At 33.0% G+C, this 72,089-nt stretch overlaps 3 protein-coding genes and 1 long non-coding RNA gene across 4 annotated transcripts; 2 read left to right on the forward strand and 2 right to left on the reverse strand.

Moving 5' to 3' along the window:
* Positions 1-9,403: 9,403 nt before the first annotated feature.
* On the reverse strand, positions 9,404-11,003 carry LOC105799731 (UDP-glycosyltransferase 73D1). The gene has a single exon (XM_012630423.2). The coding sequence runs from the start codon at positions 10,979-10,981 to the stop codon at positions 9,503-9,505; it is 1,479 nt and encodes a 492-aa protein (XP_012485877.1). The 5' UTR covers positions 10,982-11,003; the 3' UTR covers positions 9,404-9,502.
* Positions 11,004-12,456: 1,453 nt separating this feature from the next.
* Positions 12,457-14,746, reverse strand: LOC105799732 (UDP-glycosyltransferase 73C4). The gene has a single exon (XM_012630424.2). It carries the CDS (start codon positions 14,597-14,599, stop codon positions 13,118-13,120), a length of 1,482 nt encoding a protein of 493 aa, XP_012485878.1. The 5' UTR covers positions 14,600-14,746; the 3' UTR covers positions 12,457-13,117.
* Positions 14,747-26,260: 11,514 nt separating this feature from the next.
* Positions 26,261-47,564, forward strand: LOC105799733 (protein SHOOT GRAVITROPISM 6). Its single transcript, XM_012630425.2, has 51 exons — positions 26,261-26,532; positions 26,628-26,718; positions 26,814-26,868; positions 26,960-27,091; positions 27,608-27,679; positions 29,715-29,805; positions 29,923-30,018; positions 30,508-30,586; positions 30,689-30,752; positions 31,122-31,225; positions 31,364-31,469; positions 32,369-32,458; positions 32,590-32,667; positions 32,855-32,922; positions 32,996-33,095; positions 33,190-33,312; positions 33,657-33,746; positions 33,877-33,942; positions 34,120-34,218; positions 34,336-34,410; positions 34,884-34,943; positions 35,460-35,549; positions 36,457-36,578; positions 37,574-37,703; positions 37,778-37,857; positions 38,085-38,220; positions 38,590-38,671; positions 39,011-39,156; positions 39,317-39,397; positions 39,503-39,603; positions 40,533-40,771; positions 40,851-40,960; positions 41,155-41,283; positions 41,373-41,447; positions 41,534-41,667; positions 41,787-41,859; positions 42,005-42,136; positions 42,708-42,889; positions 42,972-43,094; positions 43,210-43,270; positions 43,373-43,468; positions 43,574-43,674; positions 43,830-43,935; positions 44,105-44,218; positions 44,354-44,428; positions 45,734-45,832; positions 46,178-46,249; positions 46,352-46,437; positions 46,520-46,613; positions 46,848-46,955; positions 47,046-47,564. Exons 1-51 carry the CDS (start codon positions 26,490-26,492, stop codon positions 47,202-47,204), a joined length of 5,118 nt encoding a protein of 1,705 aa, XP_012485879.1. The 5' UTR covers positions 26,261-26,489; the 3' UTR covers positions 47,205-47,564.
* Positions 47,565-67,355: 19,791 nt separating this feature from the next.
* Positions 67,356-69,034, forward strand: LOC128032777 (uncharacterized). The gene is made up of 3 exons (XR_008189095.1): positions 67,356-67,410; positions 67,880-67,966; positions 68,809-69,034. It is a non-coding gene; the product is annotated as an uncharacterized LOC128032777 (long non-coding RNA).
* Positions 69,035-72,089: the final 3,055 nt, after the last annotated feature.

Here is a 72,089-nt window from a genome sequence, read left to right on the forward strand (position 1 = left end):
GATTATTAACAGTTTTAATTTTGAAATTTATTTGGTATATATTATTTAGATTATATTGACTATTTTTAAATTAGTCAAAAATAACAACCTTATCTTAATCTAGAGATTGATGTATCAAATTCTTTTAACTCTTTTCCTTTGTTAAAATTAGTATTCAAATGCAAAAGTCAGCATATGAGATAATTGAATTTCAGAAAGTGATATTTGGAATATTAGTGTTTTATAATTTTTAATTTAATTTAATTTTTTTCTTATTGTTATTTATGCAAATTTCCATTCACCAAATAAGAAATATTTAAATTTCTTTGCTTTATTAATTTTAATTATTCAAATAAAAATAAATATATTATTTCTTTTCTTTAAATTTCCCTTCCTTTCCTTTCTTTTTTCTCCTTTAATAATATTTATCAAACATAGGGTTAAGTCATGATCTTCCTTTGAGTCTATCTCTTGAAAGAGTCTTCATAAAGTCTTGATCCTAGACTTTAATTACAACACATTTTGCTATTGATTTACAAGAATAAAAATGATTACAAATAAAAGTCTAAACTGCAACTAAAGATTAAGCTGTGGCATATTATTTATGACGGCATGTATATCAGGCTAGGCATTTTGTACATTGTAAATGCTCAAATTTGCCCTGCCCCATCAAAAATAAATCAAGAAATAAAATAAATAATAATAATAAGTCCAAAAATTTACAGCCCAAATTTTCAATGGTCCAATATGGCCCAAAATTAACCTAAATCCTAAAGCCCAAAATTTTCAGAAAAAAATAAATAAAAACCCTAATTCCTAAGCCGCCGCCGTCAGCGCGAATGTCTCCCTTGACGCCTTGGGAGCGTCTCCCCTCCATTGACCTTGCCAATGCTTGCAAAAATGACAGAAAAAAAAGCAGAAACAGTGCAAGAAACGAAAAAGAAGCGAATACAAACAGCAGCAGTAGCAGAAAGCAAACACATGTATCTATGGCAATAAAAGCCCTCACCAATTTGTAAATTTTTTAAGAAGAAATACACAGAGAAATCATACAAAAATTACAAAGGTGGTTCCTTTGTTTTTTTATATATCTGTTATATTTTAGATACATGTAAAAAATAAAAAGAAAAAGAAAAGAAAGAAACTCACCTGTGTCGCTTTGCATACTGGCCGTCAGATACTTTTTTCGGCATCGAAATCGACAGAGAGAAGGCCAAAGGCCGAGTCTTTTCTATTTCTTTTTCTTTTTTTAAGCATTTTCCTTCTCAATCTAAAACCCAGGTTTAAAACGGGCTAAAAAGGGGTATTTTCGGTATTAAAATACCGCTTCATATGCCAATGTCACGAAGTTGGCAGTTAGCAAATTCTTGAAGAAAGAGATCATATGTCGATATGGAATGTCGGAAAGGATCATATCTGACAATTCATTAAACTTGAACAACAGTACGATAGCGGAAGTCTACCGTCAATTCAAGATCAAACATCACAACTCGTCACCATATCGCCTAAAAATGACTGGTGCGGTAGAGACAGCCAATAAGAACATTAAGAAGATCGTGGAAAAAATGATTGAGACTTATAAAGATTGGCATGAGAAGTTACCATTTGCCCTCTATACCTATCAAACGTTTGTCAGAACCTCTACCAGGGCAACGCTTTTTTCTTTGGTTTATGGAATAAATGCGGTTTTGCCCATTGAAATTGAGATTCTGACTTTCCAAGTATTGGCAGAGTTGAAGTTGGATGAAGCAGAATGGATCCAATCCCAATATGATCAATTGAACTTGATTGAGGAGAAGAGGTTAAAAGTTATTCGTCATGGTCAGATGTACCAAAAATGAATTATGCGAGCTTACGAAAAAAAGATTCACCCCAGAGAATTTCATGAGGGGGACCTGGTATTGAAAAAGATCCTTCTCATACAAAAGGACTTCAGAGGAAAGTGGATGCCAAACTAGGAAAGACCTTATATGGTAAAGAAGGCATTTTCTGGAGGAGCGTTGATTTTGACCGAGATGGATGGCAAGAACCTGCCTAATCCTGTGAATTTGGATTCAGATAAGAAATGTTTCACTTAAAAAAAAAGAAAGGCCAAGATGAAAACTCGTAAAAATGAGCCTTGAGACCAAAGGGGTTTTGAGTTGAAAACCCAGAAAAGGGCAATTTAAATTTTGATCAAAGATAGGGCATGTGGTAGTCATGTCCTCTCCGAATTAACAAGAAGCGATGCTACATGTTGGGGCATCAACAGAATACGCTATGTCTTCTAAATACATATCAAGCTCAAAATGGTCATCGAGAAGTTTGTGTGGAGAAGCTCATGCTACGATATCTGGAGCACTTATTTTCATCTTATTCATTTTGTATTTTAGCAAAATTTGCTATTTTGATTAATTTATTTATTTGGAGCTTTACTCCTAATAAATTTCAATCTCGCCTATTGTTTCAATCTTTTTTCAAGCATTTTTCATTGAAATAACGATTAATAGACTAATAATATTCAAGTAAAAGGAGTTCTGCATATTACTCTTAAAAGTCTTCTAAATAGTACGAGGACTTGAAACAGGACCACTAATCAAAGCTAACCAATTTTAAGAGTTGGAAACATTTGAAAAAGAGTAGTCTAAATTGTGATTATTTATTCGGGTTTTCTATCCAAAACACCAGCTAAAAAAAGAAGGCAGGGTAATACATCAGTGATAGAACCTTGATGAACAACGAGCAATGTCAACCTAAGCATTAAAAAGGATCATTTTCGAAAAATGACATTCTGCATTTATGCAAATATCATGCATACACATCTAATTAGGAGCATTTGATTCATTTTGATCATGACATCATAATTGCTTGACATGAATATGCCCATGAAACAGATTCTACAGGTCATGTTCCCTAGAAAATGGTGTAACAGATCAGAAAAACCACAGATCCTATACCCCTGAAGTTGCAGTGGGATGGATTGAGGTCACCGTGACGAATCTTATCTCCCTGAAGTTGAAGTGGAAAAGATTAAAGTCACAAATTTCATCTCCTTAAAGTTGCAGTGGAGTATATTGAAGATATAAGTCTTATCTCCCTAAAGTTGTAGTGGAGCAGATTAAAGATAGTGAATCTTATTTCCCTGAAGTTGCAGAAGAATAGATAAAAGCTACAAGTTACAAATCTTATCTCCCTGAAGTGGCAGTGGAGTAGTTTGAATATACAAATTTTATCTCCCAGAAGTTGCAGTGGAACAGATTGAAGATAGCAAATCTTATCTCTCTGAAGTTGCAGTAGAGCAGATTAAAGCTATAAATCTTATCTCCCTTAAGTTGTAGTGGAAAAGATTGAAGATAGCAAATCTTATCTCTCTGAAGTTGCAGTAGAGCAGATTAAAGCTATAAATCTTATCTCCCTGAAGTTGCAGTGCAAAAGATTGAAGATAGAAAATTTTATCTCTCTAAAGTTGTAGTAGAGCATATTAAAGCTATAAATTTTATCTCCCTGAAGTTGCAGTAGAGAAGGTTGAAGATGCAAATCTTATTTCCCTAAAGTTGTAGTGGAATAGATTAAAGCTACAAGTCACAAATCCTATGCCCCTGAAGTGATAGTGGAAAATATTAAAGTCACAAATTTCATCTCTCTGAAGTTGCAGTGGAGCAGATTGAAGCTACAAATCTTATTCCCTCAAGTTGCAGTGGAACAGATTAAAGCTACAAGTTGCAAGTCTTATCTCTCTGAAGTTGCAGTAGAGTAGATCAAAGCTAAAAGTCTTATCTCCCTGAAGTTGCAGTGAAGCAAATTGAAGCTACAAGTTACAAGTCTTATCTCCCTGAAGTTGCAGTGGAGTAGATTGAAGCTACAAATCTTATCTCTCTGAAGTTACAGTGGAGCAGATTGAAGCTACAAATCTTATTTCCCTGAAGTTGCAGTGGAACAGATTAAAACTACAAGTTACGAATCTTATCTCCCTAAAGTAGCAGTGGAGCAGATTGAAGCGACAAACCCTATACCTCTAAAGTTGTAGTGGGTTAGAATGAAGCTACTTGAAAAAGAGAAGCACCAAAGAGGTTGAGATTCTATAGGACCAAACAAATTTGGCCCTTTTTAAAGTATTTACTTCATTCTCATTACACGACAATGAGCAAAGAAGGGCAGCTATAAATGCCCAAATTTGCCTGGGCCCATCAAAAATAAACCAAGAAATAAAATAAATAATAAGTCCAAAAATTTACGACCCAAATTTCCAATGTCCCAATATGGCCCAAAATTAACCAAAATCCTAAAGCCCAAAATTTTCAGAAAAAAAAAACAAAAAAAAAACCTAGTTCCTAAGCCACCACCGTCAGCTCAAACGTTGCCCTTGACGCCTCAAGAGCTCTCCCCTCCGTTGACCTTGTCAACGCCTATAAAAATGACAGAAAAGAAGGTAGAAACAACACAAGAAACAGAAAAGAAGTGAAGACAAACAATAGCAGTAGCAGAAAGCAAACACATGTATCTATGGCTATAAAAGCCCTCACCAAATTGTAATTTTTTTAAGAAGAAATACACAGAGAAATCGTACAAAAATTACAAAAGGTGGTTCCTTTGTTTTTTTTATATATCTGTTATATTTTAGATACATGTAAAAAATAAAAATAAAAATAAAAATAAAAGAAAGAAACTCACCTGTGTCGCTTCGCATACTGGCTGTTGAACACTTTCTCCGGCGTCAAAGTTGACAGAGAGAAGGCCAAAGGGCGAGTCTTTTCTATTCTTTTTCTTTTTTTTAGGCATTTGCCTTCTCGATCTAAAACTCAGGTTTAAAATGGGCTAAAAGGGGTATTTTCGGTATTTTTTGGCCACCGAGAATGGCGGAGCCCGTCGCCGGTGGCCGCCTTGGGCTCGCCGGACCTGTAGGCTGGAATAGGGTTTTGCTTCAGAGAAAAAAGAGAGCTTTTTCGGTTTTTTTATTTATTTTAAGGGCTGAAGTGATTTTTTTTAAAAAAAAATTTAACTTAAATAGCGGAGGTGAAACGACGCCATTTCACTCAGCCCCCCAAATGCCCAAAACGGCGTTGTAACAGCCCGATTTTGGCCCAAATTGGAACAGTGGTTTTGGGACCACACATCCGAGTTCGAAAAACATTTTAATATTTTTATTTTGTGTTTATTATGTGTAAATTTACATCAGTGAAAGTTTCGTGAATTAATTTTATTGTTTAAGTGCTTAATTTGAGAAAATGGCTTAATCGCGTAAAATGAAAATTTAGTGGTTAAATATGAAAGTACCTAATTGTTGTTGTCTTTATAATTTGGAGGGTTTATGTTGTAATTTAACCAATAATAAAGGTAGTGGACGGCATGATGGTTAATATATAGTTTTTATATATTAAATATAAAAGTTAAAAATAATAATAGTATAATATAATGTTATATTAAATAAACATAACTTAAAAAGCAATGTTTTCTTTATCTTTCTTCAAACCAAAACAAAGAGAAAAGAAAAAGAAACCAAAACAAAAAGAAAAGAAAAAGAAATAAGGAAGCTATGTATTCGGCACTTGTTCAAGCAATTTGAGGTATGTTTCGGTTTCGATTTTTGATGATTTTTATGTTTTTGAGATCGTTGCTTCGAATACTACTCGACCCCTTGAATTTTTGAATTTGATGATGATTTTGTATTTTGCCATTGTTGAAAGCTTGTTATTTTGTTGTTAAATGATAGAAAATAAAAGATATGGAATGGATAAACATATGTTGTAATTGAATTTTTGATGATTTTGAGTAATTAGGGCTAAATTGCAAAAATAATAAATTAAGGGACTAAAATGTGAAATAAATGACATGCATGGACTTATACGAGCTTAGTGCATATTCGGCCAAGCTATTGTACAATGAAAGTTTGTTTATTTTGTATTTTGTGAAATAAGGACTAAATTGTGAACAATGTGAAATGTTAGGGGCAAAATGGTAATTTTACCATTTATGTGTTTTTGGATTAAATTGAGTGAATGTGTGTTAAATTAGTTAAATTTGAACTTATTTAGATCAAGAACGGAGAAAAACAGAATTAGATCGAGGGAAGTCGAAAGTAGTCGAGTAGTTGATTTTGTCTGTCGATATCCGAGGTAAGTCGATAAGCATTTAAATGTTGTTAAATTCAAGAATATATAAATTATAAGTGATAAATTAAATTATTTTATTTGTTATACTTTTTGGCCGAATGTGATTATTGAGATAGGAATTTCGTTTCGAGTTTGATTCGATCGATAATCAACGCCTAAAAGCCCCGTACGAACCCTAGGAATAGATAAGATATTTATGTCATGACATAGGACTCTAATATGTGTTTTCGTGTAAGACCACGTCTGGGACGTCGGCATCGACTTGTGTTTATGTCTAAGACCCTGTCTGGGATAATGGCATTGGTATGTGATTACATGTAAGACCACGTCTGGGACGTTAGCATTGTACGAGCTTTCTGATTATCCGTGTATCCTTTTTAATTCCGAACGGTTCAACGGGCAATGATAAGTGAAGACCGAATGTGAAATCGAAATAATAGTGTTCAGGTATGTATTTATATCATGCTATGAAATTAAGGTAAGTTGTATATTGAATTGATGATTCAAAGTTAATTGATATATGAATAATGTGTGAGCATGTTCGTGCTTATAAGTGATTTGGTGGTATAAGAAGATTTGGCCTATTATTATAGTCTTAAATTATAAAATGTTAAGTATACAAGTATTTGAGTATTTGTGCACTAAGCTTTATAAAGTTAAATGTTTACTTATATTTGATTTGGTTGGCTTGGTAAAGTGGTTTGATATTAATGTTAAAATGAATAATATTTGTTTACAACTTACTAAACTGACTTACTAAGTTGCAAAAGCTTACTGTGCGTGTGTTTTTTGTTTACCTTTGTTTTATACATTTAGGAGTCACGATATGAGCTCGGGGATCGTCAGCAAAGTATATCTCACTATCAACATATTTTGGGTATTTTGATAAATTTTTGAACTCGATATTATGGCATGTATAGGCTTGCTTATGTTTTTGGTTAGTTTTGGAACATGTATATAAATGGCCATGCGAAAATGGCTTATTTCTTTTGATTAAGCCTAGTTTCTGTGCCTTTGATTATAATAGATTTATTTGATGCTTGATATATTTAGATTCGATCATGGTATGATTATGTGTGACTTGTTTAATATGTTTTGTTAATGATCGATTGAACTAAGTCATGGATTAAGCTTGCATCGAAAGTAATAGGTATATTAGGTCATGATTTAGGCCTAATTCGAAAGTATGTTTTATGCTATAAATGAGTGTATGAATTTGAGTTTGGAAAATGAGAAATGATATGTATAAAATTTAAATTTATGAATTAAGTAGTATGCATGTCATACATGTGTGTGTGTAATATATGCTTACAGTTTAAATTAGTAAGTTTAATACCGAATATATAAATGTTTGTGATGTTTGATGTATATTTATAATTTGGCTTAATAATGGAGTAAAAGAATGTATATAAGTTCGAATGTGTATAGGTTATTTTGATTTGGTTTGTATTGGAAATGTATGCACAAATATTATGCTTGAATGATTGGCTAATTAGGTACGGTTGGTAAAAGATAAATAATGAATATGTCACATGATTACTTTAGTTGATAATTAAAGTGAATATGATTATAAGATTAATGATATGATATGATATTAAAATGACAAGCATGATATTTTATTTAAAACACTTAAATAAATGTATTATGTATTATATGTTATATTGATTGCCTGATTCTGGATTAACTTAGCTTTTGATATGTATGAAATTTTAACGCGATCTAATGTATATAAATTAGTATGCAAATAATGTGTAATCTTAGTTATTATTTGTGCTCAATTTGCTTAAAATAACAAGGTGATATGTGCATGGTTTTTATGATTGGTAAAGAAACATGTTCAGTTTTAAATTATGTTATTTTAAAAGTGTGCAATGCCGATTTAAATGAGTGATAATTAAGTATGTGATATGGTTCATATTGAGTGAATTTAAATCGCCTCATGGTTGCTACTAATCATTAGTATATTCGGCCATAATGGTTAATAATCAAGGTTGTATTTTTTTATGTATATTTGGTATATGTATTGTAATGACGTATATATATATATATATGAATAATCTTAAATATACGTATGATATTAATATAGAAATTTTAAGTTTAAAATCAGATGTAATAAGTGTCCTGATGAGTTTAAATTATGAAGCAATAAATGTAACAAAAGTCTGTTTTGAATTGTGATATGTCCAGTAATGCCTCATAACCCCAATCTGGCGACGATACGGGTTAGGGGTGTTACAGGCGTCGTTTTGGGGGCCCGACCCGATGGCCCTACCCAAAGCCTCAGGATCCGAGTGTTTTTGGACTATGGTATAATTTCAACCCTAGTCCTTCCGCTTTTCAAGCGGTTTACAATTGGGTCCTAATCCTTTTCTTTTAATTTTTAGAAATTATACCACATGATTTTCGTGTGTTTCAATTTAGTCATTGGTTCGCTGATCTCCTGGAGAAGGGACACGTGTTCGGAGGATCGAGCTATTTGCTTATTTGGTCCTCGCTTGTTTTCACGCTTTTCATTTTAGTCTTTTATTTATTTACTTTATCTTAATTTATCCTTTAAATTTAATTTGGGTTACGATTAAGTCCTTCATTTAATTTAATTCTTTTATTTATTTATTTATTTATTTGCCTATTTATTATTTCTTTACTTTTTGTTACATTCAAATTTTTTATTTTATTTTTTTTTCTTTCGGTCATCTATTCATTTATTTTATTTTATTATCTATTATTATTATTATCTATTTATGTATTTTATTATAAATTGCACCCTAATTTCATTTACATTTTAATTTGGTCCTTTATTTTCAATATTTTATAAACTATTTTCCTCTATATTTATTTATGTATTTATTTTCTTGTCCTTGTTTTATTAAAATTGGTATTGTCTAGTATATATTATGTGATTATCTCCATTATATGTATTATGAATTGTTTATTAGTATATTCATATTATTGTCATTTATTAGTACGACATTTTATTCAGTATATCATCATTTCATTTTCTACATTACCATTTTATCTTATTTCGTTAAAATCACGTCATGAATCACGTTTAAACATATTTATCTATAGTTGTTTTTATACTATACCCCAAATAAGATAAATATCCATCGTTTTAAATTTTACATTTGTTATTATTAAAAAAGAAAATTTTTAAAATAGGCAATATTTCGTATTTAGAGATTTGAAGAGTCATGCCCTAATTTACGGGGGTTTTGATTTTCTCGTTGAATCTAAAAGACCAATTATCCTTTTAAAATTAAAATACGTGAGACTTAATATAAAAAAAATAAAAGACAAGCTTATTTTCGAGAATTTCGAGCCGTCGTGTACTAACTTACGGGATGCGACATTTTTGTTACCTCGAGATAAGAAAACTTTTACATATTTTGATCTATTTAAGGGATTTTACTTTAAAAAATATATACATTGGCTGGCTATAGTTGATTGACTTGCTCCAAAATGTCCTGCACCAAGTGTGACAGGTTGAGATGGGATGATCCTCCATTTTCTACTGCTTTTGTCGCCATTTCCGCAAGTTCTCGAGCTCTCATTCTCCTCTTTTCGCCTTCTTCTCCGCCATTCATCAACATATCTATGGCTGTCACAATCTGTTCTTTCCTAACCAGCACCCCAAGTTTCTCTTCTTCACCCCATCTAACAGGGATCTCAACCCCAACCCCAACACCTATTTTTAGAATTTCAACAATCAGTTTCTCGTTAAAGAACTGTTCGGAGAATTGTGGCCATGTTATCATTGGCACCCCCGAGCATACGGCTTCTAAAGTTGAATTCCAACCGCAGTGAGTTAAGAACCCTCTTATTGCAGGGTGGGATAAAATAAGAACTTGGGGAGCCCAACCCTTGATTATAAGTCCTCTCCCTTTAATTTTCTCCTCAAAGTTATGTTCTGAAAACCACTTCTCCAACTCATCATTAGCTCGTTGATTACCTGTTTTGACTACCCAAACGAACGGTTGTTGTGATGCTTCTAGACCCAACCCCAGCTCTATCAATTGTGCTGAAACGAGACGGCATAGACTGCCTAAACAAGCGTAAATAACTGACCTTGTTTTCATAGAGTCGAGCCATTTCAAGCATTTGTTGTCATTGATTGATGCTTTGTTGCCTCGTTCAAACTTGTCCAAGTTTATTCTGTTGCATAAAGAAACTGGTCCAATGGCCCAAACCTTTTTCTTTATTGCCTTCTGGTACTCGTTGACACATCCATGCTCGAGTTCATTGAAGCTGTTTATCACAACACCATAAGCATTCATTTCAGCCTCTTGCATCTTGTTGCGAGTATCGTCCAAGTCAGGCAAGCTAACAAAGGTACCGGGAAGCTGAGCCCTTGTTATCTCCACTTTTTGTGGCAATCCTGGAACCCGAAAGCGCTCCGAGTCCGAGGCAACGAAAAGATGAGCCTTGTGTAGCTTCACATTGTGAGAGCTCAACAATGAAAAGCAGCCCATCCCATGAAAAACAATCCTGGGAATGTTAAACTTCTGAGCGGTTTCTGAGGTCCAGGAAAGACACTTGTCTGATATTATGCAGCTTGGTTGCGGCTTTTGCTGTTCCAGGAATTGTTCCAATGGTTCTCGCCACAAATCAAGTGCATTGTAGAACTTTTTCAATAGGTCCCTGGAACATAAAGTGTCGAGATTCTCGCATCCAATTGGAAGTCCCACTTCTTGGCATGGAAATGGAATTTTCACTAGCCGAACGCGGAGCCCTGACTCAGAAGCTCGTTCGATGACTGTGTCGAATCTCGACGCATTTCGGGGAGTAGTGATCAAGCTTACGATCACCCCTCGATCTGCAAGAAGCCGAGCCATGTCAACCATCGGAATCATATGACCTTGTGCCATCAGCGGGATTAACACAAAGTGTAGCTGCTTGGCCGTCACGGAAGCCATATAGTCTTTAGAAATATTGGAAACAAACAACGGATGCCAAGGATGGATCGATTAGGCCTAATAAAAAGCTTAAACGTATTTGCAGGAGGATTGGCACCAATTGCAAGACTTATAAGGTGAGCCCGAGTTTGAATTATTCCGAAAAAGAAAACAGCACTTTTTTTAGTATGTCAAAAAAAACATCTACCTTCTTATAATTTTCTAATCTAATAAAATTAATTAAAATTGACTTGGATTTTCAATTGATTTAAAAAGTCTATACCCAACCTTGTGCAGCACATGATTTTAATTACCCAACTCCACGGTAACATATGGTTTTAAGCCATAATCATGGTACCCAGTATTGGTTGGTTGGGTTATTTAGGGTCGATATTTCTTTTATCTAGATGAGTTTTGATGTTGACAGGATTTCCAGAAATCACACAATGTTCAAACAATTACAATCAGTGGTGACAAGTTTTCACCGCTGTTTCCATTGATTTACTTTTTTTTTTTTAATTTTCTTCAACAAGCCTTTTACTCGTTCAGGGCTTTCTTATATTAATTACTTGTATTGTTAGAATTTCATAAAATTGTCGTTATTACAGCAAAATGTTTTAAACAATCCTGCCTAATTTTATCTTTAAAAAATAGATTAAACTAGTGTTTTTATCTCACATATAAATCAATCTTGAAGCTTGACATATATAAACTTTTTTCCATTTTTGCTTTAAAAACATTGCTATAGTAGCTTTTTCCTAACCTAATAACCAACAACCGAAGTTTATCAAAATGATTTGTCGAATTTAAAGAAGACAATGAAAATGTTCTTGAGATTTTCGGTAAAGTCAAAGAGAAAATAGAAAATGAAATCACGAAGGAAAGGGCTAAGGAGGAAATAATAGGGCAAGACAATAGTTTTGTTGAGTCTATACATATTAATTTTATATTTACTCCAAATAACTTTGAGTTTGATGAAAAATCGAGGGTACTAGAATTTCTTCCATGAATTTTTTACTTTTATTGTATTGGAATTATAGTGAGTTTAAGAATGGTTGGTTAAATATTTGAAGGGGAATCAACACTCTAAAATTGTATTAGCTTTTAATTTGTGCCAAATGTTAGATTTTACTAAGTCAAGCCATTATTCGAATCTTTCGATAATAAAATAACATTTAAGAACGTCTAGCTAAAGACGTTAAAAAAAAAAAAAGCTTACAAAGACGCAACTTCATAATTAACTAATATTTTTATTTATATATTTTTCATTGCATTGCATATAGAATACATCTCTAAGTAGTATAGCATGTTAATTCATTTGCATTTCATTTCATTTTTATTTTTAGTGTTTGATTTGTGTAAGTCTAAGTTGAAAGAGCGAGTCCAGCAACAAATGAAATCTCAAGGTTGGATCGGGCGAAAAGGACAATTTTATAGTTTATTCTTATTTAATATTTTTAAAAAATTATAATTTTATTATCTATATTTTATTCCTCTTGAAAAAAAATTTATGCATTCATTTATTTCAAAACAAAGCCCAGAAACAACAAACGGGCTATACAGTCAAAATGAGCCTTCCCAATAAGCCCAATAACCCAGCAGCAAGAGTTTGCTCTAGAAACGTCCATATGAACAGCCTCAAAAATTAATCAGCAAAACTCCTGAAAAACAACTACAACTGGAGTAAAAGCCCCTCTTTAATTTTTCGTTCCTTTTCCAGAAACGTTAAAAAACTCTCCAGCTCCCTTTCTTCTCCAAACTCTCCTCCTTCAGATTACTACATCGGAGCAAAGGAATCTCATTCTGGCAACACCACCCCCCGCCGGTCTCTTTCCACTGCCTCTTCTGCATATCCAGTTACTCCGTTTCTCATAAATCTTTGTTCCCCGTTCTTCAACCCTTCTGTGGCTAACAGATGGGCTACTCCATTCATCGGTCAGTGGTCGTGCTTGAACTTGCAGGTTTGGAAACCTTTTTGGAAACCTCCATCCGATAACCAAATCCGAACAACATATATTGTTGACTAAGTTTGAACTTAAAAATGAACAGAAAGACAATAGCAGGGCAATATAATTAGACCTTCTTTATTGGTAATACAACAAGATTTTGAATCATTGTAAATGAACAAGTTACTAATGAATTTGTGACCTTCTGGTCTCATGCTACATCTGGACCAGCTATGGTTTCCTGTTGCTTGATATCTTCAATCAGTAGTGCAATGTTAAGATAAGAAGACCCTCCTTCTTCAACAGCTTTCTTCGCCATCTCAGCTAGCTTTCTTGCCCTTTCCCTTCTCTCTTCTCCTTCCTTTCCTTCATCCATTAAACTCTCAACAGCTTTTTTAATATCTTCACTCTTCACCAGCACCCCATATTTATCTTCCTCCCCCATATGCACCACAAATTCCACACCAACTCTAACACCAACTTTCAGTACTTGCACAAGGTGCTTCTCGTTAAAGAACTGCTCGGCAAACAAGGGCCATGTTATCATTGGCACCCCACAACTGATTCCTTCAAGTGTGGAATTCCACCCACAGTGTGTCAAAAATCCCCCAACGGAGGGGTGTGATAAAATTAACAGTTGCGGTGCCCAGCCTCTTATCAAAAGGCCTCTTCCTTTTACCCTTTCTTCGAATCCATCTTCGGCTAACCATTTTTCTATTTCTTCTCTTTTATATCCTCCTCTAATAACCCAAATGAAAGGTTTATTTGATGCTTCCAAGGCGAAACCCAGTTCCATTAACTGAGGAGGTGTTAAACGGTTGAGGCTTCCAAAGCAAACATAGATTACTGAGCTTGCAAACCATGAATCAAGCCATTTCAAGCATTGGTTTTCATCTGTTAGAGCCTCGTTACCTCTTTTAGCTTTATCAATGTTATCCCTGTTGCATAATGACGCAGGACCTACGCACCACACTTTATGTTCTTTGATCTTTTGATATGATTTCGCATATTCGGCTTCCAACTCCTCGAAGCTGTTTACTATTGATCCGTAACCTCCTTCTTCAGCTGCTATTATCTTCTTACTAAGCTCTTTCATGTTTGATCTTGGATTGAGGTTTCCAGGTAACTGCCCTATAGTGAATTCGATTTGATCGGGCAGTCCCGGCACAGCAAAAGGCTCTCCTTCGGAGACACATTCATGGACCTTGGAAGTGCTTATGTTATGACTGCACAAATGAGTGAAACAGCTTTTTCCATCAAATAAAATCCTTGGAATCTGAAGCTTGGAGGCGATTTCACCCATCCAAGTGAAGTGCTTATCATGTATTAGGCAGTTTGGACAAGGCTTTAGCTCACGTAATAGCTTCTCCAGTGGCACCTGCAGCATGCTCATTGCAGCATGGAAGTTGCTCATGAGGTCCATGGATGGGAGATTGTCGACTGTTTCACACCCATCTGGCAAACCGGCCTCTGCAGCCGGGAATCGAAGTTCAAGAACTGAGATGGATAGCTTGGATTCAATGTCGCGATTGACGCCTGCACTAAAACGAGCAGCATTCTGAGGTGTGGTAATTATAGTAACGATTACATTACGGTCAGCCAATAGCCTGCCTATGTCTATCAAGGGAAGAAGGTGCCCTTGGCACATAAAGGGTATCAATACGAAATGAGGTTTGGTAGAGTTCAAGGCCATTGCTAATTGGAGATTTTAAGGATGGCAGATAACTTATCAGGCAAATATGGTTTTATTTTTGTTGGTTCTTTCATCAGCTCATTTTTGCTGTTATATTTATACATGGTTTAATAGTTTGCAGATGCGTAATGGAATTGATTTTGAGTTTGACTGATTCATAAATGCCAACTGAGTACTTTTACTTCCGTTCTACTTGAATTTCGCCTTGGATGTTCAACATGCCATTGTCAAAGGTTTACAAACACACGACAACAACTAATATGAATGAAAAGTAAAACGTAGCTAGCAAACAGGCATCCAGATAATAATAAGTTCAATAAAAACAATTGGATTTCTATTATCATCTTTAACTAAAAACAATTGAAATTAAAAGAGATGCATCAGATTAATCTTACAAATTTCATAATCTAGTATACTTTAAAAAAACCTAAAAATTTTGACCTTAGTCCAATGGATCCATACCATTATTGTATTTAAATTCTAATCTCAACATTGTCTATAGGAACCCAATTTTGCCCGGGCCCAATAATAAAACAAAACCAAATAATCGAATATGGCTTCTTTCTGAAACCGAAATAGTCGAATATCTATTTCAAAAATTAAAAAAACGAGATTTAAGTAACAAACAAATGGCTTTTATTCTTGTCCTCGAGGATGTAAGGCATTGTGTCCTAATTTACAAGACATATCATTTCTTCTCGATTAACCTGAAATAAGCCCTTTTCGCAAAAATTAGTTTAATTAAGTAATGTCTTAATACAAAAAGGGATCGTATTTTAAATTCTCTTCAAATTTTCAATTCTTGATACTAAGACATTGCTTAATCAATTAGGTACCAATTTTGGGTGTAACGAGAATGTTAATCCTTCCTCGTGCGTAACCAACTCCCGAACTCTCTTTTTGAATTTGTAAGACTGAATATTATCGTTTTAACAAATCTAATATTTTACTAAAATGGCCAAGTTTTATGGTGATCCAATCACATCTAAGTAAAAAAGTAGGTGATTACTCCATCTTCATTTTCAAAATAAAGTCAATTTCAAAAAAGGTTTCCACATTGTCAACATCCTTTTTACTTTGCACCAAAATATAAATAAAAATGTCAGCATCATGGATGTCGACACTCTTAAAAAACTGAAGGCATTTAACAGTGGGAAAATTAAGTTGGCTGAAAATCGTACTGGTAAATATAATTCAGCTTACGATTTAGAAAATGAATTGAACATCCTTTGGTACTGCTGTAAACTTCCGGGTAGTTTCTGCTAAGTCTAAAGGGAAAATGGAAAAGTAGTTCTGACTTTTCTTAAAGGTATCATGAATGCTTTGGACCCTTTACTAGAATCTTCTTGAGTGCAGCAGTGGAGCTACAGTGGAAGGTATTCGGTTTTAATTGAAGCATGAGAAATAGAGTTTGATCTATGTTTAAGGACATTAATCATCTTATGGGGCTAATTGAGAGAAGACCATTATAAACCGTAAGAATGATGTATCACAAGCTGTAGATTTCTATGCGAAAGCCCTTTGCAGCCTGGTTGAGCAAAGCAAAATATAACCAAGTTGCCTGATATGGATGTTTTAAACTCTGTTAGGCCTCAGCATTCCTCCCACTGATTTGTGACATATCTTTGATTAGCCGTTTGACAATGAGATAAGGAGATCCCTTGTTTTCAAATGCCTCCTTTGCTAAATTTATAGCACTGAGTTCCAACCACAGTGAGTCAACAACCCTCCTATTGCTGTATGAGATAATATCAAAGCTGCGGTGTCCATCCATGGATTAAAAGGCCTCTCCCTTTGTTTCTCTCCTCAAATTCTTCTTAGACAACCATTTCTTGAACTCATCTGATTTATATCCTTCTCCTAGAATCCGTATGAATGGCCTGTTTGATGCTTCTAAGCCTAAGGCCAATTCAATCAGTTCCAAGGCGGACATAGAGCTTTGTGGCCATGATTCAAGCCACTACAAGCACTGGACTACATCAACCGAGGCTCTGTTTCCTCTCTGAGCCATATCTAATGCGCCTTTGTTACAAAGTGTTAAGGGACTAATAAACCAAATCTGATCCCCTTTTGCCTTCGTATATTCTTCAACTTATCTTGATTCCTATTCGTCAAAAGAATTAACCACGTAACTATATGATACATTAACCACGTAACTATATGATACCATCTCTCGTGTGTTCTTCCTTTTCTTTTAAAACCATCGACCCTGGATTAAGGTTATTAGGTAGCAGCGCTTTAGTCAGCTCAATCCTATCTGGTAAACCAGGCACCAAAAAGGCCAACTGAATTAGTTGCATAGGTGCAATGCAACCCTTGTGCTCCAAGGCAGACATAAGTTACCGAGTTTTGTGGCCATAAATCAGGGGTGCACTTTTTTATTTCTTTTGGTGATAAAAGGTCTTAGTGTCTTACATCAGACCAAAATTACATGGGCAGTATCTATCCCTCGTGTGACCCAGGGTATACTGTAGTAACAGCACTGGGCTACACTTTGATCGTGAATCAAGGCAGACATAAGATTCCAATTTATTTTCATTAATCTTATCCATTCAACCAGAAATCACTTTGTTTTGGCTGTATATGTCACTTAAAACCCATTATGAATGCATAAAAAGTGTTCCATGGATGTCAATTGATTAGATGGGGCTCATTCAGCTCACTTGAATTAGTCTGATTCGTAAAACATGTGGAGTATTTAAGGAAAATTAGGGCTGCCTTGATAAATATGGAAAGTAATATTAGAATATATGTAATTTGGTAAACTTTGATTTTGTAATCTTAGGGGATTATGTAAATCTCTTATGAATCTCAATTGTAGATAGGTTATAATCTCGATCGTCTATAAAATAAACTGTACTGTTGGATTTGAGGATGACGGATCCGTGTATCCATTCTAAATCTGTGTCAAGTTAATTGGGTTAAAAATGTGTAAATTGATTAAACAGTAAATGAAATGAAGTGTGAACTTTTATAGTATGCAAATTGAATTGAGAACAAGCCCTAAGGACCGATCGAGTTTTGATGAGCTTATAGTCTCGAAAATGATTGAATTAGTAACATGGAATTGTGTTTAATGGGTTCAAATGAGTGAATTATACTTGAAGAAGTGAATGATATGTTTAGACATGCCTATGATGTAATAAGTTGCAAAGATGATTATGTTTAAATTCATGTGTATATAAATTGTAGTTTTTGGTATGAGGTGAATGGTTGACATGTACAATTTGGTGAAAGCATGTTTATATGAAACTAAGGTGCTTGATGGAATGAAATTAGGTTAGAAATTAAATATGTGCATTACATAAACTTGTTTATATTGCTTGAATTGTAGAAAATACCATTGAGTGTTTTATTTAGTGTATAGTTTTATTTTTTTCCATGCGTAAGTATAGTAGCTTTCCGGTTGTGAGAGCGGTTGGTCCAATATCCTAAAAGCAAATTCCCGACTTACCAAAGTTTGTTAAGTTATGTTTTGGTATTGAATTGAGCATGTACCTAAGTTGGGTTGTTTTGGAAAGTTTGTTAAGTTATGTTTTGGTATTGAATTGAGCATGTACCTAAGTTGGGTTGTTTTGGTATTAAGCTATGTTAATTGCCCTTTTTGCATAAGATATTGATGTATGAATTGATTAAGTTGTTGGTATGTTTAAGTGACTGATGAATATGTGTTAATATGATATGAATCCCAAAGATGTTAATGATCTTAGTGAATTTGGTAGGACTACTTATGTTTTGATTGAATGGAATTAGAAGCTAGCTTATGAGAAATGAGGCTTTTGTGTATCGTCGAGTAAGGTTTAAACATTCATGTTTGAGTATTGAAATTGGCATGAGCAAGTTGAATATGGAATAAGATGTGTATGTATTTGGTGGATGGATACTTTTGCAGGTCAAGAATATTAGAAATTGCAAAAATAGTGTGTGATGTCGCAACATCAAACGTATGTCATCACGACGAAGGTTAGGCTCCAGGCTACATCGAGATGAGGAACCCCGTCGTCCCGGTGAGGTTAAGTCAGTATGTCACGAAGTGACGAGGAATTCCATCACGTCGCAATGTCAATCTTGAAAATTGAATTTTTTACAATTCAGTCTTGATTTGATCTCAAGTTAACTTTAAGGCTTTCATAAACTCGTATAAGACCCAAGAATGATTATATATTGTATTGTTTGTTTATAATTCTTAAGTTAATGCTTGATGGTGTAAATTGTATTTAATTTGATATTAGTTGTTCCGGCAATGAATGTAGCATCTCGTAACTCAGACCTGACGACCAAATCTATAACATCCACGTTTTAACTCGGGGTTAGGTATCGGGTCAAGAATTAGTATAAAATTTTTGAAATATAATAAATAGAAATTTTGAGTATTAAATTAGGAAGTATATAGATCCAATAAGAAATTAAAAAAATACTCTTTATATAGGAAATTTTAAAATAGATACATTAATTTAGTTGAAAGAATAAAGAAATTGTTGTAGCAAAAGTAGGAATATTAAGTTATGAGATATATAATAGTAGAGGAAAGGAAGGAATGATTAAAAGAAATTTAACCAAAGTGTGATATGAGTCATCCTAGGAAATATGAAAGATGAGGCAGGACAAAGTGGTAATTAGCCAAGTAAATATTTATTAGATGTAATGATGATGGGTAAAAATATATAAAAATAGATGGCTTAAGGACTTATTAGTAATTTGACCATTTTAATTAAAAATGTGAAATATTTTAGTGGAATGGTGTAGAAAAGTGAAGAAAAGATGAAAGATGTATCTTTTCTCAAACACCAAACCGTCACTACTTCTTCTCCCCCCAACTTCCATCCAACTTTTCTTTTAATTCCCTTCATGTCTTTCACCATTGTTGAACCATCCAAGCTTCAAACCTTCATTTTTCTTTGAAATTTCCTTAGTAAAAATTAAAGAGGCTAGCGAACAACTTTATTTCATGAGAAAATTTCCATAGATGGGTTAAAAGAGAGAAAAATATGAGTTAGGTTTTTGGGTGGTCAAAGAGCTGAGGTAAGAAAGGATGAAATTATCATTATATACATGTTTATTTATATTAAATAGTATAAGAAAGTCACTTGGTTATAGTTTTAACATATAAATGTTATGTGTTTGATATGAAAATTGAAGAGAAAGAAAAGAAAGGAGAAGATAAAATTGAAGGAAAAGGAAAGGAGAAGATCAAGGAGTGAAGGAAAACAAAATACATATCTCAACCTTTTGTTATAAGTACTACAATATTTTAACTTATTTTTATTTAAATGCTTTTACTATGATATGAAATTACTTAAAATAGGCATGTTAAATATATATATATATATATATTTGTAAATAGATAATAAATGGGGATTATGAAATTATGAAAATTGTAAAGAAAATTATAGGTGGAAAATATTAAATGGTATATTTGTTTGAACACAAATTAATGATGTTGCGGTAAAAATATGTGTAACAACTTGATTTTCAGTCGTGTCAAAATAGTGGTTCGCGGCCACTAAATCCGGTGAGTAAGCTCGTAAATTTTATTATTTAATATTTACGAGTCATATATGGTTTTAAAAAAAATTTTGAATTAGTAATTTATGGGTTATAATGAATTATTAAGTTCGAGTGATAAAATCTTGGTTCAAGTGATTTTAGAAAATGAGGTATTAGGACCTTGTTTCTATAAACCGGCCGTAAATATTTTTATAAATATTTACGGAATGTCATTAAGGTTGTATTAAAGTTTCGTTGAAAAATTTTAACGTTTCGATAATTAATTAATTAAAATGACTAAATTAAAAAATGTGTAAAACTTGCTAATTATAATAATAAAGTGACTAAATGGCTTGACTAATAAATAAGGAAGAACTTAAGTGATAAATATGCCTAAATTAATGGATGAGGCAGCATATAAATAAAATAATAATAAAATAAAAAGAAACAATGGTAAAATTGTAATTATATTGAAATTAAATAAGACAAATTGAAATTTAAAAGCATTCTAGGCTTTTCTTCTCCAATTTTCGGTTTAAAATAGACAAGGGAGAGAGCTCAAGTTGGTTTTTAATATTTTTGCCTCATATCAAGATTGGGTGGAAAATCGAGAAAAATAAAAAATTACCAAAATACCCTTAAATCTTAGTATTTCTGTAATTTATCCAGGTAAGTTCATACGGTTAAAAATTAATATTTGTATTAATTTGATGAATGGTATTATGCAGTTATTTTATTGTTGAAAATGAATTATTGTTGGAATTATAATATTGAATTTAATATTCGGGTTGAATGGAAAACGAGATTTGAGTACATTCGTTATTTGGCGTATGACGCTATTGAAGGAAAATATCGACAAATTACCCAAGTAAACCGGAGTTCAACATTTGTTGCGGACTTTCGTGTTTTACTTTTTGTTTAGCACTTTCGAGCTTCCGTTCAGCTCTCACGAGCTTCTGTTAAACTCTTATGAGTTTCTGTTTAGCTCTTACGAGTTTCTGTTCAGCTCTTACAAGCTTCTGTTCAGCTCTTACAAGCTTCTGTTCAGCTTTCGAGCTTCTGATTGGCGTATTTGGGAGGCCCAGCTCTTATGAGCTTCTGTTAACGATGTACTCTTATCCTTAAGTCGTTCTTCGATTTGGGAAAGTCTTAGTAAAGTGATTTATTTAATGAATTTGAAAGTTATCCAATGATATTCTAAATGGTTCAACGGGCAATGTTCTGTTACGAGACGATATGAGTTTGATACGAACTAATATAGGTATATACATGAAATACATGTATATATTGATATATACATGAAATACATGGAAATGATGGCACATGATATATTGATATATTGATATATTGAAATGGATGATATATGTATATGAAGAAATGGTAAGAGAATGATATGTATCATGACATGAACATGTACGAATATCTTTGATATATTGATACATGGAAATTATGTAAGTTGAGACGAGTAATAAAATCAAGTGTGACATGTTGAGATAATAAGGTTATCGATGTTGAATTTATATGAAATATGTTCAAGTTTGCTAACAAGTGTTGTTGTTTGATGCTTAGGCAAATGCCAAGCTGTTGGTTGAATGGTAATATGTTTAATTATAAGTTGTATTGAAATGGTAAGTGTTTAAATGAAAATATGCTTGAGCTCATGAAAGATTGGCAAGGTTTAAAGTTATTTAAAATCCTACTATGCTAGGAATGATATGTATAAGTGATGTTGGGGATTTATTCACCTTATGAGTTGTTGAATATAGCTTCATGAATCTTGCAGTATCGATATTGGATTATTCTTGATATGTATAAATTTTATTTTTGAAATGAATTGATATGATTAAAGTTTATACGAGCTTACTAAGCATTCATTGCTTACGTATTTGTTTTTCTTTACTTTTCAGATTATCGGAAGCTTGATTGGGTTGGAAGCTTGTCAGAGTTATCTCACACTATCCATCGATTTTATCGGTCTTTTTGGATGTTTTGATTTTGGTTATAATGGCATGTATAGGTTATTTTGGCTAAATGTTAGCCTATATGTATTTTGTGGAGATTAGCCACTTATTTGGCTTATGTTTTGGCACATTTTGGTTTGTGCATATTTGCCTTATGTGGTGATGTGTGGTTTAGTTTATGGTTGTATAATGAAAGGTAAAGTGTTAGCTAAATGTGCATTTATATACATGTGTTTTAGTATGCGATGAGTTGATCATAAATCGGTACCTTGATATGTAAGGTATATATAACTAAATATGATAGTATTTGAAATACATTTTGGCATCAAATGGTATGTTTTGGTAGGTAAGTGACTTAATTTAAAATAATGCAAATTAGTTTGGTAAACCTTGGGTACAAATATGTATATAAGTTATACATATGAATATATTATATACATGAGTACACATGTTATAATCTGTCATCTGAGGTGCCTAAAGGCATATTGGTTGTGTGTGAAGATATTATATGTGAAAAGCTTGATTTTAGTTTGTTTTAGTGCCTAATTTTGGCTTGTTTATATGCACAATGTTAACTGAAGGTACATGCCTTTTTGGGTGAGAAAAATGGCTTATAAAATAGCCTATTTTCATCCACACGGGCAGAGACACAAGCGTATGTCTCAGCTGTGTGTGACACACGGCCAGGTGACACGGCTGTGTGTCCCTTGTATCTTTTAAAAAGAATACAAGTCAATGAGTTACACGGCCTTAGACACGTGCGCGTCTCTTGACCATGTGAGTCACACGGCCGTGTGACCCCTGCAGTGTTGAAAATATTAAATGTTTCTGAAATTTTTTTTGAGTTTCCTATTTAGTCCCGATTTGTTTCTAATGTGTATTTTGGGCCTCGAGGGCTCGTATAAGGGACAATATGTTTAATTTTGATTGGTTTCTAACTTGTATATTGTGTGATGTGAAATGTTTGAAATTTCTGTCTATTTGTTCTGTAAACTTCGGTAATGCTCCATAACCCTGTTCTAGCCACGGGCTCGGGTTAGGGGTGGTACAATATGTGTGAAAATGGTTTAATATTTGTAATTTGTGAAATGAGGACTAAATTGTAGATGATGGAGAAATGTCAAATCTTTTTTGAAATACTTGTGTAAAGTATTTAAATGTATGAAATTCAACTTTTACAGCCAAGTAGACAAAAATTAGAACTACTAGGATATTAGTGGCATGGCATTAAGGGACCCTAGTGCGCTCTCCAATTATTAGCACATTAGTGCTCTCTGTTTAGCACATTCGTGCTCTCTGTTTAATAATGCATAATAGTGCACCTTTGTATTTGTTTTGTATATCCGATGTGTTCTATAAAGTCTACTATGGGCTAACAATATGAGTTGTGAACAAAAGTGAATCATCAATGTGTTGAGGTAAGTTTGATAACTTACAAAAGGTAAGTTAAATTTCATTAAAGTAAGGTATAGTTAAAGAAACTTGTATGTGTGTAAATATGTATTAGTTGAATAATTTTAAAATATTATGTTATGTTTCATTTATCTATTTAATTCTTGTAGTGCTTACTAAGCTTTCATCAGCTTAACGCGTTTATTTTTAACGCGTAGGTACAATTAGACTCAAAGAGGTAGAGTCGGGTTAGGAGATCTCTCATCTCATCACATCCTCAAAAGCTTCAAGAGTAGGTACCATATTTTGAATTAAAATGGCATATACATAGGTAGACCAAATGTGTTCCCATGTGTTAGGGACTAAAATGCAAACTCTTGAAACTCTAACTATTTTGGTTTACTTGAAGTATTTTGGTCTATATAAAATGAATTAGTGAAACTATAAGTATGTTTGCAAATGTGGTTTGGTAATATGTTGATATTGATTGATTTTGAAGTGGTTTTAAGTAGTTTAATACATTTTGAATTGGTCTTGAGTATTGAGAAGAATCTATATAAATTGCAAGGGGTTTAGTGAACTTTTAAACTGATTTTTGCCAAATTTTACCCAAGGTATCGATACCAAGGGTATAGGCATCGATACTGAAGTTTTGAAATACAAAATTACTGAAACAAAATGTGATTTTGGTATCGATATTTTTCCCCTTATTTTGAGTAAAAACAATGTTAAAACCATTTCTAAACATATTCTAACATCCAATAATGACCCCACACATTTATATTAATAATTTTTGGATTAATTAAGTTAAAATACTATGTATAAATGTTTAAATTAAACAGTATCTAGCCAAAATAGTTTTGGCACCAAATGTAATAGTCTTATACCAGGTCGATACAATCGGACCAGGTGTAGGAGTGTTATAGGGTTGAATATTGGACATTCCAACACTAAAAAATTAAAAATTTTCCTCTAATATCTCAAATCAATATTGTGAATGTAAAGACAATGACCCCCATCATTCTAAAATTAAAGTTTACCTTTGCGGAAAGAAATCAAAGTTTTGTATTGGTTGGATAAATACTAAATCACACCCTTTTTTCCTTTAGCTCCCATTCAAAGCTTTATCCATTTTTTACTTTGAATAAAAACCTACCATAACACTAGTAACTAATAACCTCACAAATTGTTAAAAAAAAAACTTCACACTTTCTTTCACGCTCATGAAATGGGGCTTCTTTTTTCCATTCTCTTTGCTAGTTGTTTTTTCTTTACAACTCCATTTGTTGGCTGCACTCAAAGCTTGTTGCAAGTTTCCCAACCCACAACAGTTCTTGATGTTGTTGAAGCTCTAGTGAAGACCTAAAAGGTGTGTTTGGTTGAGTGGAAAGTGGAGGAATGGGAAGAAAGAGCGGAAAGGTGAAAAGAAAATGAATTTGAGATGTGTTTGGTAGGGAAGAAAAGTGAGAGGAAAGAAAATAGGATGCATGACCATTTTTCATCTTGAAAATAGTAGAAAAGTGTATGTTAGTTTAAATTATGTATTTTTCAATTGTTCTCTTTCTTTTCTTTCCATTTTCCTTACCAAATGCACCTAAGGAAAGAAAAATTAGGTTTTTCATCATTCCAATTTTCTTTCTACTTTATCAAGCAAAGTCAAAATGTCCTCTCATTTGGCCTTAGAAGAAACTAACTTTTAGCCCACTAAACCAAAGCCTCTAAGTTTAATCTCCATATTTATTTCTATCTTTGCTCTCCTCTTAGATTCATCCAAGAGTTGCTATTCATAAAAGCTCTCAAATTGATTACACATAATTAATCTTATCTTGACTTGAGCATGACTCAACTCAAGTCAGCTCACTTCGATTCGGTTGGATTTACCTGTCAATAGTATTTCAAGATCAAATATCAAATCAATTGATACGAGGTTGAAGTATGGAGCACAGGATTTGAAAACTTCTTCAAATTTGAGAATTGAAAGAATTAAAAGGAAAATTAAGTTTTTTTTTTAAGAAAGGAGAAAAAAATGAAAGTTCTTTTACAATTAAGATTAAATTGTGATAAAAGAGTAAATGTTGAGAGTTAATTTTTCGTCAAAGTTAAGATCAAACTAATATAATATATAAATATTTGAGGGTTAAATTTGTTATTAGTTAAATTTCAAACTGATCATTCTCTTACCGAGTAATGAAAATTAACAGAAGTAAACTAAAGAGGAATAAACGTGATTAATTAGATAATTATTTTTGAACTTTTTATAATTAGAGGTGATAAGTGATAATTTTGGTTACATTTTTTTTATAAATAATTCTACTATCATCCAAGCAGCAGTTTAAATCTGCTACGTCAATACAGAACAATACTAAAAAATAAAAATCACAATAGCAAAAATAGTTATTGAAAAATGCCCTTATTAAATACATTCGCAGACGTGCATTGTACACTGCTCTACAATAGATTTAATCAATGCCAAGTCACCTTCTAGTCTGCTACTTCGGTCTAATTGTGTTTCAAACCAGAGTTGTAGAGTATATTGGGCTTTGCATTAGCTAGCTCCAAACTTTGCTCACATTCCTGCTGCTTTACAACTATATTTTTAGCTGTAAAAATTATTCCTCAACCTCCAACTACAGATTTGAGATGAGAAATCCAAAACCTGAATCGCTATATCAGATTTAAAAAAAAAGTCTTTATCAGTAAAAAATATCTCTAATGAAGAAAATGGTAAAAAAAAAAAATTGAGGCTTAAATATCTTTACAAAAGAAAAGCGGTAAAAAAATATCACACATATTTAAGCAAGGGAGCAAGCTTGGATTTGGTTTTTTTGACCAAAACGAAACTAAATCGCCATCGGAAGAAGAAAACAAATTGAAAAAAAGGTAAAAGAAAGAAATCAAGACAGGACAGAAATGGAACATGCCACGAAATCAGTCCAGTTTCGGATTCACAACAACAACAACTAACTATTAAGATTTCACTTTCCCTTTCTGATTACTAAAGTGGAAATTTCTTTTCGATTCAATATTTGTTTTTGGTGAAGCACAATTCAATGGCTTCTTCGAGCTCCCTCGGGAGCTCAATTCCGGCTCCAGGTACACTTCAATTTCAGTATTCCCCCCTTTTTAATTACTACTGCTATTAATTTTCTTATAAATTGTTCTTTTGTTTTTTTGAAAAAAAAAAACAGAGGCCGTTCAAGTTCTCGTCTCATCACTCGCGGATGAATCTCCCATGGTGAGAGAAGCCTCCATGGCTTCTCTTAAAGACATCTCTCCTTTGTACGTTCTTTTTCTTTCTTTTTTTCTTTTTCTCAAAAAAGTTTATATAGTTCACTTTCTTTTTTACTGTAATCTGAACTTCGATTACTAATTAGGAATCCTCTTCTGGTGCTGGACTGTTGCTCCGCTGTTTCTCGAGGCGGCCGTAGGGTAATAATTGTCTTCTTCATTTTCCCTTGTCGTAGATTTAGAAATTTTGAATTGGAACTAAAATTTAAATTTTTTGGGTACTTAATTGTAGAGATTTGGTAATATGGCTGGAGTGTTTCAAGTAATGGCATTCGGAGTTCGAGCTTTAGATAAAAACGACATTGATGCTTCTTATATTGGCAAGCTTGCCAAAATTGCTACCGCTGAGATTATCTCCTCCAAGGTATGTATATTTCTTGTTCCTTCTGTTGCGGTAGAGTTGATAGCATACATTTAGAACTAGAAAACATGTTCTCACCTCTCTGGAATTTGGCACGAATTAGGTTGCTATACCAGCTTTTTGCACAGTTTCTTAGTAAGGGGTTCAATTTTGGATTGACTCTTAGGCTTTTAAATCTGTTTCGTATAATGAGAGCAAAAATTCACGCATTGTTTTGCTTGTTCTCATTGTTGAGTTAATGTTTGAATTAGTGGATGATCTTTCTAAGGGATTTTGTAGCTTCTTTTTTATTGATCAAAATTACTTGGACCTTAATTTATTTCTATTGCTTGCATGAAAGATTCACCATCTGGTGTCTCCTTGGGCACTAGGAAACTATAAATTTATTGAGTATTGCCTGAAACTATTGCTCTCTTTGGTACGTTGCTTAGTGATCCAATTCTTACATGCTTTCTTGAGGCAATTTATTTTTCATGGGTGAAAATTCGTAGTTTTCATGTTTTGCTCACTGTTATATAGGAACTCAATGCAGATTGGCAAAGGGCAGCAGCAAGTCTGCTTGTTGCAATAGGCTCACATCTGCCTGACCTTGTAAGTCTGTTGCTTGCAGTTAGTTCTCTTTTCTTTTACTTTTGCTACTTGATAACGACGGTCCTAGCATATTATTTACAAAAATTATATTTCAATTAAAAACCTTTCTAAAATAAGCCCTCGATTACTTGCAAGCGCACAAAATTGTTGTCAAGTAATATAAAACGGAAGGAATTCTGTTGAATGGAGTATTTCGAGAATCAAATCCCAAAGAGTTTGAGATTCAATATTTGTTTTTGTTGTCAAGTAATATCAGATACTAATATAAGAACTGAATACTACAAGTTACGGTGCCTAGTCAATTCAATAGACAACTCAATTATTAACTCAGTTGACCATTTCCAAATTAACACCAACCGCTTTAAGAGTTTGAGACATTGGCTTCAAAACGACTAAAGAAGCTATGTCTAAAGAACAATTGAAATGGCAATTGAATTAACCAAAGGTGTGAAGATGATTGGCAAACTAATTGGCTAAGGCCTCCAAAATTAATTATTCTCAAGTGAAATCAAGGTTGGATCTAACTTCAGTTGGTCCTTGGATTCCTAAGCTAAGGTTCTCTTGATACTCTTAGACTCAATTCCTCACCAGACATTCCCATGACCGTAGTTCTTGCTTCTAAGCTGATTAACTCTAACTCTTTTGATATTAGACTTTAACCAATTTAGTCACTCGAGGTAGCTCTTGCTTATTCCCTAGCCAAATTAAACCTAAAGGTTGTCAACTCTTAGATATATTGAGCCTAATTGATTAAGCACAATTCTAGATTAGATCAACCATTAAATCAAATGAATCACATCAATCCTTCATCCCAAGCACAATTAACGAGCCAATCTCACCAATTTAGCTCATCAACACAAGATCAAGAATGGAAAACATGATATAAAGCATTAAAACATGAGATCAAGTAGGAAAAGATAGATCAAAGTTAAGAAATGCTCAAATCCATGGATGCTATAACTCCTTACATGGCAGTTCTTGATCTCCTCATCCAAATGAAGAATCAATGCTCCAATCAATAGAAAAACTGAAAATCTACTAAAATTGAAGTGGATTACAAAAGAAATTCAAAGTGTTTACAAATTCTAAAAGGAAATTTAAAGAACCAGAGAAAAGTTGAGAGAAAAATCCTAGATCTAAAATTTGAATCTAAACTAAAGAAAAGAAATGAGTTCTGCAAAATCTGATACAATTCAATTCAATTCAATTACAAGGCTATTTATTGGTGGAAATCAAGGCTGGGTGAAATGACCAATATATAGCCTCACTGAAAACCAAATCAATCAAGGAATGTCAATGGTCATTAGACTGTGTGTGGACGCCACCCTTGGTGTGTAGACTTTGAGCAGCCAATGTTGGCTCTTCAGCTGCTCCTTGCTCAGCATATGTGCTAGTTGCTTGGCTTGATGGTGTTCATGGCTTGTGGAAACCATCTTCTCACACTTGTTGAGGACAATGAGCTCCAAGAGCATGGTGTGTGCACGTTGATGTTGGAGTGTGAACTCCAAGTCACTTAGCCATTCTTGCGCATTTGTTTCCTTGATTGCTCTATTGAATTCCACCTACAAAATGAACATTAAAGCTCACAAGTATCCTATTGAAATTATTAAAACACTAACTAAAGGCATTAAAATGAAATCACACAAAAGAACATTAAAAACATACTAAAATGACACTAAAAACACACAAAATACATAGATTCTAAAATGAAAAAAAATACAAAATAACACTAAAATGACTCAAAATGCTAAAGAAAAAGCCAGAATTATGCACTAAAGTTAGTAAATTATAACTCTCTTTTGGAGAGTTATCACTACTAAAGTTAGTAAATTATAACTCTCTTTTGGAGAGTTATCACTACTACTTTAGTTTTCTGAAATATTCTCCTGTTTATGATGTTTATCTGAAGAGGTGAGGGGACCATCTCAAGTTCTTACAGATTGGCAAAGGGGTGCAGTTTATTTACTCCTCTTTTTCAATTTCATGCTTAACCATCTCAAGTTAATCATAATCATGGTCTATACTGGTTTGGCAGATGATGGAAGAAATATTTCTCCATTTGTCAGGGCCAAGCTCAGCTTTGGCGGCTATGATTCAAATACTTGCAGACTTTGCTTCTGCTGATGGTAATAACTTACCTTTGTGGTTCTTTTTGCTTTTTTGAACTTAAATAATCTGTGGATTGTTGCAATTTCTTTGTTTAACAAATTTTTTTGTACTTTTCTTTGTTCAATTCAATCAAGCTTTGCAGTTCGCTCCGCGTTTGAAAGGCGTACTTTCTCGAGTTTTGCCTATTCTTGGGAATGTTAGAGATGCCCAACGGCCAATATTTGCAAATGGTAATATACGTGCTCTCTTTATTTATAGAAAATTAAGTTTTTTGGTAAAGAGCATGGAATGACCTTGTTGATTTCTCTTGAAATCTTTTACTGTTTTATGTTCCAGTCTTTCCTGGTATCTTGATTTCATTTTCGTATAGTTCGTTATGTCTTTCAAATCTGATTGAAGTTCCCTTCTGTGTAGCTTGAACTTCATGACCTTCATGTACGTTTGAAATTTAATTAATTGTTTACCTATATAAGATTCTCTTCTCTCATATGAGATAGCTGGCAAAAGGAGTCGGTTCATTTGACACCATTTTTTTTTCTGACGGTGTTTATTAACTTATCTCACTTTATGTTGGTTTACCTCTTTCCATGTTTTCCTGGTTTAATGTTCAACCTTCTTTTTTTCATTTAACTTAGATGATTAATTTTGGATATATGTTTCACATGTCTTCTATTGATAGCTGACTAACCCATGATGATATGTTCTTCTTACAATTCTAGCTTTTAAGTGCTGGTGTCAAGCTGTCTGGCAATATAACGTTGATTTCCCTTCAAATTCCCTGATTGATGGTGATGTCATGTGAGTTATAGTAATACAAATTTCATTGCTGCCATTTTTTTTGACGCCTTATATAATTTTCTGATAATTAAGGCCTAAAAATAAATCTTTTATTTATCGCAGGTCATTTCTGAACTCTGCTTTTGAACTTTTGTTAAGAGTCTGGGCTGCTTCACGAGATCTTAAGGTTTGCTAAGTCTAGATAGTTGTTTATACATTCATATACTAAAACCTAAATTATAGATATTAATATAATGTTATCATGTTCTTATTGTTACTTCATTTTGGAAAAACCCTCCACATACTGGGTTATACTCCCTTGTTTTTTTCTTAATTCCTGTGTTCAACCAAGAGGAAAAAAAGGAACACTTATAAATTATGCTAAGACTGCAAACTTCTTTAAGAAAATTACGTATGCATGAAAAATATATCAAACCTATCACTTATATGTGTTTTACTTTTGTTTGTTAATGATCTAAATGTTCTGTCTTGTTGCATCCTGTTTTTGGATATAAAGCAAGTCTGTTGCTGTTGACTATATTCTTATTTGAATTAGGTTCGAGTATCATCTGTGGAAGCATTAGGCCAAATGGTTGGTCTTATCACCCGCACGCAATTAAAGACAGCTTTACCAAGGCTTATCCCTACTATATTGGAGTTGTAAGATTCAAATTTAGTCTTTGGAGTTGCTTGTAGAGTTTTACAGTTTGCGCAAATGATATTTACAACCAAACAAACTTCATATATTTTTAAACTTGGACATCAACATGGACTATAATGTCTTTTTCTTTTAATCAGGTGTAAAAAGGATCAAGATATTGCACTTATTGCAACCTCTAGTCTCTATAATCTCCTAAATGTTTCCTTACTTTCGGAGACAGGCCCTCCTTTGCTTGAATTTGAGGTAAAGCCCTTATCACCCTTCTGTTATTGTTTACTTGTATTTGCTTACGTTAATATTTTCTCATTGCTGTTAACATTTAATTACTGCTTTCTTATGCAAAAACTTTCAATGCTTTCTAGTGTAACATCATAATTCTTCTTAGATATGGTATAAGAACTTCAAGAATTATATCTTGTTGCTTCCTTTTTCTCCTAAAAGCAATGATTTGGCTTGGCAGAATCAATGGAGTGTCCTATATTTGGAAAATATATTTAAACTATGCTGGAATATTTCTTTTTTCTCTCAGTGATGAATATAGATGCTAGCTAAAGAGAGGTTTGTCCGTCTGTTACTATGAGGACTAGTCAGTCTTCTTCTTCTTCTTCTTCCATTCTTTGACCTTTCTTGGATGTTACCCACCCTTTCAGCTGTTATTAAAAATGGCTTTTTTTTTTTTTTATCAATATCAGAAGATGAAGTGTAATATTTATTTTTTAAAAAGGAAAAACTTTTGAAAGTGTTAAGTGGTGTTATCTAATATTGGTTTAATTTTGGTTTGGTGGCAAATTACTTTTAGATTGGATTCCATAACACTGTAAGAGAGCTTATGTTATATTTTTGTTGCTTTTTCTCTCAGTTCTTGCCCTATTATATAGCCTCTATGATAAGCACGTGGGTTTAATCACTGGTCTCAATTTTAGATTTTCCCTAATGCCTAAGATGAAAACAGGAGTGGATTATTAGTTGTTGTGTATCACTGATTTGTTGCCATTCCACCCTTTCCTTTTTTTCCCTTCTTCTGTTCCACTATTATTATTATTATTATTATTATTATTATTATTATTATTATTATTATTATTTTTGCATGTACCATATGGGCATTTTTCTCTTGAAGGATATTTTTATGTTGTCCTTTGCAGGAGCTCACAGTTATATTATCAACACTCCTCCCTGTCATCTGCATGGATAATGACGGCAAAGAGCACTCAGATTTTTCTGTGGGACTGAAGGTTATTAATCACTGCAAGGCCATCTTTTGCTGCTATTAATACTTATTACTTGAACACAACAAGTTTTATTTCTTCTACTTGCTATTCCATTTCTTTTTCCACATCATAAGTTTTTATACTTTGTGTTGCAGACATACAATGAAGTACAGCGCTGCTTTTTGACTGTTGGCTCTATATACCCCGAGGATTTGTTTTCCTTTCTTCTGAATGTGAGTAAATGAATACTTCATTTTTGGTCCGGGAAGTTTGTATCATTGGGAAAGTGGCAATTCATATTGATACAGTATCAATGATTTTGCTGTTTTATTTCATTGTTTGTTCAGTTAAAAGATCTAGTTTGTTTTCTGAATTGTGGTAATAGCTAATTAATGTTTTGACGTACTTTTTTTTAACCAGAAATGCAGATTAAAGGAAGAGCCTTTAACTTTTGGTGCACTCTGTGTTTTGAAGCATCTTTTGCCCAGGTTTATTTCTTTATTTTGTCTTATAGTTTTGTTTATTAGTTATGTTTCACAACTTACTCGCAATTCCATTAAGGTCATCTGAAGCTTGGCACAATAAGAGGCCATTGCTAGTGGATGCTGTGAAGTCCTTGCTAGATGAGCAAAGCTTAGGCATTCGGAAGGCTCTCTCCGAGGTATGTTGTTAGGTGGTTTTTTATCTTATCATTCTATCAATCAAAATATATGGTCTTAATCTTACTGTTTTTTGTCCCGTTACTTTCATGGTAGTTGATTGTGGTGATGGCTTCGCATTGTTACTTAGTTGGGCCAACTGCAGAGTTGTTTGTCGAATATCTTGTACGCCACTGTGCTTTATCAGAACAGGATAGAATTGATCTTGAAAGCTCCCAGGTAAACTGTGGGTCTAGCTGTACTCACTACGGCAAAACAAATTTGATGTTTTACTTAACAAATGTGACAATTAAGTGTGTCAAATGCTGATTGTTTTTTGAAAAGAAAAAAAAAATAGATATATTGGATTTGAAGGAAAGACAATACATTAATGTCAATAAATTGAATGAACATCTTGTGAAGTGAAGTAAGTTCATGCCATCATAAACTCTAGTTGTTGATCAGTCAAACGGTCAAATTTGACCATTAATTGCCATATTTTACTTGGAAACATTATCAGGGATCATTTAAAGTGTGATAACGTACAAGTCATGGTATTATTTATCGTGTTATTGTTTTCTCAGGCAAAGGTAGGATTAATTTGTCCAACCGAATTAAGAGCAATATGTGAAAAAGGTCTTCTTCTTCTAACTATCACGATTCCTGAAATGGAGGTATAGAATTCCTTCTTCAACCGTTAAACATCTATTGGCTGTTCTTATGAACAAAGTTGACTGCAAAAGTTCTTATGAACAAAGTTAACTGCAAAAAGTTATCTTTAATTGACATCTAGTCTTTATGCAGCATGTTCTTTGGCCTTTTCTATTGAAGATGATTATTCCTCGGGATTATACTGGTGCAGTTGCCATGGTGAGATGCATCTTAAAAAATTTCAAGTCCTCAGACATTTTATTTTTCTTGCAGTACATGCTTTTGTGTCGTTTTTTTCTTTACATTGACACTCTATTTTTCTTGCACACCTTTGATGTTATTATGGACTGAATTTAGTGATTTTAATGACTGGTTTTTGTTTATGCTGCTACTCAGGTATGCAGATGCATTGCAGAATTATGCAGACATAGATCTTCTTATAACAATAATATGCTTGATGACTGTAAAGATCGTAGTGATATTCCAAACCCTGAGGTAATTATGGTTATCCATATAATGTCTTATAAGATTGCTTTGTTCTCAAATATATGTGTTAAGCAAACTCCATTAACAATATGAAACTAAATCACTTCGATCCTATTTAAAATTCAGGAGCTGTTTGCACGTTTGGTGGTTCTTTTGCACAATCCTTTGGTGAGGGAGCAGCGGGCTACTCAGATTCTGACAGTAAGCATATATGATACTTGAATTAGCTTATATTACTTATCGGACATTGACAAGTTGAAGCAATTTTAAAGATATGGAGCTAATTGCTCATATTCAATTTGGAATATCAGCCTGTTGGATTGGAAGAGTTTTCTACTTGGAATAGGATTATTTAAACTTTTTATAAAATAGTTAAGCAAGCATTGAATTTCTCTTCTTTCATGTGGCCTCCAATTTTTTGTATCACTTGTAATGGCTGTGCTTTGAGCCGTCTTTCTAGGAAAATATACATGAAAAGAATAGGAGTTGAACAACGTAAAGCTCAATGCATGTAAATCTAAATGGTGTTTTTTTCTGTGCGTGTGTGGTTGAATTGAAACTGTACAACTGGTGTTCAAATCAGAAGATTTGATTTTTAGAGGTATAGTGTGGCTAACGGATTAGCATTCTTAGACCAATGGTGGTTCTGTCTTCTTATTTTTAACTGTTTACAGGTCCTCTGTTATTTGGCACCTATGTTTCCAAGGAACATCAACTTGTTTTGGCAAGATGAGGTAGACCCTTATTTAGGAGAAGAATTGAGTTAAAGTTTATGTTTGAGTTGAATTTTTATTCTTTTTACAAGAACCAAAATCATAACAGTGCATGTAATGTTTTAAAGGAATTAAAAAGGATGAAAGCATACAGGTGTGAAAATTTTTCATATGTGCTACTGAGTAATTAAACTGTTAAAATTTTGACAGCAACTAAAACTTAAAACACTTAAATAGGGTGACAGTTCCATTTATAGGTTTCTGGCTACACTGATGCTTATTTTATCATCAAAGCTTCTAAAATGCTCTAAAATGTATCAGCATATTGTTCGGCATATTAGATATACAAAGATTAAAAAAGAGTAATTATTTGAGTAAAAAGCTCGGTCAGGAGTTAGATCAATGCTTTGTTGCTTCAAGTTCGTTCTGTATAGTTCTATTCCTTGTGTACTTATTGATGCCAAATGCATGTTTCCTAATTCAACAATAGCAAGCATGCTCTACTGCTAATTGATTCTTATCTTCGGGAAGCTCTAGATTCCAAAAATGAAGGCGTATGTTAGTGACCCAGAAGATCTAAAGCTGGATCCTTCCTATCAAGAGACCTGGGATGACATGATAATCAATGTAAGGTTTCCAACTAATAAATCATTCATGTATTTAGTCCTCGTATCAGCCTCTATATTGCTTGGTCACATGAACTAGAGGTGATCATGGGCCGGGCTGCTTCCTAGGCCCGGGCCCGGCCCAGCCCAAAATATGGGCCTGAAATTTTGTCCAGGCCTGGCCCGGGAAAAATACTAAGCCCGAGCCCGGCCCTTTTTTTTATGATAGAAAAAAATGATTTTATCATTTTAATAGCCTATATTTTTATAATTTTTAAAAGATTAAATTAACTTTTTTTATCATTTGAGGGGCAAAGTGTAATTTTACCATTACTATTTTAAAATTTTATAAATTATAAAGAGTTAAAAAAAGAATTTTTATTTTTATTTTAGAGTAGAACCCTTGCCCATGAAATATCATATCAACAAATTTAACAATACTAATAATTAAAATTAAATTTTAAAATTTGAAATATAAAAATTAAAAATTTTAAAATAAAAATAAAAAAAGGAGGGAAGGGCTTAAGGAAATGGGAAATGGGGAGGGGAAATGAGAAATTTATTTTAAAATATATATTTATTATATTCGGGCCGGGGCCGGGCCAAAAATTTTTGCCCGAGGCAAACGGGCCTCGTTTTTTGCCAAAATCCATATTTCGGGCCTATATTTTTACCCGAACCCTCACATATTTTGGGCGGGCCGCCTGGCCCATGATCACCTCTAACATGAACATGTCCTGTAGAGAACTTTATGTTTGACATTGGGAAATGGAATTTTCTCTATATTCGGTCACATGCTTTTTCACATTTGAATGAGAAATGAAATTTTCTCTTGATTGCAATATAGCAATTCCACAGCCGGGAGAACTATTAGTTCCTCCTGATGTGCTAAGTACCATTATAACTATCTCATTCTGCTTGTGTTGCAGTTTCTTGCAGAATCTTTGGATGTGATTCAAGACACTGATTGGGTGATTTCTCTGGGAAATGCTTTTACCAAGCAATATGCGCTTTATACACCTGATGATGAACATTCAGCACTCCTTCACCGGTATTAGTTTGAATTTTTCTTTCTTGAATCACAAAAATTGAGGGAGAGAAGAGAAGGTACAGATGAAAAGTAGAATAGAGGAATGGAGAGGGTAATATTATATAGTGTTTGGGGTTCCTTAACAAGAAGAAACAACGGAAAGGAAGGGGTATATTATATTGTTTGCTTAGAGGAAGGAAATGATTTGTTATAGTTTTATAAGTATGCCGCTTTAAGTAAAAAAAAAAAAAAATTGTTTGTTAAATTTTAATGCTTCTGAAAGGCGTACATTATTTCCTATAGACACGCATACTTTTGGATTTTGAGTGTGTGCTTACATTTTAGCCGAACTTTTGCATTCAGAGTTACAATTTTCCTTACTCTAGCAGCCACAGAAGAAAATTATAGAACTGAGATGATTTCCAGGAAGTTGTTTGTTAACATACATATGTATGAGATATGGGCATTGTAGGTGAGTGAGCTCTGGTTTTAATCGAGACTTGGCCACCTCTCTTCAGCACATTCTAGGATTGAAATATGCAACAGAAAATTTGCAACAGCCTGAGCCAGGGTTTTTTGCTATGTAGTGTTTCTTATTCAGGAGTGAAATCTCCTTTCATTATTGACTCACTGAGCCTGTCATCTCATCAACCAAAACTATTTTGTAAGGCAATTTGAAGTGTTAGTTTTGTTTGCAATTGCTAGAAGCATCTTTTTGAAGTTACTGACAGTTCCCTGGAATTAAGTCTACTATCTACTAATTTGATTCACTGTACTTGTCATGAGCTTTATGTTTCTCTTTCCTCTTACTAAAGTTCCAGCAATTTCAATAACTAGCAACTAACAATGACCTTCCACTTAAAATATTGCTAGCATCTGATGTTGAGTTTCTGAGGTAATTCATTTGGTATGGATTCCCCGAAGTTCACATCCTTTCTCCTTTGTAGAAGCAAAGGCCAGGCGAAATTCGGAACCCTCTGATTTTCTTTCTTTTCTTTTTGCAATCTGTGTTGCAGATGCCTTGGTATTCTTCTTCAGAAAGTTAATGATAGGGCTTATGTTCGTGGCAAGATCGACTGGATGTACAAGCAGGCTAACATTACTATTCCCACCAACCGGCTTGGTTTAGCAAAAGCCATTGGATTGGTAGACTTGATGCTTTTTCTTTTCTTTTATTATTATTTTTTGCATGTCTATTGTTTTAATTTTTGTGCTTTCAGGTTGCAGCATCCCACTTGGATACGGTGTTGGATAAGCTGAAAAACATTCTAGATAATGTTGGTCAAAGCATATTCCAAAGGTTTGGTGCTTACATCCACCTTCCATTTGCAACACTATTTTGTGATATTTGGCTTATATGTAGATTCTAACACTTCATGCACTTTCTCTTTAAACTTTGGCTTTGCTTATATTATTTGTTTACCTTATATGTAATCCTTTGCATGTTCTGAAACTGAATTTGTAAGTTTTAAGGTTGTGTGCATTCTAAAAGACTTTGTTCTGAAGTCTGAGGCTTACCTACTGCAGGTTTTTATCATTATTCTCTGAAAGTTATAGAACAGAAGAATCTGATGATGTACATGCTGCTTTAGCTCTGATGTATGGATATGCTGCAAGATATGCTCCCTCAATGGTTATTGAGGCTAGAATAGATGCCCTTGTTGTAAGGAATCTTAACTTTTGGCCTCCTTATAATTCTCTGAATTCTGTATTTATATATGTTCATCACTTTTAGATGTTTAGCCTCCTTTATCAATTAAGCACTAACTCATTCGTATTTAATAGCTTTCAAGCTGCATGCTTGAAAACCATTAATATATGGTGGGTACTGGATTCATCCCATCGCATGTGTTGCTCCCTGATACATATCCCAATTTGTGACTGAATTGTTATTTTCATTGTTATACCTATCTGCATTATAGATTGTTGAATTTGTATTATGCCCATTAGAAATTACAACTCTTTTCATTGTGCTTCCTGTGCCATCATTTTATATGATATGTAAGGTGATTAATAGGTCTCATCCTTGCAGGGGACAAACATGCTTTCAAAGCTTCTTCATGTACGTCACCCTACAGCAAAGCAGGCTGTTATTACAGCTATTGATTTACTAGGTTTGTTGAAATAGTATTTTACTAGCGAGTTCAAAACCTGGAGTAAATTGGTGTCCATAAGATTTTAGGTTGCGTAGGGCTTGAACCGTATAATAGCAATGTACTTCTATTAGAGGTAGAAGGAAGGTCCTAAGAGCTTGTTTTCAATACTTTTTCTTGATGATTCATGAGGAAATAGAGGTTGGGAAGATGTCATGTATTGATTACTGCTGGTTGGATGAATTGGAGATATAAAACTGCTAGGAAATATATTCACCTGTCATACTTAATATGTTGATAAGAAATTAGTTGTTCTGATATTAAAATTTGTAATGTTGATATAACCCACTGTTCATGCAGGTCGTGCTGTCATTAATGCTGCCGAAAATGGTGCACCATTCCCACTGAAAAGAAGAGACCAGTTGCTTGACTATATTTTAACTTTAATGGGTCGAGATGAAAGTGATGATTTTGCTGATTCCAGTCTTGAACTTCTGCGCACCCAGGTATTTTATTGCTCTAATGGCTGCAGTATGATGCAGTTGTATTTGTTGCCTATTACCTCAACTGATATTTTGATGAGTCATATTTATTGTCTATTATCTCAACCGATTTTGTGATGAGTTGTATTTATTACATCTTTTCTGCATATGGATTCTTCTCTAGGCTCTTGCTTTGAATGCCTGTACCACCTTGGTTTCAGTGGAGCCAAAGTTGACTATTGAAACAAGAAATCGTGTTATGAAGGTATATCTTTTCAGTTTATTTTTGTTAATCTCAGTAGCAATGTAAATGTTGTTCCATAGTTTTTCTTACTTGGAGCCATGAATATGTCTGAAAATATTTACACAGGCTACTTTGGGGTTCTTTGCTTTGCCAAATGATCCAATTGATGTTATCAATCCCCTTATTGATAACCTTATCACTCTCCTATGTGCCATTCTTCTCACAAGGTATTATGGAAATATGGTTTTGAGTTTTTTTTTTCTTGTATTAGTTGTGTAAGATTTATTATGTAGTTGGAGAATATTTCTTTGATTTATGAAATCATAATTGATTGCTAGAACTTAATCAAGTCATGTTGATTGTGTAGATGGTATTGGCGCTCCTAGACTACTTAAATAATGTGACACTATATATATAGAACATGGGAAAAAAATACCATAAGCATACAGGTGGTGCTTCTACTGGTGTTCTAAACGAACCCTTTGTGTTTCTATTGTGGCTTGGTGATGACCTAAAGTGTAAAATCACTGATTATATGTTTCCATTGAGGTTCAATTGCTTATATCTGAAAACTCGCTTTTTTGTTCACACTAGAAACCTGAGGTGTAATTATTGCAGCAGGTTATTACATGTGTATTAAGTTCCATTTCCGACGAAAGGATATCAAATTTTCCTTTGAAAGATTAAAATTTTCTTTAGGTATCCAAGGGCTTTCAATGGTTAAGAAACTATTTGTTCTGTGACCCTAATCCTATGATCATGTACTTTGAACGTAGGTTTGTCTCCAGTTATAGAGATTAATCATGTCAGTGGGGTTTGTTTTATTCCTTGCCTCAATAATGCATGTAGGGGGGCCTTCAAGGGTAGATGGAGAACAGGCCCATGCACATATCTGAGACATGAAAGAAAAACCTTGTTAACCCTGTAATAGCTTAGCTACTTTGCTAACTTGTTCCACTATTTAGAACTTCCTGCTAGTTACCACCTATGTTTGACTGCAATATCAAAAGCTATTGGGTTGGTGATGATGTTAGGAACTGAGTCCATCTGCTAAAATCTTAATTTAATCCTTGTTTACAAATTTTCTACTTCTTTGCATGTATGAATTGATTTATGATTCACGGCTGTGCTAACTGGAAATCTGTGAAACAATTAGTGGAGAGGATGGAAGAAGCCGAGCCGAGCAGCTATTGCACATATTAAGACAAATTGATCAATATGTTTCTTCACATATGGATTATCAAAGAAGAAGAGGTTGTCTCGCAGTATATGAGATGCTTGTCAAGTTCCGAATGCTCTGTGTTAGTGGCTATTGTGCATTAGGCTGTCGTGGGAGTTGCACACACAGCAAGCAAATTGATCGTACTCTGCATGGAAACTTTTCCAACTTACCATGTAAGTAGACTGCCTTGATATTTTGCAAATCTTTCATGCCTCTTGGTAATCTTGTTAAGTTCTTCTCTTTAACTTCCAGCGGCATTTGTATCTCCGAGTCGTGAAGCTCTGTCTTTGGGAGATAGAGTCATAATGTATCTTCCATGCTGTGCAGATACTGATTCTGAAGTTAGAAAACTTTCCGCTCAGGTATTAAATTTTTATAGGGAAAGGATTGGTATAATTTAAATATGATTTTTTTTTTGTTTTTGGAATTGTCATTTAAATATGAAGTTTCCAGTCCCAGTAAAATTATTTATTTTTTATTAACATGTATATGACATGTTAGCATTTAATTTCTACAGAAAAATGAGAAGGATTTAATACTTTTTTTCTCTGACTAGATTCTTGATCAACTGTTCAGCATCTCTCTTTCACTTCCAAAGCCTCTTGGTTCTAGTGTTGGTGGTGATATTGAGTTATGCTATGGTGCTTTATCTTCCCTTGAGGACGTAATAGCCATCTTGAGAAGTGTATGATTTTGTTCGTCCTATCTTTCCCCTTGAACATACAGAAAGATGAACCTATGACACTATAATTTTAATTTTGTATGTGTTTTCAGGATTCTTCAATTGATCCCTCAGAGGTTTTTAACAGAATTGTCGCTTCTGTCTGTATTCTTTTGACAAAGGATGAGGTGAGATTTATCTTTCTGTTTGCTTGTCTCAAATATAAATGCTTTCAAACTAAGCAGAAGTAGTTGTTCTTGATTATTACTTGCAGCTTGTAGACACCCTGCATGGTTGCATGCCAGCAATTTGCAACAGGATCAAGCAGTCAGCTGAAGGGGCCATTGTAGCTGTTATAGAGTTTGTGACAAAGAGAGGGGCTGAGCTGAGTGAAGCTAATATCTCAAGGTTTTTTGCTTTTATCAAACAAGAAAATGCACCTTTAATTAGCTCATTAATTGTATACTCTTATAATAGAGGGGCGAGTAATTGTCTCTTGAAGTATGGTTGATCAAGTCTCTCTGCAGGACTGCTCAATCTTTGCTGTCAGCTGCAGGGCATGTTACTGAGAAGCAATTACGTTTAGAAGTTCTTGGAGCTGTATCCTTTTACTTTTATTTTTGTTTAACTTTACTAGCCTCGCTGATGTTAATTCTCCTGTTTGATCATTGTTGTTGCCTGCAGAATCAACTGAGTTTCTTTTTATTTTTTTCTGGTGACACTGTGTATCCTTAAGTACCTTTAGATATCCTCTCTATCTGAGAACACAAATGAAAAAGTTGTTTTCAATGAAGTGTTGACTGCTGCTGCAAGGGATATTGTCACGAAAGATATATCTAGGCTACGTGGTGGCTGGTCAATGCAAGATGCATTCCATGTGAGTCCCCCTTTAGTAAATTATTCCTGTATTATCTGGATTTCTCCTAGAAATGCACAACATATGTTCTAGGTTGTGTTCTGGTGTTGTGATAAGCAAGTAGGCTAACGTGGGTATGTATAAGGACTTTTGAATGCAATGGCAGTTCTTTGCTAGATTGACACACCAGTAGTTCTTTAGTTTCCTAATCCTCTTTAAATTGTGGATTTCTGTAGAAGTTATGGTTCAACATGGTTCATTTTGTTTCTGACTGGAAAGTCAATAATTGGCTTGCTGACAAGATAGTCTCCTGTTCATCGAAATCTTGCTTTCAGATTTATGAATGATAAGTTTTTAGGTGCTTTTTGAAAAAAAAAAAAGAATATACTCTATGAAGAATGAAGTTACTGGTCCATCACCAACATTTCCATTTTGTTCCTTTTCAATCAATTGATTGAGTATCAAATGTGAAAATCTACATTTCACTATTATATATTATCATGCTTTACTTTTGTTCCTTTTCCTTTTGCCTTATTTATTGACGGCTATCATTTTATTCCTTCAGTTTTTGACTTTTTCTTAATTTGAATAGGCATTTTCACAACATATAGTGCTGTCAGTTCTGTTCCTGGAGCATCTGATCTCTGTACTTAATCAGACTCGTGTCGCTAAAAGTGATCCAGGAAAAGGAGAAAACTCTATTCTTCTTTCTGAAACTCAGTTAGCAGATGATATTCTGCAAGCTGCTATTTTTGCTCTCACCGCCTTCTTCAGGTATGTTGATCAATTGTACTCATTGGAATTTATCTTACTTTTATGGTCTCCTGAGTTTTTTGATGTTCCATCTTGATTGCAGGGGTGGCGGTAAAGTTGGAAAGAGAGCTGTTGAACAGAGGTACTCTTCAGTTCTTGCTGCACTTATACTGCAATTTGGAAAGTGTCATGGTCTAGCTAATTCTGGTCAACATGAGCCACTACGGTAAGACTCCTATATATTTATATACATATTATTTTTCACAAATGTATCTGTCAGCTGGAATCTGTTGTTCTGTTAAAAAATAAATAAAAGAGATCATTTTCATTCTCTACTGCAGTGCACTTTTAACTGCATTTCAGGCCTTCTGTGAATGTGTTGGAGACCTTGAAATGGGGAAGGTAAAAACTTTTGGATAATACTAGTATCTGATACTGCTTGAACAATGAAAAAGATTTCACATATTAGTACAAAGTTACAACAAAACTAAATCTTGTCTTCAGATTTTGGCTAGAGATAGCGAGCAAAATGAAAAGGAAAAGTGGATTAATCTTATTGGAGATTTAGCTGGCTGCATTTCTATGAAGAGACCAAAAGAGGTAATACTGTCCAATTGATATTTTCTCTTTACGACACTCTTTTTGACTGATGCTGATGGAATACTGAAAGAAAAATATTTGCCAACATTGTAACCAACTCTACAGGTTGAGAATCTATGTAAGATTTTCACGAAATCATTGAATCTTCATGAGAACTTTCAACGGGAAGCTGCTGCTGCTGCATTATCAGAGTTTGTTTGCTACAGGTATGAATTTTGATCTATCATTGAAAGTTATTGCTATTTTGTACTTGTATTCCTTTTTTTCTTTTCTTTTCTTATTGTTATTGCTGTCATAATCATGCCTGGCATCATTATTGTCATTACTTGAAAGAATTGTTATGTGCTAATTTCAATTGCAGTAGCGGGTTCAGCTCCACATTGGAGGAGATGGTGGAAGTGTTGTGCAGACATGTCTCTGATGAATCTCCAACAGTTAGATGCCTTTGTCTACGAGGATTGGTGAAGGTATAGAATAGGATACTCATGCGATTTTAAGTTTGCTATTTAGTAACAAATTGCAGTTACACACATTGACTTCTTTCTTAATTTCTGTTGCCACTTTAATGTTTGTCCGGTTGTATTATTTCACTTTATGTATGCCCTTTGAAGGTATGAGTTTTTGTGTCTATGGCAGATCCCATCTGTTCATATCTATCAGCATACAACTCAAGTTCTTGGTGTAATATTAGCATTGCTTGATGATTTGGATGAATCAGTGCAACTAACTGCTGTTTCATGCTTACTGATGGTAATTTGTCCATTCTTTCTTCTTATGGTGTGTGACTCACTTTTTGTATGTTTTTGTACCAGATAATATGTAATCTTTCAATTTGCCTCTTATACTCCATTATGTATTATTATTTGAACTTCTAACTTTTTGTAGATTCTTGAGACATCCCCCAAAGATGCTGTTGAACCCATTTTACTTAATTTGTCTGTTCGGCTTCGCAATCTACAGGTGCATTCCCTTGCATTTACTATATTTTATTATGGCCAAGTTAATTAGACATTAGATTTTTGCATCACTTTAGGACAGGCAACTCAATTTACCTTGCTTAGTTATGTGTTAGAAGAGATTGGGGTAATGCAACAACCCTTCCGTATTTATTACAAATACAATTGTATGTTACCGATCTGATTTAACCTGAAACTAATGCAACAACCCTTCGATATTTGGTGTTTGTATCTTTTCCCTTCTCATGTGCCACTACCCTTGCACGCTGGATGGAGAAGATGTTGATGTTGTTTTTGTTTTCAAAATCTTTCATGGACCCTTAAATTTCTAGGGTTCGATTTGATGGGCAAGTTTATTAGCATTAATGATTAATCCATGATTTCCAAGATTTGACATTGATGACAAATGCAAATGGGATGGCATTATTCTTCTATTAGATCAAGACTCAAGAGTGCTTAAAGATACACCTGGATTTGCTTGGATATCATACATTATTAGGAAGAAATTTTATATCCATATTATGACAACATACAGGTCTACTTATTCTATGAATACATGGAAAATCCAAACTAGACCTAATCAAGAACAGTCTAGTCCATAAGCCTGGACGTTTTGCTGTTTTTGACACTTATTAGGCCTTGTAAAATTAGGGCTGGCTCATAGATGTTGAGTTTGTGGCTGAGCCCTGTCTGTCCTGGTCCAGAAATATATTAGTATTTTAGATTATTTATTCCCTTGTTTGTTTATTTGTTTTTAATTTCAAAAGCAAATAACTTGGAAATGTTAAGTGGAGTTTTGAGTGGTTTTGTAAATTCTTGTTACTAAGACTGATCTTGAAGAATTTCGTTCCCAGTGGTTGTCCAGCATGCCTGCATGGACAGTTCTCTTAGGTTTAGGTCCACAAATGGAAATCAAAGAAAGTTATTTCTGTACATGACAAAAGTTTACACAAACTTAGAAAGGTACATAATGAGGTTAAAACTCGACTACCTATCCAGTGAAACTAAACTTTGAAGTCCACTTGGATAGACTGGATATCATATCTCCTTTGATAAAGGCTTGTATACTCTTAATTGTTGTAACTTGATTGCTAAGGGTCTTGATATCCTAAGATAAGATGCCCTTGTTCTAGAATTTTTATTTATGACTGATTATTGGTTATTCTTGATGTCTTTGTTCTTGCATAATCTCCTTATTATTAAAATATGCACCCACACTCCTGCGCGCAGAACAATTCCAGTTGTTAATTTAATCTTGGTGTTAAGCTGCATTTGGTTAATGATGGCCAATGCCTTTTTTCTTATACAGATATCCATGAATGTAAAGATGCGGGCTGATGCCTTTGCAGCATTTGGAGCACTTAGCAACTATGGAATTGGGGCACATAAAGATGCTTTTCTTGAGCAGGTAGTTGACTTATCAGAAGTCACAGAACAACATAATACCTTTTCTAGAAGAAAAAGGTCATGTCTTTCTTTATCTACTCAGTGTGTCGCCATCATCAGAGATTATATAACTGTTCCAATGTCAGTACAAGACCATGCCGAGTAAAGTAACCTAATCTTATCAGTCCAACCATCTGACTCAATAAATGCTTTTTATTCTAATTACATGTCAAAAGGATCCTTCCGTGTTACATGTTCATGTTATCCTTTTATTTTGAATACCTACTTCATTTGATACGTTGAACATGAAGTAGAAAATTAATGAGTTTTTTCACCATTTAACATCTCATCAATCTAATCCTTCCAGATTCATGCTACACTCCCACGCTTGATCCTCCACCTACATGATGATGACCTTGCTGTTAGACATGCCTGCCGTGTAAGTGATTACCTATCAATGGCCCTTTGTGCATGAAACTTATTAAGAATGCTTCTTTCTAATTGATATATTTTCTTTTTATTTATCTACTTTTTAAAATAGAACACCCTGAAGCGGTTTGTCCCTTTAATGGAGATAGAAGGGTTGCTGGCTTTATTTGATTCACATAGGATTAACTCTGACCATCGGTATGCAATCATGAATCTTGAAATAAAGTAACATATGGCTTTCTTATTTCCTTATTGTGAAATATATCTTGCCTCCTTTCAGAAGTGCTTACGAGGACTTCGTAAGAGATTTTACAAGGCAGTTTGTGCAGCATCTTTCTTCCAGAGTTGATACTTTCATGGCATCAACCATACAGGTTTGCACTATGCTTGATAGAACTACATATATATTCCCTAAAATATTACTCACTGGATAATTTCTTTAACGGCTACAATGCAATTAAGTTTTTCTTAAAAGTCTTGCAATCTAAATTGGTGGCTATATGGTTTTCCCTTGACTAACATCGATTGCTGGCTTATGTGCATGGTTTTAGCTAAATGGGATAAATCATGGAAACTGGAAAATACTAACATAGTTCTTGGTAATGCAGGCTTTGAATGCGCCATGGCCAATAATCCAAGCAAATGCTATTTATGTTTCCAGCAGCATACTCTCGCTTTCGGATGATCCGAACATTTTGGCTCTTTACCATGCACAGGTTATATTATGAAATATTCCTGCCATTAAATTATTACTGTCATTACAGTTCTAGGGAACGCATGCTTAAAAAATGTTTATTGTGATTTAGGTGTTTGGAATGTTGGTTGGCAAGATGAGTCGGTCGGCAGATGCGGTGGTTAGAGCTAGAAGCTCTTTAGCTTTCAGTTTATTACTAAAATCAACTAATTTGATTTCCTGGAGAGCAGCTCGACTTGATCAAGCTGACTCTGCCAGAAAGGGATCATAATTGCGTCCATGCTCTTACAAGGAAGAGTTATCAAGTCAGTTCACTGTATCAGTATGATGTACTTTGAGCCATGCCTAAGCAAGTTGGTATGGTCAATGTTGAAGGGTTCCTAAGAGGTGAACTGATTTGCTGATATGCGGAGTGGGGTTTCGAGTGAAATGTTGTAATTTAAGTTAGGTTCTGTCATGGTTTTAATGTTGTGAGGTTTGTAAAATTAGATGTAATTGTAAATGTTTTTGTAACATTAATAATCCTAGAAGTTGCATTTTACGTTGGGTGGTCGAAAGGGAGACTTTTTAAAATTGCTTTGTTCGGTAAAACAATTTTTCGAATTATAAAATAATAAATAAAAGTTGAAAATGGGGATGAGAGAAGTTGGGAGGGCCGAAATTCTTGGTTTTACGTTCTTAGGGTAAGTTTGGATGGGCGGTGCGTTTATCTGCGGTTAGTGTAAAAATAGCGGTGGCGGTGAAATTAGATATTGTAGCGATATTGTAGCGTGAGATAAAAAGTAAGTCAAACGTTCCGCACCGCACCCAATCGCCTATTCAAATTTACCCTTAGTAATTTGTTCATTTATGTATTACATTTTTAAGGTATTGTTTCTTAATATTCTATTTTTCTGTCTTAATTATGATTTTCACCAAAATTAGTAAGTTTTTTTTTAAGTTATCAAAATTATTAAGTTAGTCTCTTTATTTGATCATTAGGCTAATTTAGCAATATTGTTAAACTTTGTCATTAAATAGTTTATCTATAATTTAACAGTTTTGTACTTCGAAAGTATCAACAGTTGCAATTTTTACGTAATAAATTAATAAATGTCAATATTTACAACAAATTAACACATTGGCAATCAACTAGATTGGTGTTTCGAACAAAAAATATTCAAGTCAATTTTGGTAAATGATCAAATTTTGACGAATTAGAGGAATTCATTTGTTAGTTTTGTAAAATATGACTAGATTTTGATGAATTAAAATATAAAATAAAGTAGGTTTAACTTTTCAAATGATTAAATTTAATGAATTAAAGTAGGATTAACCAGGATGAAATTCATAATTAGATATTTATGTTTCAATTATAATTACATTTCGTTTCAATAAACAAAATCCTCTCAACCTAATCTTAAATAAAATGTAGGATGATAAATTTAATCTTTAATATTGGTCCTAAATTTTTTAACACTTTAACCTCGATCTTCAAATTTTAATCAAGTTTGTTTTTTAGGAAAACCTAACTGATTTGTAAAGGTTTGCTTGAATAATATAAGAGTAATTAAATGAAAATGTAATTATTAGGGTAACAATTAGGGCAATTTATCAATAAAAGCTCTTTTTTTAAAAAAATTGCCGAAATGGGCCTATTTTTTAATTATTTACCGGAATGGTCCTTTTCCGGGAAATCACGTCCACGTCAGCATCTCGCGCTGACGTGGATGCGATTTCGGCCCGCGCGTGAACAATACCCAACAGTCAAAAAAATAAAATATCGGGCCCATTTCGATAAACTTTAAAAATATAGGGCTTTTTTGGTATTTTGAAAAAATAAATTTTGAATCTTTTTGTACTTGTATTTATTTTTTTAATCAATTAACTCTTCAATATTACATCAATAGCAACAAGTACAAAAAAGATTCAAAATTGTTACCAACAAAATTTGAAACTAAGGGAAAAGAGCAAGCATCTTAACCAACTAAGCTAAACTAATTAATTGACATATTATAGAAATACTGTTATTATCTTAATTATATTACTTACGTTCTAACAATTTATCGGACATATTCCACACACGTGTCAAATCAGAAAAAATAATACAACAATTCTGTAAAAAAAAATCCGGTGTTTACTTCAAATAAATAAGAAAAATAATGATTTGAATGTTTCAAAATTCAATTTTAAACCGAAAAAATCAAAATTTAGGGGCAAAAAGGATATTTTTCGACGAAAACTGCGGCAAACCGCCTTCGCCAGTTTGTCAGCGCGTAGATCTCGAAAAGTTATTCAAAATAAAAAAAAATCGTCTCAATCGGACAACCGAGCCAAAAGTTATGGCCTTTCAAAGTTTTTCAAGCTAAAAAACATAAACTGTTCATCCACGTCAGCAAATCACGTCCTCGTAGGCGCGATTTGTGTCCACGTAAACAAAGCGCGCTGACGTGGACGCGATGTTTTGACACGTCCCCTGACATCACGCTGACGTGGACGCGATTTCGGGGAAAATGACCCATTCCGGTAAATAATAAAATACCGGGCCCATTTCGGTAAATTTTAAAAAAATAGGGCTTTTTTTGGTGATTTGCCCTAACAATTATACTCTTTTGTAATTATAAAGAATTATAATTCTCTAGACATGTTTTGTTAACAAAGTGTAATTACATCCTAATTCTCTACGTCGTGTTTGGTATAGTCAAGTCTCTCTATAACAGTCACATTTGTCTATCATTATTCTCCCAGTTATAAAAAGATACATGCTTTTACAGAAAGATAATTGTTGTAAACTTACAATAAATTCATATCGTGAATTTCTATCAAATAAAAAGTGGGAATTATATTAAAAAAAGTGATAATCAAATCAACAAAAAGACATATAGTAGGTGCATTCATTATTATTTTTACGCATATTCTCTTTTACATTCTTTAACATGATTAATTATGAAGATTATCAATCTAAAAGTTCAATTAATCAAGATGAGTTATCAAATTAAATTAATTAATTTATCATGAGTTATTAAATTTAAGTAACCAATTTATAAATGTATGATGTTCCAAATCCATAGTAGAATATTTAATTAGGGAACTTAATAGTTTATTGAATTAATATATTTAATTCCGCTCATTGAAGATTATTTTCATTTAATAAAATATGCTTAATGATTTTTCACGTGAAATTTAAATATTTTATTAAAATAATATTTTAATTAATATCATTTTATTTAATAAATTATATTTAATTGGCTTGCTTATATGAAATAACTATAATTTTAGGCAATATTCGGTATAGAGAACTAATTTAATAAAAATGTACTTCATAATTATGGTTATTATTGTTATAAGTGAAAAGTTGTTATAGATAAAGTTTTTTACTTAAATATATTTAAAAAAATTAAATACCTAAATAGGTTGTGAGCTAAATTAATTATCGAAATGGTACGTTTTCTTTAATCGCGCCTATCTGACAGGTGCGAATCAATTTTTTATATTAAAAAATATTTTTTTATTTAAATAAAATATTAATTTTTTATTTTTATTAAAAATATTTAAATATATATATAGGTAAAAATACGGTCAACAGGTCAAAATACGGGTAAAAAATCTGCCCGCACAGTCCCCCCTCCTGCAGCATCTGCTGCTACAAGCCCCCACCCTGCTGCCCCCTCTGCCCGCACAGTACCCCTCCTGTAGCATCTGTTGCTACATGCATGCCCCCCATCCCCCGCTCCATCTGCTAGCAGTTGTTGCTGCATCATGCTACTGCTGTGTTTAGTCCCTTCAATGGGAAAAAGTTGCAAATGGGGGACCTTATAAGCATGGTCCCCCAAACCCCATCCACCAAAAGAGAGAAAGAAAAGAGAGAAAGGAGAAGAAAAAAAAAGAAGAAGAAGAAGAAAGAAAGAAAAAGGTAATTTATTATTTTAGTAAATAATTTTGTTTATAATTTAAATAGTTTAATTAAGATATTGTGATTTTTTGTTATTAATTATTAATTATAAATTATTTATGTTTAGTGTTTATAGTTTTGGATTAATATTTTGTATGGATGTAATTTTTTTGCTTTTTATAATTATTTTAAAATTAATTTGTTAGTAATTTAGGATTATGTTATAAATTTTGTGTTTGTAATTATTTTAAAATTAATTTATTAGTAATTTAGGATTAAGTTATAAATTGTTGTGTTTAGTTTAGTATTTGATGAGTTTAACATATAAGTTTATAAAAAATTAAAAATCATTTCATTTTAAAATGAATTTGGACAAATGATGTTTAAGCTCATTTAATTTTTTTAAGTTACTGTTAAGTATTGGTATGTTAATAGTTGCTGTTAACTCATTTAATTTTTTATATCAACTTGGATATCAATTTATCCAAGTTTAATCATAACTTGACTCTTTTCATAAATTTATATACTTTAAAATTATTTTATAAAAAAATGATTGTAGAAATATTGAAGAATATAAATCAATTATTAACATACAAATACTTAACAACTTAAAAAATTAAAAAATTGATAATAATAAATTAATAGTATGAATTAAAAGCGTTTCCCAAAACTCATAATTAAGATTATTATTTTGAGCAATGGGAGTAGAGTTTTGGTGTGTGAAAAATATGGGATATGGATATTTTATCTACAATAACAAGTACGATATGAATCTTTGAATTCCATTTAATGCACTTTTAGGGTTGACTATAAGTATGAATTAAGATATTGACAAATACTTTTATTAAAATTATTTAAAATTTTAATTAAAAAATTTAACACCCACAAATATCAATGTTCAAAGTTAAATGCATGTACATGAATTTATTTTATACATGAACATATTGTTGGCATAAGTACTTTAAGGGACATATTGTTGCTGAAATCTCCGTACAATTGCTCCATTGTCATCTGTTTAGCTATTCATGCCTTCCGGCATGATACTCAATTTTGAAATCGTGCCTGCATTTCGGCAATTAGTACCAAAAATTTAATGGTCGGCATGTCTTTCACCATTGGCATGATACACGTAAAGATAGTTTTGGAGTCAAGTTTTCGATGATCTTTTGTCATACGTGTTGAAGTGCATGTGTGAGGCCCAACAAATTTTCGTATCTCCCACATCTGCGACTTATGGATAAATGCAGCTCGTATCCGCCAATTGCAGCCTTCTGCCGACCTCTAACACTCTCCAATATATAATGTTGGTTTAGACACGACGACTTTGTAGTCTACTGATATATTCATGCTATACCGCTTAATGGCAAATACGCATTCTTCCTTACTTTCGAATCTCTGGTCCACGAACAACTCTTCAGGATCAGAATATACGGCCATCCGGTGAGCAGGTAGTATTTCAGGGTACTCCGGAAACTCGGTTGCCTGCGCCGCTGTAATACCCCCTACCCGTATTCGTCGCCAAAATAGGGTATGAGGTATTACCATATTTTATCAAATAAATTTTTCATATTACGAGTTAAATATTATTCATTTATCGAAACATGTCATGACGTCCCTTAGATGGGCCTCCGAAGCCCAAAACATACATCGGGACCAAACCGAGATTAAATCGAAACCATAAGAATTTTTTTGCAAAATCCCAAAGTTTTTTTTAACTCAATATAACCCCTTTATAAATATTTAATCTTCCCTGCAATTTTAAACCGAGACCAATCCAACACAACCAATCCATTTCAACATATTTTCAAGATAGATTTAACGTATTCATAAGATAACCTCATCACATACCAAAACCAAAATTTGTTAGCCATACCAATGTATAGGCTTGAGTTATTTTTGGTTAGTTTTGAATCATAAAATATAAATAGCCATGCGAAAATGGTTTAATTTCCATGTTTGTGATCAATTTGGTTTTAAAAAAACTTTTTGTTCATGATCATCTTGTTTAAATTGGGTTTTATGTGTTTTCGAATGTGTGCTTTGTTTAGTAATGCCTCGTAACTCTAATCCGGCGACGGACGTGGGTCGGGGTGTTACATTTTTATTGGTATCAGAGCTACGGTTTAGTCGATTCTAGGACTAACGTAGCATGTATGAGTCTAGCTATACATGCCATATTTTATACTGAGATAGTGTGATGACTTCTGACATCTAAAAAAATGTGTTTTCGTATAGTAATGGATCCCGATCGAGCCGTAGCTGATGATGTTGAGAGTATAGCGCTTGATCCCGCGCAAGGGACAGAGCCGGTTGATTCTCGACCGACCTCGAGTAACCAGGAGGGAGAGGCTAAACAAGCCTTTTACCAAATGATGAATGACTGGTTTACTCAATATGTCCGAACTAATCCGGTTGCACAACAACCTCCACCCCCGACTAATCCATCTTCGGTTCCTGTTATACCTCAAGTAAGTGATCCGATGAGATTAATTAAGCCTCCTATTGATAAAATTCGAAAACACGGGGCCGAAGAGTTCAGAGCTACTGATGATGATGATGCTGAGCGAGCTGAATTCTGGCTCGATAATACTATTTGAGTATTTGATGAGTTATCTTGCACCCCTGATGAGTGCTTGAAATGTGTCATATCTTTGCTCCGAGACACTGCATATCACTGGTGGAATACACTAGTATCGGTGGTTCTGAAAGAGCGAGTGACTGGGAATTTTTCGATGAATTAGTAAGAAATACATCAGTCAGAGATTCATTGATCAGAAACGCAAGGAATTTCTTGAATTGAAACAGGGTCAGATGACGGTGACAGAATATGAGCGGAAATTTGTGAGACTCAGTAGATATGCTCGAGAATGTGTTTCGACTGAAGCTATTATGTGTAAAAGATTTGAAGATGGGCTGAATGAAGATATTAAACTGTTAGTTGGCATACTTGAGATAAAAGAGTTCGTAGTACTTGTGGAACGAGCTTGTAAAGCTGAGGAGCTCGGGAAAGAGAAGAGAAAAGCTGATTATGAAGCTCAAGATTCCCGTTAAAGATCATTTAGTAAATCGTTCCAGTCGGCCTCAAGGAAATCTAGAGAGGATCATAGCCGATCTAAAGCTACTGCAGGGTTTCCTAAACATGATCGAGATCAACCCCCTGTTAGTTCACGAGCTACTTTAGTTGCTAGCGTTGGTAGTGTTCGACAAAATAGATCAGAGTGCAAGCATTGTGGGAAATGGCATCCTGGAGATTGTAGATTACATGATCGGTCTTGCTTTAAGTGTGGTTCAAAGGATCATTTCATTCGAGAGTGTCCAATGATAGCTGAGCAAAATACTGTACAGAGTACCAGACCGAGTAATGTGTCAGTACGAGGTAGACCACCCAGGCATACGGGTAATGTAAGTGGTAGTCAGAGAGAGACAAAAGACACGACAGTTCGATCTGAGGCTCGTGCACTTGCCAGAGCATATGCCATTCATGCTCGAGAGGAGGCTTCTTCTCCAGATGTTATTACTGGTACTTTCACTCTTTATGATACTAATGTTATTGCATTAATTGATCCTGGTTCGACTCATTCTTATGTATGTGAGACTTTAGTATTCAGTAAGACTTTGCCTGTTGAGTCTACTGAGTTTGTAATTAAAGTGTTGAACCCCCTGGGCCGGTGTGTTTTGGTTGACAAAGTGTGCAAGAATTGTCCGTTGATGATTCGAGATTTATGTTTTCTAGCTGGTTTGATGTTGTTACCATTCGACGAGTTTGATATAATTCTGGGTATGGATTGGTTAACTCTATATGATGCTATACTAAACTGCAAACAGAAAACTATTGATCTACAGTGTCAGAATGATGGGATTATTCGGATTGAATCTAATGATCTGAATGGTTTACCAGCAATAATATCCTCGATGTTGGCTCAGAAGTATGTGAGAAAAGATTGTGAAGCTTACCTTGCATTTGTTCTTGATAGTAAAGTAATCGAAAAGAAGATTGAATCCGTGCCAGTAGTGTGTGAGTATTCAGACGTGTTTCCTGAAGAATTACCGGGTTTGCCACCTATTCGAGAGGTAGAGTTTGGTATTGAGTTAGTACCAAGGACGACTCCAATTTCGATAGCTCTGTACCGTATGGCACCGACCGAATTAAAAGAATTGAAAGTACAGTTGCAAGAGTTGACTGATAAAGGTTTTGCACGACTGAGTTTCTCTCCTTGGGGTGCACCAGTTCTATTTGTGAAAAAGAAAGACGAAACGATGAGAATGTGTATTGATTACCGGCAGCTCAATAAGGTGACTATAAAGAATAACTATCCGTTGCCACGTATTGATGATTTGTTCGATCAGCTAAAAGGGGCTTCAGTGTTTTCGAAGATAGATTTGAGATCGGGTTACTATCAGTTGCGAGTTAAAGACTCTGATGTGCCAAAAACAGCTTTTCGAACAAGGTACGGACATTACGAGTTCCTGATTATGCCTTTCGGACTTACTAATGCACCTGCTGTTTTCATGGATTTGATGAATCGGATCTTTAGACAGTATCTGGATCGGTTTATGGTAGTATTTATAGATGACATTTTGATCTACTCTCGTGACGAAACTGAGCATACCGAACATCTGAGACTTGTGTTACAAACTTTACGAGATAAACAGTTGTATGCAAAGTTTAGTAAATGTGAGTTCTGGTTACGTGAAGTCAGTTTTCTGGGCCATGTTGTATCAGCATCGGGTATTCGGGTTGATCCAAATAAAATTTCAGCTATACTTGATTGGAAACCTCCGAAAAATGTCTCAGAAGTTTGAAGCTTTCTGGGGCTCGCTGGTTATTATAGACGGTTCGTGAAAGGGTTCTCTATGATTGCGACCTCAATGACAAAGTTACTACAAAAAGACATTAAGTTCGAGTGGTCAAAAAAGTGTCAGAAAAGTTTTGATCAGTTGAAAGTTCTTTTGGCCGAAGCTCCAGTCTTAGTTCAGCTAGAATCGAGTAAAGGGTTTGTTATCTATAGTGATGCATCTTTAAATGGTTTGGGCTGTGTTTTAATGCAGGAAGGCAAGGTTGTAGCCTATGCCTCGAGACAGTTAAAGCTGCACGAAAAGAACTATCTGACTCACGATCTGGAACTGGCCGCTATTGTATTTACGTTGAAAATATGGCACCACTATCTGTTTGGTGAGAAATGTCATGTTTATTCAGATCACAAAAGCCTAAAGTATTTGATGACTCAGAAAGATTTGAATTTGAGACAACGTCGATGGTTAGAACTGCTAAAAGATTACGAGCTTGTGATTGAATATCATCCGGGAAAGGCTAATGTTGTTGCTGATGCCCTAAGTCGAAAATCATTATTTGCTTTGCGTGCAATGAATGTGCATATGGCTATGTCTGATGATGGAACGATAGTGGCTGAGTTGAAAGCAAAACCGTTACTTGTTCAACAGATTTGTGAAGCTCAGAAAGCCGATGAAGGTTTAATTGCAAAACGAACTTAGTGTGACTTAAATGTTGATTCAGAGTTTCTAGTTGATGCTGAGGATTGTTTGAGATTCAGAAACTAATTATGTGTTTCGAAAAATCCAGAGTTAATTCAGATGATTTTGAATGAAGCTCATAATAGTCGATTTTCTGTTCATCCGGGTAGCACGAAAATGTATAATGATCTGAAACAACACTATTGGTGGCATGGTATGAAACGAGACATTTCTGACTTTGTTTCGAAATGTTTAATATGTCAGCAGGTAAAAGCCGAGCATCAGGTACCTTCTGGATTGCTTCAGCCGATCACGATACCTGAATGGAAATGGGATAGAGTTACGATGGATTTTGTATCTGGTTTACCGTTGACACCAAGCAAGAAAGATGCAATTTGGGTTATTGTTGATAGGTTGACAAAATCGGCACACTTTATGCCGATTCGCACAGATTTTCCGCTCGATAAACTTGCTGAATTGTATGTTTCTCAAATTGTGAGATTGCATGGTGTGCCTATTTCTATTGTTTCGGATAGAGATCCGAGATTCACATCACGATTTTGGAAGAAACTACAAGATGCTTTAGGTACGAAACTACATTTTAGCACAGCTTTTCATCCACAAATGGATGGTCAATCTGAGCGAATCATTCAGATACTTGAGGATATGTTGAGATGTTGCATTCTCGAGTTTGAAGGTACGTGGGAACGATACTTACCTTTGATTGAATTTGCTTATAATAATAGCTTTCAATCTAGTATCAAAATGGCACCTTACGAGGCTTTGTACAGTCGTAAATGTCGTACACCATTGTATTGGACCGAGCTCAGTGAAAATAAGATACACGGGGTTGATTTGATTAAAGAGATCGAAGAGAAAGTGAAAGTGATTCGAGACGATCTGAAATCGACTTGAATCGTCAGAAATCTTATGCGGATTTGAAAAGAAAGGATATAGAATTTCAGATCGGGGACAAAGTGTTTTTGAAAGTCTCACCGTGGAAGAAAATACTCAGATTCGGTCGTAAAGGCAAATTGAGTCCGAGATTCATTGGACCGTATGAGATTATAGAGCGTGTCGGACCGGTTGCTTATAGATTGATGTTACCACCTGAGCTAGAAAAGATTCACAATGTATTTCATGTTTCGATGCTTCGTAGGTACCGATCCGATCCTACACATGTGATTAGTCCGTCAGAGATTGAGATTAGATATGATATGTCATATGAAGAAGAACCGATTTACATTCTAGCTCGTGAGGTTAAAGAGTTACGAAATAAGAAAATTCCGCTAGTCAAAGTATTGTGGCATAAACACGGAGTTGAAGAAGCAACTTGGGAGTCAAAAGATGCAATGAAAGAACGTTATCCAAACCTATTCACCGGTAAGATTTTCGGGGACGAAAATCCCTAAAGGGGTGGAGAGTTGTAACAGCCCGATTTCGACTCTAAACGGACATAGTGGTTTCGGGACCACAAGTCTGAGTCAAAAAAATAATTTAATATTATTTTGTGTGTTTATTTTGTGTGCATTTGATTGTGTGAAATTTTCGTGTTCTAATTTCGTCGTTTAAGCGTCCAATTTAATAAAATGGCTTAATCGCGTAAAATGAAAATTTAGGGGTTAATTATAAAAGCACCAAATTGTTGATGTCTTTTTAAATGGGAGGATTTATGATGCAATAAGACCATAAAGTAGATAGTGGGTGGCATATGACATAATTGACCTTAATATATATGTTATATATATTTATTATAATAAGGTTAATTTAGTCAATTGTTAAATTAAACATTATAATCAAAATAAATGATGAAAAGATGAATGTTTTCATCTTTTCTTAGCCGAATTCATGTAAAAGAAAAAAGAAAAGAAGCCAAGCAATATTCGGCCATTTTGAAGCTTGATTTAGGTTAGTTCTTTGTTCGGTTTTTGATAATTTTTACGTTTTTGAGATCATTGCTTCGAATACTATCCGACCCATGTTTGAATTTTTGATTTTAATGAATATTTTGAGTTGTTCCATTGATTAATATTTGTGTTATGTGATGTTTGATGATGAATAATGAAAGATATATTTTAGATTAAAATGTTTTGTATTGGAATTTTTAGTGAAATTGAGTAAATATGGCTAAATTGTGAAATTAAATTTTTGGGGGACTAAAGTGTGAAATAAATGCAATGTGTAGACTTGTATGAGAACCATGAATATTCAGCCCTTGTGTGGTATAGGAAATTTTTGTGTAAATTGTGTTTTATGCAATAGGGAGTAAATTGCAAAAAGTGTAAATATTAGGGGCAAAATAGTAATTTGCCAAATTATGTGTTTTTGGACTAAATTGAATGTGTTAATAAATAAATTATCTCATTTTGAATATATTTAGATCGAGAACCAAAGAAATCGGAGTTAGATCGGGGAAAAGCCAAATTAGTCGAATAATCGTCCGACTTCGATTTTCCATCATCCGAGGTAAGTCTATTAGCAATTTAATGTTATTAAATCAGCATATATATATATATATATGTATGTATGTTTGTATAACTATTGTACATTTGATGAGCTATAATTAAAAGTATACGAATTGAAATTAGTTAAGTATTGTAATACCCAATTTTAGCCCGGACTCACATATGGAAACATAATTTTTGAGGATATGCAATCTTAGATATGATATGCAATCCTAGATATGATATGCAATCTTAGATATGATATATGCAATCTTAGATATGATATGTAATCTTAGAAGATATGATTTTGTAATCTTAGAGATTTAATTTGTAGATACCCTTTAATCTCAGCCGTTGATGTAATTGATCTGTACCGTTGGATTTGGGGAGGCTTAACTATAAATAGAGGCCTCTCCCTTCATTGTAAAGAAAGGAGAAAAGAGGAGGAAGAATAAAAAAAAGAGCAATTGGCAGTTTTTTAAAGGTGGCTTACTATTTTTTTCTTTCGATTATTATTTTTACTTATTTACGATTTTAAAAAAGGGAGAAGGTGATACCACTGCGAATTTTATTTATTTATTTTATTTAGCCTCTCCGCCTTTTAATGTTTTTGTAATTAGGTTTTCTTTATTTTTTTTAATTTACCCGTTTATTTATTTTAAATTCTAATTTAATCCTTTTGAACGACACCGTTTTAGAGGAGAAGGAAAAATTTCCCTTCCAGCCCCTCTATGTAATTCGCTCGTTCAATTTAGTCCTCCAGATTTTATTTATTTGCAGATTTACCCCAGATTTGTTTACTTGTAGTTCAATTTAATCCTTTTTATATTTTTCTTAAAATTAGTTTATTTTGTTAATGTAATTATTATTTTTTTCATATGTAATAATTATTATTTTAGCTATATATATATTTATACTTGTTTCTATGTGCGTATTTATATATTTTTTTTAAAAACTAATATTTTTCAGATATATTTATTTTTTTAATATGAGGTAATTATTTTTATTTTATTTTATTTATATATAATTATTTTTTTATAATCTATATATGTTATATTTATCTTTGTATATATATGTATGTATACATATTAATATTTTTAACCAGTTTTTATATACTTGTATATAAATATGAATATATTTATTTTTTAAATGCTCAAATATATGTATTTTTAACACTTACTTTATAATTTATATTTTATTTTCACAAATGCATTATATATTCTGCTTTTATAAATTTTAATCCAAAGTTACATATGTAAATTATGTGTATGGCTTTTAATTTCAATGCATATATTATGTGCCTTTTATTCTTTATATTTTGTTTATTTTCTTCATTCGATTATCAATTCATGTTTTCGTTTATATGTTAAAAGAATTTTTTATGATTTATTTGATATTTTGTATGTGATTATTTTTATTATGTATATTGATTTTATTTATTCATTTATTTATATTATTTCTATGCCATTGTAATATTTATTATTGCATTGTATATTTAATATAGCATCACATCATTCTTTACTCGATTTCAAACTTTTCAAAATTGAGAGAATGCTTGAATTTAGGATTTTCAAGGAAATTGAGCCCTAACGTATTGGGTTCCGATTTTCTTCGTTAAGTCTAACAATCGAGCATTTCTCTTTAATCAAAAAAATAAGAATTCATTATTGGGAATTCAACACGTTGTGTCCTAACGTATTGGATGTGACACATTGATTTCTCGAAATGAAGATTTTTTAAAAATCATAAAGGAAATATTCCGAGTTTGGGATTTTAAAGGAATTGTGCTCTAACGTATTGGGTGTGATTTCTTAAATCTTGGATAAGTGGATATTCTTTTAAAGTTTTATTGTACAAGTATTTTGGCCCAATTCATTTTTGGGGGAAAATTAGAATGCTGTGCCCTAACGCATTGGGTGTGGTCTCTTCTTTCTCTGAAATAATAAGAGACTTAATACGTAGCCTTTTAAGTTTTGCTAAGGATTACGTTTTTTTCAAATTCTCGACCTTAAGACACTAATTAATTAACTAGGTACCAATTTTGGGCGTTACGAGGGTGCTAATCCTTCCTCGTACGTAACTGACTCCCAGATCCGTTTTTCTAAAACTCGTAGACCAAAGTTTTTTTAGGTGATCCAATCACACCCTAATAAAAGATTGGTGGCGACTCCCAATTTTCATTTTTTTTAAGTCGACAACCTAAAATTTTTGTTTTTCAAAAAACGGTTTCGACAAGTATGAATATATATATGCATAAATGAAGTTCGAATATGTATATATATACATATATATATATGTATATCTATTGTATATTTGATCAGCTATAATTAAAAGTATATGAATTGAAATTAGTTAAGTATGAATGTTATATATATACACATAAATGAAGTTCGAATATGTATATATATATGTATATCTATTGTATATTTGATGAGCTATAATTAAAAGTATATGAATTGAAATTAGTTAAGTATGAATGTTATATATATGCACATGTGTGAGGTTCGAATATATAGTTATGTGTATATATATAAGTTTTTGAAAATGAATGTAAAGTATAGACTTTACATATGCATATGTGTGGTTCGAATAGATATAAATACATATACAAATACTTGAGTTGGATTAAAAGTATAATTTGTAAATGCTTGTATGATTCGAACATGGATTACAAATTTTCTTGGGATAAAGTTGAGGTTGTGAATTATACATAAATGTTATGAACATGTGTTGCTATTACGAAATATATGAGAAATCATCTTTGTATCTGTGAAATTGAAATTTTCAGGCTAAGCGCCTAGCAGGCTTAATGCCGGTGAATTTTTCGGACTTTAAGTCTAGCAGGCTAAGTGCCGGTGATCTGAATCAGGTTATAAGTCTAGCAGGCTAAGTGCCGGTGATCTGAATCAGGTTATAAACCTAGCAGGCTAAGTGTCGGTGATCTGAATCAGGCTATAAGCTTAGCAGGCTAAATGCCGGTGAATATGTTAAATTAAGTGATTATATGCATTTGATATATATATATAAATATGTAAATGATTTTGGATTACATATAATGGATAAGTATATGAATATTTATTTATATGTACTTGATGAGCATATAAATGTTTGGATCTATGTGTTTAGTGAATAGGCACATATACATATATTGGTTGTTATGAAGATTGTTGAATATACATGTATACATTCGGCACATGTGGATTAGAAGTATAAATGTGCATTTGGTTCATGAAGTTGATAAGTAAAATATAAGCTTTTGACATATGTATTTGAAAGATCATAGATATGCATTCGATGAAATCCAAAGGATAAGTATATTAGAAATTTAATTTATGCAATTAATGATTATGTCTGTAACTTGATTATAAACATATAATGTTTATACATATGTTCGTTAATATGTATTTTAGATTTGCTATAAACTTACTAAGCTATAAAAGCTTACTTTGATTGTTTTTGTCCATTTGTTTTATAGATTTTGGAGTCGCGTTACGAGCTCGGGGATCATCAGCATAGTCTATCACACTATCGACTTCTTTTGGTATTTTGTTATGTTGAACTCAATCTTATGGCATGTATAGGCTTGAGTTATTTTTGGTTAGTTTTGAATCATAAAATATAAATAGCCATGCGAAAATGGTTTAATTTCCATGTTTGTGATCAGTTTGGTTTTAAACAAACGTTTTGTTCATGATCATCTTGTTTAAATTGGGTTTTATGTGTTTTCGAATGTGTGCTTTGTTTAGTAATGCCTCGTAACTCTAATCCGGCGACAGACGCGGGTCGGGGTGTTACATTACCAATTTACCCTTAAAATATTACTTTTATTCAATTTAGTCCTTGAATCTAAAACATGCAAATTGGTCATTTTTTATGAGAACTCATGCTAGTTGAATAATCATTTGTTTTCCTCCTCCTCCTCCTCTCCATTCCACATCCTTAATGTATAATATGCTTATATGTAACATTATCTATAATTCCACCATTTATTTATATATTAATTCAAAGCTGTCCACTTGAGTCATAGTCACTAAATTATTTATATCTTGAGCTACAGAACTCAAAATTAAGATCCGCTAATTTTCCCTGAAACTAGACTCACATATATTCTTACCATAAAATTTTCAGAATTTTTTGTTTATCCAATAAGTTCAGTTTATTCTTTAAAGTTTCCCTGTTTCACTGTTCGACAGTTCCGACCCCTATAAGTCAAAAAAAAAAGACAGTTCCGACCCCTCTTTACTAAAAATTAATTATCTCATTGTAAAGAATTCAGATGATGTTATCGTTTGTTTATTTTGAAAATAGACTCATTAATTATTTTAAACATATAAATTTATGCCCATAATTATTTTTTTCCAATTTTTTATGATTTTCCAAAGTCAGAACAGGGGAACCCGAATTCATTCTGACCTTATCTTACACTTCTATGAGAAACTAGACTTAATAATATTTAATTCCATATTTTATTCATACTCTAATTCAATTTAAAAAGCTTATGGTGATTTTTCAAATTTAACCTACTACTGCTGTCCAAAACTGTTTTAGTGCAAAATGTTGATTACTAGGTGTATAACTCCCTTATTCCCTTTCTCTATAATATTTCTCATCACTTTCACTTATTTCTCTTCACTAATATATCAAGAAATTAAGACCTTATATAAGAAAACTCTACTATAACATTATTTCCATGCTTTTTCAATAATTTCAAACTTAAAAATATATTGAAATCTTGATGTTCTTACCTTGTGCTATTGATTTCAATCTTTAACTTGATTTTCTCTCTCCTCCAGCTTCTATTTCTTGAATCTAACTTGATATTCTAGCTTCCCATTGCCTCCTTATCAATTTTCTCTCTTGGTGGCTATGGAAATTTCTTTGATTTCTAAGTGAAAATGGTGAATTTTTGGTGAGAGGACCAAATTGTAAAGAAAGGAAAACTTCTTTCTTTTCCTCTCTTCTCACGTTGGTTGCATGGAAAAGATGATGATTTTTTCATCATCTTTCCTCCCTTTTATATTAATCATTTAATAATAAAATAATACTAAAAATATTAATTAAATATTAATTAAATAACATTTACCTAATTAATTAATTAAAAATATCACAAACATCATCATTACCTTCTAGAATTTTCTCTCTCTCTATTTGACCATTTTGCCCTTTATAATCTTTTGAAATTCCATCCTTAAGTCATCACTTAATTTGGTAAAATTGTAATTTAGTCCCTCAAAAATCTTCACCTTTTCAATTTGGTCCTAATCCATCCATTTTCCTTAGCTTCTAGATTATTCCACTCTTAAAATATTTACACTATTGGTCCTTCAAATTTTTCGTATTTACACTTTAACCCCTCAAATTTTGAGTATTTACTCTTGGGCAACAAAACTTTTCTCAATTTTGTAATTTAATCCTTTATTAAATTAATATGTCATAATATACTTCCCAATATTGACATAACTCAATATTACCCTTTTTATCACTTTATTTCCTTATTTTACTATATCAAGGATGTTATCTTACTTTCTTACTGTAGTAATTTTCGGGGTATTACAGTATTGTCGGGATTACCAGTCCAGGCTAAATCCCCTGCAATGACAATTACTCTAATGAGCTTGGATCTGAATTACCAGTCCACGCTAAATTCAGACCCTAATTCGGATTACCCGTTCGGGCTAAATCCATTTTCCACATATTATTTGGGAGGGCTATATCAGGATAGGATCACCCGTCTGGGCTAGATCCTTTTTACCGTCAATTCCTTTTCAAAGATCCATCAAATTTTCCTTCCATTCAACCGAGATTTCTTCCCTTTTTTATCAAATATATCAATGTTTCATCAATTTTCATACAATGAACATTCAAATCATATTCACATCAATAACAAACATTTCAAGCATTTAAGAATATAATTCAAGTTACACGAACTTACCTCGATACTTGTTCGTAAACAAAAATCTACTAATCCCGAACTTTTTCTTTTCCTCGATCTAGCTTCCTATTTTAATTTTCTGGATCTAAATAAATAAATTTAATCATTAATCTACTACTTTCATGTTCATATGTAACATTCTCTATAATTCCATTATTATTTATAGTGCATTCAAAGCTGTCTCATTGAGTCATAGTCACTAAATTATTTATATCTTGTGGTACGGAACTCAAAACTAAGATCCGCTAATTTTCCCTGAAACAAGACTCACATATATTCTTACCATAAAATTTTCAGAATTTTTTATTTTGCCAATAAGTACAGTTTATTCTTTAAAGTTCCCCTATTTCACTGTTCGACAGTTTTGACCCCTCTTCACTAAAAATTAATTATCTCATTGTAAAGAATTCAGATGATGTTCTTGTTTATTTCTTTTGAAAATAGACTCATTAATTATTTTAAACATATAAATTTCAGCCCCTAATTATTTTTTTCCAATTTTTTATGATTTTCCAAAGTCAGAACAGGGGAATCCAAATTCATTCTGATCTTATCTCACAAAATCGATTATATCTCATGATTTACAATTCCATTGCTTACATTGTTTCTTTTATAAGAAACTAGACTCAATAAGATTTAATTTCATATTTTATTCATCCTCTAATTTGATCTCTAAAATTTTTGGTGATTTTTCAAAGTTAGACTACTGCTGCTGTCCAAAATTGTTTTAGTGCATGATGTTAATTACCATTTTTCCCTAAGCTTTCAATAAATGATAATTTCATCCCTACTCAATTAACCTCTCAATTGAGCTGATTTTTCTCAATTAACACTTTATCCCATCACTTTAAACTACTTTATAACCTTTGGAAATCAGAATTTTAGCACCAGACTTTAATTCCAAACCTTTTCACAATTAGATCCTACAAATAAATTTCTATTGAAATTACCTAATAAAATCATATCATAAACAAATTAAAGCTTCAATTTCATGTTATTTCATCATAAAATTCCAGCACATATTCATAGAAACTTTTAATTTCATTCATAAAATCAAAAACTAATGAATTTAGTAATAGGACCTAGTTGTAAAAGTCTTAGAAACACAAAAATTACAAGAAAAAGGCAAGGATTAACTCACTTGGTGCAAAAATTATGAAAAAAATAGCTTGAATAAACCCTTAGGACATTTTTGGCTGATGAGAATGCAGAAAAATAAAGAGAATTCTAGATACTCCAATTTGGTTCCATTTTTATGTTAGTAAAATTTGTTATCTTCCCATTTTACTCTTATTTCACCAATTCTCCTGATTTTTCTCAGCTTATGCAGCCAAAAATATCTCCTTTTGGGCTTATTTTCAATTTATGTCCCTCCTCATTTAACAATTGAGCTATTTAATCCTTCTAGTAACTTTTACCCTTTTTCAATTTTGTCCTTTTCACTTAATTGACTACCCAAACATTAAAATTTTCTAACGAAATTTTAATACCATATTACTAACATTTCATAAATATTTATAAAAATATTTTTGACTCAGTTTTAAGGGATCGAGGTCTCGATACCTTGTTTTTACCCAATTTCTTCAATAATTTCATTTTCTAACTAACCACTAAATCGGTAAAAATTTTCTATCTATATTTTCATACGATTTTCCTATCATATCAATATTCATGCAAAAATATTAAAATAAATTTATTTTTAAATCGGATTTGTGGCTACGAAACCACTGTTCCGATAACCTTGAATTTAGGTCATTACAGCTGCATCGGGGTCTATCCGAGACATGTGTGCCCTAGGATTATTGTGTATCACAATACGATGAATGTGGTTTCCGACTGAAGATGCGTTAACGTTTCCATCCTTATTCACGCCTTCATTGTCAATATCATCCGAGACCTCGTCCACGTCAGGATCACTCTCACTATCGACTTCGTGATCAGCAGGATCACTTCTATACATCATCACCAACCACATTAGTCTCGGGTGCAGCATTAAGATCAATATCAATCCCGTGTATAGTTGATTGACTATCAACATACGATATCAGAACCACCATACACAGCTCTTGAACTCCATCTTCTTCACCTAATGGAGTAGGATCTTCAGTTGCCTCCACACCAGCTAACTCAGTAAATAACTGAATCAGTGTATTTTGGTTGCTCCGAGTCCCACAATAAAGAGCGACCATTGTCTCCACGTCTTCATCGTCTACAAGTTCCATTTCGGTAAATTTTATTGGATCCGTCAAAACTGGAAACTTATAGAAAAGTTTTGATATTTTTCTCCCACAACGTCTGTAATGGCCCAAATTTGAGGTTATCGGAACAGTGGTTTCGGGACCACAAATCCGATGAGAAAAATTTTATTTTTCTTATATTTTTATGGTCTACAATTTCACAAAATGATTTCGTGAAAATTTCGTTCGAAAATTTCGACGTTTGGGCACTCAATTTAGTCAAAAGGACTAAATTGTAAAAGTGCAAAAGTTGAGTTCTACATGTTAGATGTGTCCAATTGTTATGAAACTTTAAATTGGAGGTCCTTATATGGTAATTATACCATTGGTAACTTGGTAGACAAAAATGGACATGAGATAAGTGAAATAGAAAATTTTTAAGTTAGGGGCAATTTGGTAATCTAGTAATTAAAATGAATTAAAAGGGAAAAAGATGACAAATTATGCTCATCTTCTTCATATGAACGAAATCAGCAAGGGGGGAAGCCATAGTTAGGGTTTCCAAGCTTCCAAGCTCCATAGTAAGTGATCCCAAGCCCCGTTTTTAATGTTCTTTATGTTTTTGAGATCCCGGTAGCTTAATTTAGCTTATTCTAGCAATAATTTAACCTAGGGTTTATATTTGGAAAAATACCCATAGGTGAAAAGTGTTTATTTTGATGTTTTATGATAGAATATGAAGCTAGAAATTATGTTAAACAACTTTTGCTAAGCGATTTTAAGTGAAAACGAGTAAAACGACATAATCGGTAAAAATACCTAATGTTCATAAGTACATGTTAGAGTGGGAATTTGATGTTGCCATAGAAGGGAAAAATGTTCAGAATGTTATAAAACATAAGAATAAGAGATGAAGTTTAATTTCCGAGCCTTGGGGCACAAATGTAATTATGTAAAAGTTTAGGGGCAAAATTGTAATTTTGAAAAAGTTAGAGTCGAGGGCTGTTTTGATGAATGTGAGTATTAAATAAGTTAAATTTACTATTTTAGATCAAGAAGTACGAAACTCGAGGTTAGACAAAGGGAAGAATAAAGTTGAAGGCTAAGTTGGTGAATTTGGCTATAATTGGTACCGAGGTAAGTTTACGGTAAATAAATGCAATATTTCCATATTTATTATCAATGCTGTTATTTTCCAGCAACTATGAATTTATTTTATGAATTTATTTGATGATGATCTAAGCATGAAATGATAGAGAATTAAAATTAAAAAGTCCCGTTGATACATAAGGATGGTACTGGATACGAATGTCATGACATTTGGGTAAAGAGGTCCCATGTAAGACCATGTCTGGGACATGGCATTGGCACCGAGATGAGAGGTCCCATGTAAGACCATGTCTGGGACATGGCATTGGCACCGAGATGAGAGGTCCCATGTAAGACCATGTTTGGGACATGGCATTGGCACCGAGATGAGAGGTCTCATGTAAGACCATGTCTGGGACATGGCGTTGGCACCGAGATGAGAGGTCCCCCGTAAGACCATGTCTGGGACATGGCATGGGCACCGATATGAGAACATCCCATGTAAGACCATGTCTGGGACATGGCTTTGGCATGTTATTATCAGAAGAGACCCGAGTATCCTTATTATTCCAATGTAGCTCAACGGGCTTGTAAACGAATTATGTTCATGAAAGTTCAGTTTAAAGCATAAATGGCAAGCTCAGGTAAGTTATAAGAGTTAAGAACTTATTATACTATCAATTGATGTTCAACGATGCAGCAAGAGTTGAGTAAGTTATGCACACAAGTATTCTAAGTAAACAAGTAAGAGAACTAGTATGAGATTAACTAAAGAGTAAACTAGAGATATAGACATTGAGTTTAATTATTTAAGTTAAATATTGTTATTTATTTGCTAGTAAACTTACTAAGCTTTATGCTTACTTCTTTTATTTCTCTTTCTCTTATAGTATTGCAAAGCTACTTCAAGGATCCTAAAGAAGTCGGAGATCGTCCACACTATCAACTACAACTGCTCGGTATTTTATATCGAAACACGTTTGAGTTATGGCATGTATAGGGATTTAGTTATTTTGTATGTTTGTAATGATGATTTTGCTAATGAGTGATGTGTAAGTATTTGATGATGTATGGTCATTAAAATGGTTAAGGATGAAGGTGTTTGTTGTTATGAAAGATTAGGTGATAAATTATGCATGGAAATCATGAAAGGATAAAATTTTGCAAAGAAACAGAATTCAGGCAGCACAGTGACGTGAATTTGAAAAATCACCCAAGATAGTATAAAATGAATTAGAGGGTGAATGATATATGGAATTAAATCTTGTTGAGTCTATTTTCATAGAAAAATAACGGTGTAGCAAAAGGAAATTTATATTTTAAGATATGTGAATTTTAGTAAGATAGGGTCAGAACTGTTTTTGGAGTCCCCTGTTCTGAGTTTAGAAAATAATTACAAATTGTACAAAAATGGTTATGAGTTTAAATTTACATGCTTAGATTCCTTAATGAGTCTATTTTCTTTATAAACAAGTAAGAACTTCATATGAAAATCCTACAGTGAGAAAACTTATTTTTAGTAACAAGAGGTCAGAATAGTCGAATGGTGAAACAGGGGAGACTTTAACTAATAAACTGTACTAATTGGCTGAACCAAAAATTCTAAAAATTTTATGGTGAGTAGATATATGAGTCTAGTTTCAGGGAAAATTTACGGAATTAAATTTCGAGTTCTGTAGCTCAAGTTATAATTAATTTAGTAACTGCTGTGCGATTGGACAGATTTGCTGTAAATAGTGAAATAAATTTTCAAACCTAGTTTTTATGCTCCGAATTGGTAAGATAAGCTAAGTAATGCCTCGTGCTCGACTCCGGAAACGGTCTCGGGTAAGGGGTGTTACAACGTCTATAAAACTTTTCACTAATTTTTTCCTTCATATCATCAAACGGGATATTTCTATTAAATCTCATTGCTACTTGTTTGCGACATTCAAATATACATCCCACGGTTGTCAAAATTTCTCCATCGAAATAAACGCATACAAAAAACTAATTCTCCATCTTCAATACTAGATCTGTTAAAAAAATTTCAAAATTCTTAAAACAGTTTCGAAATGCAAAAAATTTACATAAAATTTTTAATGCAAAATTTTTCATTCAGAAGCTAACAAAATTAATAGCCTAACAAAATAACTTTCAAATAATAAAATTACTAACAAGACTCTACATTCTATTTAAAAAGTAATAAACCAAAATACCTTATCCTTCTTCTTGTTTTCCTTTCTTTTTTTCTTCTCCCTATCTTCTTATTTCCATTTTGCTAAATTTTGTGTCTGTTCCTCTGCTAAATTTTATGTCTGTGCTCATTTGATTTTCGGGGGTATATATAGGGGAAAAAATTAAGCAACAGTGGGCCCCACCATTCGCGCCTCTGAGTTAGGCACAACTAGTCGTGCCTATCAGATAGGCTCAACCTGTATTTTGTATCTATACCTGGGTTATATACTAATCTGGGAAAAATTAATAATATTTTATTAAACGAGAAAAAAAATATTTTAATATAAAAAATTGATTCATGCCTGTCAGGTAGGCACGATTAAAGAAAACGTACCATTTCGGTAATTAATCTAGCTGACAACTTATTTAGGTATTTAATTTTTTAATATATTTGGGTAAAAACCCTTATAGATAGTTAAGATAAAACATAAAAATTAATTCTACAAGAACTTTGACTATTATAGTGAAATGTTGTTAAAGTGGATGGATGTTATAGAAAGGGCTAATTGTAGTACAAATTGTTATTACACTATTATATAATTTATTTATATATTTTTAAAATTAATTATTATAAAATTATCAATACGATAACAAAATTTTAGAGTAACAAAATTAAAATCAAATAATCATATGTAATATATTAGTCCAAGAAAATAATTGATAATACGATTACATCATATTCAAGTTTATCTAATTACTCTAGCATTTCATATTTGTTGCGATATTCCCTCTTTCACATTTAATAAACACTCATTATCATCATCTTTTGGTCCTTAACTGAGTTATTCATCTAAATTTGTATCGTTAAGACTATAAAGATATTCTTCCATGGATCATCTCAATTCTACCTACGAATAAAGTTATGAAGTATGCAACATATGCTAATACGATCTAACCTTTTTTTTATGCTTTGAATGTCCCACATTAAAAATTTCACGAGCCATCTCTAGTGCTCGTGTCTACCTCCATTCTCTTAAATTGTATCATATCCCATGATATGGCGCAAAAAAAATATATTGTATTTGAATAACTACCATCTACTGTATAATATTTGAGTTTATAGTGCAAAGAGTCTATAGTTTTGATTATAAAATTTTATATAAACTCAACTTAGAGAAAAACTTATGCTAACTTATAACCCTTTTATAATACCTAAATTAGGTTTAAATTAATATAAAATTTATCAAAACTTTTTATAAAGTGTCCAATAATTTTCAGTACACTCCTTATAAATAATATAATATTTTACTATAACTTTAAAAATTAATTTTAAAAATAAGTAATGGCAAAAATATATATAACTTTTTATATAAATAAATAAATTATTTTTATAACATATAACATCGTATATAAGTTATGTTAATATTTTTTCCATAACTTTTTACATATAAATATATTATAATATTTTTATAATTGTAAATTATTTTTATAATATAATATGTTGTCATAACTTTAGAATTTTTAAGATTTAAATAATATAATATTTTAGCTATAACTTTATAAAATACACTTAAATTATTTTTATAATATTTTTTAGGATTTGTAATATAATTTTAGAATTTTTTATCATGATCATCCCAAACACGATACATAGTCATACTTATTATATAATTTTATAACTTAAAATTGTATAAAAAATATATTTTTTAATTTATGAGTGTTTGGAGGGTAAATGGGTTTGTCTCTCCATAATAATTGGAAAATATAATTAAAATACTTCAATGACACGACCCACTAATTACAATGTTTACCCAAATATGTCACCATTGTGTAATTACAAGCAACTACACTCAAATCCAATTATCGAGTGGTTTTCCAAACACTAGAAAAATTTGTTTTAATATTTGTTAAAACAATCATAACTTCGAAGTAAAAAGCAAATCATCACCGTCCATAATTAATCTATGGAGGGCTCTCTCTAAGATTTGGCATGTATTGCACGAGAATATCTTCT

The sequence above is a fragment of the Gossypium raimondii genome, chromosome 9 (genome assembly GCF_025698545.1).
Source record: "Gossypium raimondii isolate GPD5lz chromosome 9, ASM2569854v1, whole genome shotgun sequence".
In the NCBI taxonomy this organism is placed as follows: domain Eukaryota; kingdom Viridiplantae; phylum Streptophyta; class Magnoliopsida; order Malvales; family Malvaceae; genus Gossypium; species Gossypium raimondii.

Coding starts and splice junctions, on each gene's coding strand:
- LOC105799731 (XM_012630423.2), bottom strand. CDS start 10,981: ATGGCTTCCGTGACGGCCAAGCAGCTACACTTTGTGTTAATCCCGCTG.
- LOC105799732 (XM_012630424.2), bottom strand. CDS start 14,599: ATGGCCTTGAACTCTACCAAACCTCATTTCGTATTGATACCCTTTATG.
- LOC105799733 (XM_012630425.2), top strand. CDS start 26,490: ATGGCTTCTTCGAGCTCCCTCGGGAGCTCAATTCCGGCTCCAG. Junction 43,469..43,573: donor CTATGAAGAGACCAAAAGAG/GTAATACTGTCC, acceptor CCAACTCTACAG/GTTGAGAATCTATGTAAGAT. Junction 44,429..45,733: donor TTCGGCTTCGCAATCTACAG/GTGCATTCCCTT, acceptor TTTCTTATACAG/ATATCCATGAATGTAAAGAT.